Source organism: Panthera tigris, chromosome D4, assembly GCF_018350195.1.
Source record: "Panthera tigris isolate Pti1 chromosome D4, P.tigris_Pti1_mat1.1, whole genome shotgun sequence".
Classification (NCBI taxonomy): domain Eukaryota; kingdom Metazoa; phylum Chordata; class Mammalia; order Carnivora; family Felidae; genus Panthera; species Panthera tigris.
In genome coordinates this window covers 36,234,169-36,306,257 of record NC_056672.1, presented here as the reverse complement: position 1 = coordinate 36,306,257, position 72,089 = coordinate 36,234,169, and positions in this window count along the sequence as shown.

Here is a 72,089-nt window from a genome sequence, read left to right as displayed (position 1 = left end):
ATAGTACACTGTATTTTATGTCAAAGTCATATATAAACAGTATATTCCTTTTGTTCTCTTAGTTGTAGATAGCTTATATTTCTATGATTTCAAGTTCACTAATGTTTTGTTTTATAATATTTAACCTGCTATTAATCCCATCTTATGTATTTTTTATTGTCCTTTTCATCCCCAGATGTATGAATATATATATTTACAAGTTATAATAACTCTTTTAATATCTTTGATGCCAAACTCTATGTGTCAGTGGTGAGAGGATGTCTACTGATTGATTTTTCTTTGAATAATGGATCATTTGGTCTTGCTTCTTTGTATTCTACAGCCTCACACTTTTTGATTGGATGCCAAATATACATTTTACCATTTGGGGGGTTGAATAACTTTGTATACATATATTTATTCTTGAACTTTGTCCTAGACACACTTCTATTACTAGGAATCACTTTGACCCTTTGGGTTATTGCTTTAAAGATTGTTCAGGCAGGACAAGAGACATGTTTATTCTAGAGCTAATTATTCCCATCTGAGTACTCTTCCCAGTATTTGTGAATTATGAGGTTTTCCAACATAGTTGGTAAAATAAACACATAGGGGCATCTGGGTGGCTCAGTTGGTTAAGCATCCAACTCTTGGTTTTGGCTCCAGGTCATGATCTCACAGTTCATGGGATTGAGCCCTATATTGGGCTCTGTGCTGACAGTGCAGAGCCTGCTTGGGATTCTCTGTCTCTCCCTCCCTCTCTGCTCCCCCCCGCAAAAAAATATATAAATGAACATTATTTTTTAAATAAACACACAGAAAGAGAAATAAAGCAAATATAAGGTGAAGTTTTGTTTTTATTTTTTTTAAGTTCTGTGTGAGTATCAGGTATTGTTTCCTCTTATCTGTTATTTTCTGTACGACCTGAAATAGTTTCCTCATGAGTATGTGTTGATCAATATTCTTACCAATATTCTAGAGAAATCTTTTGTATATCTACAGAATTCTTGCTCTCTGTGTAGCTCTCCTTTTCAATACTCTGTCCTATAAACCCTAGCTGCTTTCTCTTTCATAGCTGCTCAGATGTCTCTTCCTAATTCAAACTGTCAGCCTGATCTTCCCACATCCCCTCTCACTGGATTGTGGCTTGAAAACTTCTAAGGCTGTAAACTGTGGCAGTCATGCAGTTCTTCTCATTTGTTTCCCATCTCTAGATCTCTACATTTTGTTTCATGATGCTGAGTGTCTTAAAAACAACTGTTTCTTTTTTTTTTTTCAGTTATTATTTTTTTAATTAGTCCAAGTAGATAGGTAAACCCTGTCTCTCTATTCCAACATGGTCAGAGGTAGGATTCCTTCAGCTCTTGTTGATTCATTACTGTATTTACTTCAGCAGGTATTTTAAAACCATGTTAACTCTCTTCTCTTCTCCAAAAGTTTAACCTATCCCTGTGCTTTCCTTCTGGGTTCCAAGCTCACTTTACCAGCTGTTTATCGATTCTGCCTTGTAGATATTCAAAACCAGGTTACTCGATTAGTCTTCTATATCTCCATGAAAAAAAATCTCTACAAAACAAACTTAAAAAAATTATAATCATATGAACTGTCTTGTCTGAGTATAATTGAATGAAACTAGAAATCAGTAAGATAATGACATCTATAAAATTAGAAAAAGCATTTGGAAAATACACAGTTGACTTCTAAGTAGTGCAGTGGTTGAATAGGAAGATACAACCGCAGTTAGAAAATTGACAAATTGACAAATATAAAAGCACATCTAGGAGAAACAGGAACCCTCTTGCACTGTTGGTGGGAATGCAAATTGGTGCAGCCGCTCTGGAAAGCAGTGTGGAGGTTCCTCAGAAAATTAAAAATAGACCTACCCTATGACCCAGCAATAGCACTGCTAGGAATTTATCCAAGGGATACAGGAGTACTGATGCATAGGGGCACTTGTACCCCAATGTTTATAGCAGCACTCTCAACAATAGCCAAATTATGGAAAGAGCCTAAATGTCCATCAACTGATGAATGGATAAAGAAATTGTGGTTTATATACACAATGGAATACTAGGTGGCAATGAGAAAAAATGAAATATGGCCTTTTGTAGCAACATGGATGGAACTGGAGAGTGTGATGCTAAGTGAAATAAGCCATACAGAGAAAGACAGATACCATATGGTTTCACTCTTATGTGGATCCTGGGAAACGTAACAGAAACCCATGGGGGAGGGGAAGGAAAAAAAAAAGAAAAGAGGTTAGAGTGGGAGAGAGCCAAAGCATAAGAGACTGTTAAAAACTGAGAACAAACTGAGGGTTGATGTGGGGTGGGAGGGAGGGCAGGGTGGGTGATGGGTATTGAGGAGGGCACCTTTTGGGATGAGCACTGGGTGTTGTATGGAAACCAATTTGACAGTAAATTTCATATATTAAAAAATAAAAAAATAAATAAAATCCTTTGATGACTTAAAAAAAATAAAAAAAATAAAAAAATAAAAGCACATCTATGGTATATAACTAAAGCAATGCAAATAAGAAAAATTATAGCATTGTAAGTATGATTATATCAGAAGAGAATAAAGGTCTTGAATCAAGAGTCTAATTTCCACCTTAAGACACTATACTTCAGGGGCAACTGGGTGGCTCAGCTGTTAAGCATGAATTCTCTTGTGAAGTAACTTACTGTTTTGCTTCCAGTGGCACAAGCTTTACTTGTTCTTTTAGGCCAAGTTCAAGCTTCAACTTCTTATGCTTCTCGAAAATGCACAGATTTCCATCTTTAATGCACTGCTTGTATTATAGTCTGAGTACTGTTTGGGAATGAACCTAGGTTAATTCCAATTTGAAGGTATTTTTCAGCTCTCCACCCTCTTATCATTGAGTCCATTGCTGAATCTTTGGAGATAGAACAGTGCCTGGAATAGAGTAGGTGTTCAGTAAGTATGTTGAGTAAGTGAATAAACATTAACCAGTGGTATTTATTTTAATTACTAAATTGCATGAGGCTAATTAAATTAAGCATTCTTAGCATCTAGTTTTAAACAAGAGATGCAATGATCTAAGTAGCAAACCCAGTAACCCATCATCGTTTCTTCTCTTTCCATCTTAGGAATAATGTTCTTGTCTAGACCATAATCATAATAGATTGCTATGGAAACAGTGGAACTGACTCTTCCCTTTGGACTGGTGTAAAGATTTCCCTGTGATGATGAGAAATTCCACATCACAAGGGTCCTGGATGTTGTCATAAGATGCTTGCTTTTGATTATCTGATATGGAAAACAATTTCACAATGCCTTTTTTTCGATTGTCTTAAAATGATTGCCTTTACCATTTTACTTTGAGAATGTTTTGCTATTTCAATTTTGTTTTAAGTTTATTTACTTATTTGGGGGTGCTTAGAAGGCTCAGCCAGGTGAGCCTCTGACTCCTGACTTTGGTTCAGGTCATGATCTCCTGGTTCATGAACTGAGCCCTCCTGGGGCTCTGTGCTGATAGTGTGGAGCTTGCTTGGGATTCTCTATCTCTGTCCTTTCCTCTCTTGCTTTCTTTCTTTTTCTCAAAAAAAAATAAGTGAACTTAATTCTTTTAAGTATATTTACTTATTTTGACAGAGAGAGAGAGATAGAGATCGTGACCATGAGCAGGGGAGGGGCAAGGAGAGGGAGAGAGAGGAGCCCAAGCAGCAGGCTCCACACTATCAGCAAGGAGCCCGACGCAGGGCTCTAACTCAAGAACGGTGACATCATGACCTGAGCTGAAATCAAGAGTCACACACTAACTGACTGAGCCACCCAGGAATCCTTACTGTTTCAATTCTTTTTAAATATTTTGTATTCTGTCAAATCTCACATCCCATTTATATGAGGAGATTACTTTGTTCTGATTACTGAACTGGTAGAATAGATTTATATATTTTTATAAGCATATTTCAATAATGGTCTACAAAAACCACTGAAGTCAGAGAATATTGAGAAGTTAGTTTCATGAAATAATTAAGCATAAATGACTTGAATTCACTATTTTTGTTATCGTATGTAGATTTTTCACCAACCTAGGTGAAGTTGGTAGTGATTTAAACTTACCAAGACTCTTTTTTTTCTTCCATTTAATAAGAATAATAGTAATCATTCCATAGGTATACTTTAGGAACCCTTGCTAAGTGTTAGTAGTAGGAATAATGACAATAGTTGTATTAGTATAATTTTAATCATTTTCAAGATGTTTAATGATATTAATATAATTTAATATTAAATAGTATAAAATTCTATCAAATAGTTATATCTCTTCCTACAGTAGGAAAATACCTGAGGGTTCTGTAGTCTAACAAAGATACTTATAATTAAGCCCAGTAATGACTAGTGAATGATTTTTCCTTCAATATTTTGTTCTTGATACCAGGCTCTATTTCATACCCAACTTACTCAAAAAGCTAATTGGATGATGACAAGAGGGACATATTATATTGGATAACATATGTCATTAAATGGATAGTGAATTTTCTTAGAAAACTCTTCAGCAAACCCCAGGTGTATTTCTCACTTTTCACTAGTGACTGAGCTCACCATATATCTGCTAAATTAACAGCACCCTAATAGAGTTTCTGACTTTTCCAAGGTGAATGGTGATAACTTACACTGCAATGTCTCTGTTTTTATCCTGAGCTGAAGGCAACACAGATCTTATTAAGATCAGAACTCCAAACACGGAAAAAATAATCAAGCTCTAGAACAAAAAAAATGTATATATCTGCCTTCCTAATCTCTTCTGTTTTGTTTTGGCTTCATGCATTCAACCTTATTCTGTCACTGGCATTGACTTGCATACTGAGTTTTGTCATAGTGGTGACCTCCAACTAAAATATGTTTGGTAAAGATCATTTTGTGTTTTTTTTCTTTAATACGTCTGTTTGCCTATATAGAGTATTTTTAAATTATCTTTGGAAAAAGTATTTATTCACATGGTGGCCATATTAAATACACATCTCATGCTTATCTTTTGAATTATTTATTTACTCGTTCAATTGATAATCGCCTTCAGAAATAATGCATCACTTTACCGAAAGGTTTTGACTTTCATGTATTGAAACAAAGAAAGAGGAAGGTATTTGGCATAATATTGTGGGAAAATTTAGTATGTTCTTTGTAAATAACAGATTCAAAATAATTTATTTCAAATATATCTTAATAGCATGGTGTAGTATTAAGACCCACTTCATTATATTATGCTATACAGTATGGAATTGTAAAAATAAATGCAATTGTTAAAATGCTGCTATTGGAAAGACATATGCTGGAGGCAAATCATGATGACAATTTTTTTTTTTTTTGGTAAATTTGTAAACTTCTGCTTAGTTTTCCCAATGCGTATGATTGATCTTCAGATTGGTAGGAAGAAACCACTTATGTGCATGCATAAGGGGATGCATGCACGTGCATTTTTGCATACACACACACACACACACACAACCCTCAACTTTCAGGCATTTCTTGCTGCATAGCAAACCATCTGAAAACACAGGGACTTTTGTTTAACGGTGATTATTTCTTTGCTCATGACACCATTGGTTGATGTTTTGGACTAAGATCAGCTGAACCATTCTTCTGCTGATATCAACTCTGGTCACTCACAAGTCCTTAGTAATATGACCTGATGATACAAGATTACCTCACTTACTTGTGAATCAATTGTGTTGGCTGTAGGCTGATACCCTGTCTGTGTAAGATCTCTCATTATATAGAAGTTAGCCTGAGTTTCTTATTTTTTCAATTTTAGAACATCAAGATGAGTAGAGCAAAAGTTGCAATACCTCATGGACGTTGCACAGTGTCATATTTGCCATATCCTTTTAATCAAAACAAAACAAGTACACAAACAGTTTAGATTTGCGGGGTAGAAAAATAGATTCTACCTCTTAATTGAAATAGTACAAGCACATTGCAAAGATGCATCTGTACAAAGATAGAAAATATTATGGCAGCTGGATTTGCAGAAAGTCTGCTGGAATTCTTCTATTTGTTCAGGCTTTAGGCAATGACATGGAAGTTCATAGAACCAAGGTGGAAAGTAGTGTCATAACTATGCAGTTTTTTTTTTTCAGATGACTACTTAAGGATTATGATTCTGTTTTTGTCACAGTCAAAACAGGTAAGATCATACATTTATACTGTGTGCCCTTACCTATTTTTTTCAGCTTACATGAACATTCTGTTGGAACCTATGTTAAGAAATTACACATGCAGAAAAAGCTTTTGACATAATACAACATCCTTTCTTAATAAAAACTCTCAAGAAGTTAGGGATTGAAGGAAAATACCTCAAGATCATAAAGATCTAATATCATTCTGAGCTAATATCATTCTCAATGGGGGAAAACTGAGAGCTTTCCCCTTAAGGTCAGGAACATGACAGGGATGCTCACTCTCACCATCATTATTCAACGTGATGTTGGAAGTCCTGGCCTTAGCAGTTGGAAAAAAAAAGAAAGAAAAAGCATCAAAATCGGCAAGTAGGATGTTAAACTTTCACTCTTTGCAGATGACATGATACTGTACATGGAAAACCCAAAAGACTTCACAAAAAAAAAAAAAAAACTGCAAGAACTGATACATGAATTCAGCAAAGTGGCAGGATATAAAATCAATGTACAGAAATCGGTTGCATCTCTATACACAATGAAGCAGCAGAGAAAGAGAAATTAAGGAATCGATTCCATTTACAACTGCACCAAACACCATTAAATACCTAGGAATAAACCTAACCAAAGACGTAAAATTTCTATACACAGAAAACTATGGAAAGTTTATGAAAGAAATTGAAGAAGACACAGGGAAATGGAAAAACATTCCATGCTCATGGATTGGAAGAACAAATATTGTTAAAATGTCTTTACTATCCAAAGCAATCTACATATTCAGTGCAATCCCTATCAAAACAACACCAGCATTCTTCATAGAGCTAGGGCAAACTATTCTCAAGTTTGCATGGAACCAGAAAAGACCCCAAATAGCCAAAGTAATGTTGAAAAAGGAAACCAAAGCTAAAGGCATCACAATTCTGGACTTCAAGCTGTATTACAAGCTATAATCATCAAAATGGTATGGTACTGGGAGTGCCTGGATGGCTCAGTGAGTTGAGCGTCTGACTTCAGCTCAGGTCATGATCTCACAGTTTGTGAGTTCAAGTCCTGCGTCTGGGTCTGTACTGACAGCTTGGAGCCTGGAACCTGCTCCTGTGACTCCCTCTCTCTCTGCCCCTCCCCCACTTGCTCTCTCTCTCTCTCTCTCTCTCTCTCTTTCCAAAAAAATTATATTATTTTTAAACAATAAACATTAAAATATTTTTTAACAAAAAAAGTTATGGTACTGGCACAAAAGCAAAACATAGATCAATGGACTAGAATAGAGAACCAAGAAATGAACCCACAAACATATGGCTAACTAATCTTTGACAGAGCAAAAAAGAATATCCAATGGAAAAAAGGTAGTCTCTTCAGCAAATGATGTTGGGAAAACTGGACAGTGAACATGCAGAAGAATGAACTAGGACCACATTCTTACATTGTACACAAAAATAAACCCAAAATGGGAGAAAGACCTAAATTGTAAGACAGGAAGCCATCAAAATCATAGAGGGGAAAACAGGCACCAACCTCTTTGAAATCGACCACAGCAACTTCTTACTTGACATGTCTCCTGAGACAAGGGAAACAAAAGCAAAAGTGAACTGTTGGGACCTCATCAACATAAAAAGCTACTGCACAGCCAAGCAAACAATCAGCAAAACTAAAAAGCAACCGACAGAATGGGAGAAAATATTTGCAAATGACATATCAGATAAAGGGTCAGTATCCAAAATCTGTAAAGAACTTCTCAAACTCAACACCCAAAAAACAAATAATCCAGTTAAGAAATGGGCAGAAGACATGAATAGACATTTTTCCATGTCAGAAAAGAAGCTCAACATTTCTCATCATCAGGAAAATACAAGTCCAAACCACATCACACCAGGCAGAATGCCTAAAATTAACAACTCAGAACACAACAGATGTTGGGAAGGATGCAGAGAAAGTGGAACCCTTTTGCACTGCTGGTGTGAATACAAACTGATGCAGCCATTCTAGAAAACAGTAAGGAGGTTCCTCAAAAAATTAAAAGTAGAACTACCCTATGACCCAGCAATTGCACTACTAGGTATTTATCCAAAGGATGTAAAAATGCTGATTCAAGAGGGCACATACACCCCAATGTTTATAGCAGTTCTGTCAACAATAGCCAAATTATGGAAAAGAGCCCAAATGTCCATCTACTGATGAATGGATAAAGAAGATGTGGTACATCTATGCCATAGAATATTACTCAGCAATCCAAAGAATGAAATCTTGCCATTTGCAACAACGTCGATGGAATGAGAGTATATTATGCTAAGAGAAATAAGTCAAAGAATGACAAATACCACATAATTTCACTCATATGTGGAATTTAAGAAACAAAACAGATGAACATGGGGGAAGGGAAGCAAAAATAAGATAAAAACAGAGTGAGATAAACAATAAGAGACTCTTTTTTTTTTAATTTTTTAACATCTATTTGTTTTTGAGAGACAGAGTAAGACAGAGCAAGACAGAACATAAGCAGGGGAGGGACAGACAGAGAGGGGGGACACAGATTCTGAAGTGGGCTCCAGGCTCCGAGCTGTCAGCACTGAGCCTGACGTGGGGCTCAGACTCACAGACCACGAGATCATGATCTGAGCTGAAGTCAGATGCTTAACCAACTGAGCCACCCAGGCGCCCCAACAATAGGAGACTCTTGAATGCAGAGAACAAACAGGGTTGCTTGAGGGGTGTTGGGTAGGGGGATGAGCTAAATGGGTGAGGGGCATTAAGGAGGACACTTGTTTGGATAAGCACTGGATGATATATATAAGTGATGAATCACTAAATTGTATTCCTGAAATCCTTATTACACCTAACTACTAACTACTAACTACACTACTAACTACACCTACAACTAACTTGGATTAAAAAAATAAAATGATAAAATATAATAAAATAAATAAATAAGAAATTACATGCCACTGCTTAAGGAAATATTTCCAGATGTCCCTCTGTTTTGTTTTATTTTTTGAATTTACTTGTTTGATTTTCCCAAACTAAGAAACCAAAGGGAGAAAGAATAGTCAGTGGCCAGGTGTAACTGAATCATGTGATACCACCTCCCCAGTGTCCAGAATTGCATAGTCTTGCAGGCTGAGACTTTTAACTTGGAATAAGAGAAGCATTACTTTTCTGCTTTTCTGATTTTCATAAAATCTTTAAGATATATACCAGTCAAGTATGAATCATTTGTTTTCATTATTACAACTATATAAAATACTCAGATTATTCTATTATAAATGTTTTTTATGGACTTAATTTTTACTGGATTCAATTAAGTTTTACATAGTTATGGCATGATATTTAAGAAATATTATTTGTCTTTTCTCAATGTTATTGTTAAGATTTGCATTTCAATGTGTGACTAGAATTCAACACAATTTTAACAAAGTTTGTTCTCCATTAAATAAATCATCATTTTAAAATGCGAATTTTTTTATTTGTCCATAGTGGCATATTCACAAAACTGTATAATTAAATATCATTCAAAATGAAAATGGCATTTTTTTCTACCACTTTTATTTGAGTACTCAATTAGGAGTAAACTTTATTCTTAGATGTTAAAATACCACTACTTACCGAAACAATGAGTTTTTATTCCCTTAATTAGTAATGCCCTGTGCTACATTTAGGAGTAAGTAATGTGTTTAACATGTTAGTTGTTTGAAAATGGAAATACATTTCATCAAAGGAGCAGTAGTATGAAATATGGTTTGGATTCCAACAGGTCCACAAAAGTCATGCTATCCACAATGTGGCTTAAATCTGGTCTAAGAATTAATGAATTTTTCAGTATCTTATTCTGCAGATCTAATTTAACAACTACAGTGTGCAAAGAATTTTTGTTTTTGACCTAAAACTATGGACAAGGTAGGCAAGATGGTAGCACGGTCTTCAGTCATGGATTGCAGTAGTGTTCAAATTTTGTGATTGTGACCTTGCATATTTCGCCATCTTATTTGTAGACAGTGATATGGGCCTATGTCAAATAACAGGGTTGTTTTTCAGGCTTGATTGTGATAAAGAAGCATCAATTTTTCATCTCTTTAGGTAAATTTAAATATTGCTATAATTTAGAAGCATCATGTACTTTTATAATTTTTCCTAAAGACATATAAAACATCCATCCAAGAAGATATTCAGAGATTCAGGGTCCATCTAGCTCACATTATTCAGATGAGGATAGTGAAACCCAAAGTGGCTATTACAGAGTGGCAGTTTTTGCAAAGTAGGTTCCAGAACCCTAAATTCTAATTTCCAGTTTCATATTATTTTCAAGATACTATGGCAATAGGTATCAACTCATGGGCATATATTATGTGCTGTACCCTCTGCTTGGTACTGTTAGAACACCCACATGGTTGAATAGCATTATCCTAAATTTGCAGATAAGAAAAATTAGATTCAATGAAGTTATTTAACAATAAGGAATCTTCAGAATAAAACTCTAAGTCTTTCTGATGCCAAGTTCAAACCCTTAACTACTTGTCTGCACTGCCTGATAGGTCATTCTGCCTGATATTCTGAAAGAGAGAGAAAGAGGAAGAAAAAAGGTAGTTTAAGTTAAGCACTCATCATGAAGTTGAAATTTTCTTCTCCCTCCCTGGACTCTGCTCTAGATAGGACCAACTTAAAAATACCTGTTCTAGCATTTAAGACCTTACTTCAAATTTTACTTATTCTGTTTTGTTTTCTGAAATCTTCAGTAAATATCTTTGCTCTAATAATGGTGGTCAATATTCTCCCCTAAACAAAAATAAATATAAATCTCTATTGATGATTTAGATTATACCTAGAATTTGCTTCTTACCTTTTCCTTTGAGAATGTAAACCCCACATTTCATTGAAAATATCAAATTTCTTTCTTATAAGCTTAGTATCCTTCTTGTTTTGCTGTAGCACTGAGGTATCTTTTAAAAGAAATTTTGCCTTGAAATTCTTATTCATTTCAGAGAATACAAATCTTATTTCCCTAGATGTTTTGCAGAATGATTCAGCTTTTGTATAATAGAGGTCCTAAATTTTAAATACATCTTAACTCTTTTAAATTGCAACTCATTACCGGTTAAATATGCTTTCTTACATGTGATACAAATGTCATTAACTGTGTGGAATGGTGAGAAATAATTGTATTTCACTTCAAAGGTCAGGACAGACAGAGTTGAGACTGCCCACAAGAGCAGCACACTGTATTAGTTGTCTTTGAGTTTGAAGCACTTTCAAAGTCATGTTACTGAAAGGAGTCTCCAGAAAAGATGAGTACCAAGGAAGCTGGATGCACATACATTAATTAGGAAGCACTACCCTACACTGCCTTCTGAAAAATGAAAACACTAGAACTCATTTGGTCATAGATGACTGGAACTGGATTGGGGTCTCTTTAGAGTGCCCAAGGGACTATCAGGTACCCTGGAATGAGAAAACTACCTATGAGTCTTTTGAAATGGATAATAAAAAACTAAATGAATGAATTATTCTTTCATAGTGGCTTAAATGGGAAATAAGAATGAGTCAGTAATTGGTAGTGGGAGCAATTGATAAATGTCAACCATAGAGAGAAAAATATCCAGAACGCTTATGTAAAGCAGAATTTGGAGTCCGTGGCAAGCATCATGAAAGATCTCAGAGTAGCTGAATTACCAAATTATACACTAGAATAGGGAAAAACATGTATCTACTGCTGGACCAAACTAGCAGACAAGGTGTGTTGCTAAAACTGCTTTGGATTTTGTATTCTTCCTTTCCCAAAAGCCTGACCCTCAGGCTGTTGCAACTGTTTCCCTTCATTTTTAGATTTTTCAATTCACAAAACCCGTACCATAAATCCAGGTAATTACCATCTGTGCAAACTAAAAGTGCTTGCCTAGCATCAGAGCCGATAAAGACTAGATTAGATGTCAAGGGAAAGGGGTGAATATTAACATTGCAAAGTCTGTGGTTAAATGGAGTTTGAGAGAGAGCATTTGAGCACAGGTTTTAAAACAAGTATACAAATGATCAATCCAGCAGCGCCAAATACACAATATTAATTTTATGCTGAACACCACAGCCTCATAGCGGGGTGGAAGGGATAGTTTTTAAAAAGCATTGCATAATTTGGCTATTGTTGAAAGTGTTGCTATAAACATTGGGGTACAAGTGCCCCTATGCATCAGCACTCCTATATCCCTTGGGTAAATTCCTGCAGTTCTATGGCTGGGTCAGAGGGTAGATCTATTTTTAATTTTTTGAGGAACCTCCACACTGTTTTCCAGAGGCTGAACCAGTTTGCATTCCCACCAACAGTGCGAGAGGGTTCCCGTTTCTCCACACCCTCTCCAGTATCTATAGCCTCCTGATTGGTTCATTTTAGCGACTCTAACTGCCGTGAGGTGGTATCTCAGTGTGGTTTTGATTTGTATTTCCCTGATGAAGAGTGACGTTGAGCATCTCTTCATGATACCATATGTTTTCACTCTTATGTGGATCCTGAGAAACTTAACAGAAGACCATTGGGGAGGGGCAGGAAAAACAAATAAAAAGTTAGAGAGGGAGAAAGCCAAACCATAAGAGACTCTTAAAAACTGAGAATAAACTGAGGGTTGATGGGGGGTGGGAGGGAGGGGAAAGTGGGTGATGGGGATTGAGGAGGGCACCTGTTGGGATGAGCACTGGGTGTTGTATGGAAACCAAATTGACAATAAATTTCATATTAAAATAAATCATAAAATAAAATAAAATAAAATAAAAAATAAAATAAGATACATTGCAAAATTCCAGACAACTACTAGATTGAATACTGATCAATGATATTTAAACTGTGACTTAAATTTTCTTATCAATTTAATTCTAATAAAATTTTGATTTACCAGTATTTATTTTAGCAATGGGAAATGTGATTTTCAGAAAGTAATTATTGTAATTTATCTGATGTTTTTTCAATTTTACTCAAAATTGTGTATTTAAATTAAGAAATATCCCATAATGTATCTTAAACTTGATATATAACATTTAATGTTGTTTAATAATAGAAATCTTCCTGCATCATATTTAATTTCCAATAGAATGTGTAAAAAAATTGCTAAGTTTGTTATGGAACCAGGCTGGATCGCTGGCGGAAAAACCAAGCGGCACTCAGAGATCTTAGTGGAGCAGTTTTATTTTGCACTGGCGGGCTCAGAGAAGACCCTTCTCCAGAGATCTGAGCCCCTAGCACAAGCATGGGGGACAATTTATCCTCTGTTACTTCCGCGTTCTGCATTAGTAGTAATTTGGCATCCACAGCAAGCAGGGCAGGAAGAAGAATCTGAAAGAGGAGTCTCTAAACTAGGAACTGGAGCTTATGTTAGTCCCCTTGGCCATTTTATGGTGCATAACTTTACTTATTTTCCCAACAAGTTAAGAAGCAAAACAATGATAAGGTGGTTTTAAATTACTGTTTGAACTGTCATGTGAAGTTTGTAAAACAATATTTTCTATTTCATTTATCATGTGGCAGAAAAAGTAATTACATTTTTGGAAAGGTTTTCAATTTGTATTACATATTCATAATGTGGAAAACTATGGAAACATTGACAGTTCAGTATGTAAATTTCAATGTCATCCACATGTGAATTTCTATAAAATGAGGAATAAATGTGATTGAAGCACTACTGTAACAGCTGCATAAATCACCTTTTTTCTTGATTCTTGTTGCTACGTAGGTTTGACAGAGAAACCAGTTTTCAGTGCAGTGTAGAACTCTGCAAACACTAACATGTTCTCTTTGATTTGTATGTTACATGTTTTCATTAGTGATTCAAAAAAAATGTATGGGTGATCAAATGAATATACTTACATTAAATTGATTTCAATAGAGTAAGAATAATACGGCAAAATGATCTAACTTTTTTTCTGGAACCCCATTAGCTTGAAATAACAATAACAGTAAGCCATATTAAATAAAGGGAACTTCAAAATCAAGGTTTGGGCTAGAAGTTACTAATTGTTAAAAACATTAAGACTAAAGTGGTCCTTGACACTGAAGGGGTACAGGATGAGTTGCCCCCAAAATAAAGATGCCTCCAGTAATAAAAGCAGTGGAGTTCCTGGGTGGCTCAGTCAGTTAAGCCTCCAACACTTAGTTTCAGTTTAGGTCATGATCTCAAGGTTCCTGGGTTCTAGCCTCCCATCTGGCTCCATGCTGAGGGTGGGGAGTCTGCTTAGGATTCACCCTCTCCACATCTCTCTCGGCCCCTCTCCCACTCATGCTTGCCAGTGCATGTGCACATGCTCACTCTCTCACTCTCTCTCTCTCTAAAAATAAACTTAAAAAAAGAACTTTAATTAAAAAAAAAACAACAAGGGTAATAAAAACAATGGATGCTGGAAAAGCTCTGTGCCTCCTCCACTGCCTAAATTTACATTGGAAAAGAGACTCTGCAAAGTGAAGAGTATTAACCCAGACCCCCATTACCAAAGGAACTGATCTGCTTGATAGAGCAACCTCCTTTTCCTCCAAAGATCCCTTTCAACCTTCTTGCTAATGAGTTTACTCCCCTTTGTGCCCTCAGGCTCACAGCTCTCTCCTTAGTTCAGATAAGCTTCAAGTAACCTTATTGTCTTTGGAATTTCATGTTTATGTGGATTTCCCATATTTTCTCCAGTTAATCTGCCTCTTATCCATTTGATTCTAAATTCAACTAGAAGGACCATAGGACAGAGGAAGGTCTTCCTCCCCAACAAAGCCGTACACATAGATGTCATTCTTTAGGAAGAATAAATGCATTGAAGAAGGCAAAGATCCTGGGTTGGAGCCCAAGGGACACTGACATTAAGGAAAATGAACGTATAAATATTGAGCACTTCAAGTGGGTGGAGGTATCCCCAAATAGAATACCCATTACAAATGTCAAAAAAGGAGAGTCCTTCCAGGAAGGAGTAGTCCACAGTGTCATATGCTGGAGATGTATTCAATAACATGACAATGAAGAATACTTAAAAATCTAATGTATACTATAATAATGTATGTCAACCATACGTCCATTAAAAATACTTAAAAATCACATTTGGAAGTCCATTGTGATCTCAGTTATAGATGAATTATTCTAGATTGACAGAAAAAAATAGAAATTGAGTATAATCTTTTCTTATACTTGTCAGTGAGGGAATGCAAAGAGAAGGCAGACATTTGGGGTTAAAACAAACAAACAAATACAAATACGAAAATGAAAACCCTGAGGAAAAAGAAAAAGCAAATTTGAAGATACACAGCCTATAAGCTCTTCATTTATGAAATGATGCTGGTTTAGAACTTTGAGCACTACCTTCTTAGGTGAAAGGGTATTAAAATATAGCTAGTGGCTAGTGATATGGAAATGTTGGGGTTTAGAATAAATGGTCAAGAAAGAATTCTTAAGACATCTTCGGTGAAGAAAGGTGGTTTTATTAAAGCGTAGGTGATGGGGTTTTGGAGTGGCAGTGGGGTTTGGAGCTAATAGCCAAGGAAGAATTCTTGAAGAGGACTTTGGTGCAAAAAAGTGATTATATTAAAGCACAGGGCTAGGACCCGTGGGCAGAAAGAACTGTATTGGGGTTGTTGAAGAGTGGCTGGTTATATACTCTGGAGTTGGGGAGGAAAAGACAAATGAGAGGCCTCCAGAAGGACTTTGATATGATAAAGAGGACTCCTTATATACTTGAGGCCTTGTTATTGTCAAGCTAGGGTTGTTTTTCCTCTAGTAAGGCATTAACATTAAGACAGTAGGGGGTTCCTTGAGATATGTTCTACTCTATTTACCTGAAGTATTTGTCAATGGACTGCAGGTTATAAGGAAATTTCATTTTTACCTGCCATTTCCTTCTTGCCTTTCTTCCCCACATCGCTGTGGGGGAGGTGATATTGGGGCTCCAGGAAACTGAGTCTATAGGTTTCTGGAAATTAAGCTGTTAATTAGATTGCCTTTTTCTTATAATTTACTAAGATATTTGTAAACTGATGGGAGACTCATGTCCTGCATGACTGGGATCTCTATCAGTTAACCATTTGTTTTCTTTCCTTTCCTTTGTTCCTGGGCAGCCAGAAGTGCCTGAGAAATGTTACACATATCCCACGTGAGGGGGGGGGGGCGGAAGGAGTAGAGGGGGGGGATACTGTTAGCTTGTACTTTGCCCTCAGCTGCCTTATGTTCCGTCATCACAAGAACAGGACACATGGGCAGAGAGAAGTGCACTGGGGTCGTGAGGGGTGACTGATGATAAACTTTCAAGTTGGGAGGCGGTTAGGGATAGCATAAGTCTCTAAGGAATTTTGGAAGCAAGGTTTCTAGGACCTTGAGGGGACTAGCTATTTTTAGGAAAAGGTCATTTATTACTATCTAATAAAACCTTAGTCATAAGACCCTTCAGGTGTATATCAATGGGCCATATGCTTGGAGGATGATTGGTAATATATATCTTGCAGGTCAGACATAAAGGAAGTTTCCAAAGGAATTTTTATATGTTAAAGGAGACTTACAGGATCCTGGAAGTTGGGTTAACATTAAGATAAGATTGCTTTTGCCCTTAGCAAAGTATTAACAGCAAGGCAGTTGACTTCCCAGAGGAAGGTCACTCTGCCTGTCTCAAGGACTTGTCAATGGGCTGTAAGTTGTAAGGAATTTTTTTCTTTTGCCTTTGTTCCTCACGTCAGTGAGGCCATAAACTCTACAGTGACACATACCACACATCTGTCTTTTCACTGCTATATAGTAAATAATTTACTTAAGCCTATATTAAGTTTTTAGTATGGTTGAATAAATTAATATCCTTAACCTTCCTAGTGGCTTCTCTTCAGTCTTCTCCAACTTAATAGAAACAACACTTAATTAACTGTACTAATAACTTTGTATCAGGTGCAACTTGTGCTCAACTACTGGTAACAGAGACCCCAAGTTAACACTTGTTACTATGTCAGGGATTTATATTTCTCTCATATGAAAAAAGAAAAGCACCAAAAGCCAAACCACGTTTGCAGATCAGAGATACAACAGAGACCCCAAGTTAACACTTGTTACTATGTCAGGGATTTATATTTCTCTCATATGAAAAAAGAAAAGCACCAAAAGCCAAACCACGTTTGCAGATCAGAGATACTATTATTTACATTTCTGATAAAAAGTAATACAGAATGTTTTTTTTCATAGAGGGTGTATCAGTAATTGCAGTCCCTCTGTAGTTAAGAATATAACAGCTCTGTCCATTCACTCACCCTCTTTTACATTCTTGATGTCAGTTTACCGAGTTTTATATTGTGTATTCATTAACAAATTATAGCAGCTGTAGTTTTGTAGTACTTTCTGGTTTACTTTTATGCAGCAGATAAGTGGTTGACAGAGCCATCAAATTACAAAATTAGTGTTTTCTAATTCTGAGTGTTTATTTAGCTTTACTAATGTTTTTGATTTTGACAGTGTCATTACGTTCCTTGCTGATGATTAGATACACATATTGACCAATAGAATAAAATGGAATACCCACAAATAAACTCTTAAATCTATGCTAAATTGAATTTTCACAATTGTGCCAAGTCAGTTAATGAGAAGAGTCTGTTCAAAAAGCAGTGCTGGGAAAACTGGATATATGTTTGCGAAAGCATGAAGTGTAGACCTTTATCAGACAGCATATGCAAAAAAAAAAATTCAAAATTGAGCAAATGCTAAATTTAAAACTTAAGCTATAAATCTCTTAGAAAAAAGCATGGGAACAAATATTCACAACTTTTGTATTTGGCAGTGGTTTCTTAAATACCTCAATATGACCCCAATAACACAAACTAATAAAACAACAGATAAATTAGAGTCCACCAAAATTGAATAGTGGATAATTATGTTCTTAAATTAGATTACATAATGTATATTGGTATAGATTTCACATGTATAGATTCCTTACATATCAATACTTAGCACAGCAGTCGTTGCTGTCTCTTAACCTTGTATAAAATATGGAATTTTATGTTTTTCATATTTAGATCTTTTAAATATAAAAAATATGTACTTTTTTTAAGAACATTCTAGATTTAGAAAATTAATCCACTGGTTCTTGCCCCCAAATCACACACCAAGATGTAACCAAAACTTTGTTCCTTTCCATGTTGATCTATGTTCTAGAGGAAACAAAGTGTTCCTGGCAATTTCTGTTGCCTTTCTGTGCCTCTTATTGTTTAAAGTATCTATGTGATTCCTTGGAAGATGCTGCCTATATACAGCAACAAAATACTTTATACTTAGAAATAATTGTGTGTATTCCATGATTAGCAAGCTGAGAAGAGACATAGATTATTCAAAAATGATCACCTTAATGCTTTCACCAGTGTTGGCTGTTTCTTTATTTCAACATTACCCAGTGACAGATTAGCAGGGATCAGAAAGTGAACACATTGGTTTTCAGGATATGGTGAATGACAAGGTCATGCTCTCAGAACTACACTAAATAATCTCTATATGAATTTCATGCTTGAAAAATGGAAAGTTTGAGAGACATTTATAGCTATTAAATAAATTTCTTAAAATTTGGAAGTATAGTCTGCAAAGGAATTAGAACAAGTCATTTAGAAAGGCTGCTGGGCAATTAGGAATATATGTGGAACTACAATGTTTTGGCATCTGTTTGGAAAACAGATTCTTACTTGGCATCAAGGCCTTCTGTTGTCAAGCATGCCTAATATTGTAAATCCCATTTGTGAGTATGGCTATTCAAAAAGGTTAAAATATGGAAATGACTTGTAAATCACCATTTAGGTCCTATATTACAGAATTAAAATTATAAACATGGCCAGATTAGTATTTTCTGTCTAATTGTTTTGGTTTTAAAACAAAATATGCTTAATAGGGACATGTGGGCAATATATAAAGATTAAGCTATAAACAAATACTGATTACAGATACTGTTTAGTAAAGGAGACTTAAATCTTACTCATGCTATTCTGAGAGCTGTTACAAATTAGCAAGGGATGTTTATTTGCAAATCAGTGGGTCACATTACAATTGCATAGTGAGATGATACTCCAATTGCTACTATGCTAATATTGTAAGGGATGGCCAGTTAGGAAAATAGAGAGAGATACTGGGAGAAAGAGAGAGAGAAAGGAAAAGGGAGTTATCCAAAGAAATAAACCCAGTGCAACTATTCCCCATCATTTTTGTAAATTAAATCTGTAACCTCTGGCCATTTAGTCCCAGTGGTTCATAAATAGTCTTGTTTTAGCTCATTTTCATTAACTGGTTCATCAATATTAGCTAATTCTATTTTACACCATACTGTTATGTAAAACAGTACACATGGGTGGGCCTACTTTTATTTTGTTTATTCAGATTGAATACTAGTAGACAGGTATGATTCCTTCAGTTAATTAAATGTTGTCTTTCCGAATCATGTAAGGTAACTTTGATTATAAATAAGAGTTTGACCAACTAACCACTGCTAACTAAACCACAAAACTAACAATTTAAAAATGTTTGATTATTTTGAATAAATATAGCTACATATATTTATGGATGATTTCTCCCACCCTGTTATCTTGGTGGCTTCATTTTCATAGTAAGGCTGGCAGTTCAAGACTTCATGTATACTGAGTACTATGTTAGGCACATTGCTGCATTGCTTCAAATGTCATGTCTTCACATACCTGTGTTCTATATTGGAAGGAAGAGCATAGAGCTAAAAGTCTTGTTTGTTTGTTTGTTTGTTTTCCCCTCCTTTATATTGCAAAGTTTTTTTACTGAAGGAAATGTTATTTGGGGGTGGGGGGGCGGGGAAAGTATATACCTCTACAGACCTTTTCTTTTGATTCAGTGGCCAAACTGAATTCCATCACTGGCAATGTATGTGTGTTGGGGAAGAGGCAGATGTGTAGATAACTCTAAGTAGTTCCTGAAGATTACTTAGCAGTACCACCAAATCCAACATGCTAGTTACCCATCATTCCTGTATCCCAGTTATAACATTCAATGGGGAAAACTTGCATTCTTGAAATTTAAAGCCATGCTTTATTTATTGTTTTATCTCAAACACTGGTATGTGCCACCTTACAAACTATAAACATAAATGTGTGCATGTGTATGTACATACACATAATATAAATGTAAATAGATATATATGCATGCATAGAAGAGATATATACTAATAAATATGTATATACACTCCATCCTGTGTTATTCTTTGGTATTATGTTGGCTAATTGAGGCCTTTTCTTTATAAACTTTAGAATCAACTTGTCAGTACCCACAAAACAGCTTGATGGAATTTGTTAGAATAAGTTACTTTCTAACTCTTATGTGAAACTTGATACTTGACTGACAAAAACTGTAATGTTATATAGGATTCAACCTAATGGAATTTAAAACTTCCTAAATCCTAAATTAGAACTTGTGCAATCAATATATTTAAAATGGAAATGGAAGAAAAGGAAGTAATGTCGACCTGTAGAAGACTTTGAAACAAGTTGTTGGTATAACCTAACCTAATCTGTTTGCTGCTAACTCAACATCTTTACAAAATTAATCTTCTCAACCCAGTCTATCCAGTCACCCAACAAAGAAGTTTGATTGCTTATGCTTTATTAAGTTTTGATACCTTAGAGTTTCAATGATAAATAATAATGTCTATGATTCTCATAGTATAATATTCTGCCATATGCCAATTACATTGCTCTTTGTAGACAAGACACTTAATAGATCCTTGCCTACTGAGATTTAATGTATTCTTTTCACTGTCCCCTTTGTACTCATTCTTTTTCTTTACAAAAAATTGATTTTTTTTTGAGAAAATGTATGTTTAAAGCCTAAGGTCCATATTCATATCATAAATAATAGTGCCCCTCTTATGAATATAGGTAATCTAATTTTTTTTAGATATCATATTAAATTATTTACCTGGTTTCATAAATGTCACATTTTCAGTAGTGTTATGTTAGCTCTTGCTTTCTTTTCCTTTTCTTTTTAAAGACTGAGATTCTCAGCCTGTGCTAGTTCATATGACTCTATAGAGTATTGTAAAGGATCTCCTAACATGCTTCGATTGAAATCCTAAATTTACATTGTATTAAAATCTCTCTAATACTAGAATTTCATGTAGACATGACTAGAAACTTTTCTAATTCTTAGAAAAAGAAGCTAGTGATAATAATATCACATGTAACTTTATTGTTTCAATTTATTTTCCTCTGTTCTTCTTCTTTTGTGAAGAAATATATGCTTGGGATGCCTGGGTGGCTCAGTTGGTTGGGTGTCCGACTTTGGCTCAGGTCATGATCTCATGGTTTGTGAGTTTGAGTCCCGCATCGGGCTCCGTCATGACACCTCAGAGACTGGAGCCTGCTTCAGATTCTGTGTCTCCTTCTCTCTCTGCTCCTCCCCTGCTTGCTGTCTCTCTCTGTCTCAAAAATAAATAAACAACAACAATAACAAAATTAAAAAAAAAGAAATATATGCTTAAGCATATTAGCTGACATTTTTTGTTCCTATTAAATACAGTGTTTTCCAACATTTATATGAATTTACTACATATAAATTGCTTATAATAAGAAAAATAGCATTTTCACTGTTCTTTATTTGGACCACAGGTTTATTTACTTTTTGTCTTATAATTTATCTTGGTTGGGATTAGATTATTACCTTCTTAAAAACATCAGTACTGTATTATCATTGCTTAATTTGACAATCAACTTTTGTCTTAGTTATATACATGTATAGCATATTACAATAGAAATCATGTTACCTACAGTCATATTAATCTCAGAAAATCCTCTCATTCCAAATAACAGAATTATTTTTGTTTAATATGTATCATGTTAAAGTTCCTAAAATTTGATGCATTGGAAAAGTGATACAAATAATATTATTATTATGACATTTAACATGGCAAAATATGAAATGATACATTGCCCAAACAGGTGTAATAAAAAAAAAAAGTGTTAAGTCTAAACCCAAGAAATTCAAAATATGGATGCTATTGAGAAAGAAAAAGAAAAAAAGAAAAGAAAGGGTGGGAGGGAAGGGAGGGAAAAATGAACAGTATTTCACTTCCATATAATTAGTGGTTTCTTGTCAATATGGTTGAGGAATCAGAGCTTCCAATTCCCACAGGTATTTATATGCCTCTTTTGAATATCTGTATGGTAAAATAAAGTAAGAGTTGCTGCACGTTAGGCTTTAACACACATATGTACATACAGACACACATACCCATATACATACATATACTATGATTCAAAATAGATTTAGTGAAATCTGTTGCATCATAAATATATAAATATACCATTTAAAAATAAACACAGCAGTCTTGAGTATTCCAAATAAAGCTTCAGATTAGGTTAGTTTATTCTGTGTTTAGTGTATTTCCCAGAATATTTTTTTTTCTTTTTCCCCCCCTTTAAAAAAAAAAAAAACAGTTTTAGATTCTTCAAGATGGTGACACAGTAGGAGGATCCTAGGCTCCTCTCGTCCAGTGAACACAACTAAGTAACTCTCAAATCATCCTAAATACCGATAAAGACCTGAAGACTGACAGAACAAACTCCACAATTAAAGGGAGAGAAGAAGCCACATTGAAGGATGTAGGAAGTGCTGAGACATGGTCTAGGGGAGAAACAGACCCTGGGTGCTATGGAGGTGGGGGGGAAGCCATAGTCATGGAGAAAGGAGAGAGAGAGATGAGCACACAGGGAAACACATAAGGAAAACATTTCCCCAAAGCCATTGACTTGGAAAATGAGAAGGACTGAATTTTGTAAGTTCTTGCAACCAGTGGAGCTGAAAATCTGGAGTTTTTAAAGGTCAGCAGTGTTGGCTGGGATAGAACCTGTAGGGCATTGACCTTCTCCTGGAAAGAAGGGAGAATCTGGGTGGGGACAGACAGCATAGAAACAGCATCTGAAGAATACCTGGGGCACACAGTGGAGAGATTATTCATTCTTTTCCAAGCACTTTCCTGATGGGCAGCTTCACAAAGACCCCCTCTGCAGGAAGAAAGGAGCTGGCTGGTGCCATTTCCCTCCCCCACCTCTCAGCATAAACAGAGCCACCTGAGGGAAGCAGCTCAGTGCAGACACTGGCTGTCTAACTTGCTTACACCAAGCCCCACCTCCATGTACTTTGGTGGGACTGCCCTTCACAGTCAAGTTTGTGTAAGTCCCAGCACAGCACACCTGGCCCCCTACCCCAGGAGACCAGCACAAGCCCCTGCTCACACCACATCTCTAGAGCCTGGGGTTTTATGGGTCAGCAGGCATGGGTGGGATGGAGTCAGGAAGGCACTGTGCTGCTCCTGGAGAGAAAGAAAGCAAACAACCAGGGATAGACAGTGTGGAAACAGGTATCTGATAAATGTCTGGGGCACACAGGGAGAGATTATTCACTATTCTAGGAGCTCTTTCCTGAGAGGCAGCATTCATGGAGATGCATCTCTGGGAACATAGGAGCTGGCTGGCACCATTTCCCTTCTCCACTCTTAGGGTAAACACAGAGTCATCTAAGGGAAGCAGCTCAGCACAGACACTGTCTTCCTAACTTGCTTATATCAAACTCCACCCCTGAGCTCCCAGAGAACTTCATTTCTGAGTCAAGTTTGCCTCAGTCCCAGTGCAGCAGGCACCTCCTGAAGAAGACTAGTACAAACCCTTCCCCATACCTCATCTCCTGACCAGAGTTCTGCAGGGAGTTCTGGTGGAGTTAGTGTCAGATCACATATCACAAGCAGACCAGAGCACACCTAGTTAAAATTTGCCATTCAAGCCAGTGACCCAACAGTGATAAAAGCAGGCAAGGAGACCTTCTGCAGACAACTGGTCTGAAAGAGCAGCCAAAACACAATAACTGAGCACATGCAGCACACATCTGAGACACTCTGTGATGGACGAGGCCTTGGGCATTATGTGGCCTTTTCTTCATAAGACCATCACTTTCAGGATCAGGAGACATAACTGGCTTTTCTGACACAGAGAAGAAGACAGAGACTGAGAAACAATGCCAAGATGGAGGAATTTATCCCAAATGAAAGAACAAGATAAAGCCAGGGCTAGACATCAAGGCAAAGCTGTAAGTAACAAGCCTGATGGAGAATTTAAAGCAATAATTATAAGGATATTCATTGGGCTTGAGAAGAGAATAGAAGATATTAATGAGACCCTTACCACAGAGATAAAAGACTTGAAAAACAATCAGAGATGAAGAATGCAGTAATTGAGATTAGAAACGAGTTTGATGCAATGAACAGCAGGCTGGAAGAAGCAGAGGAATGAATTAGTGACATAGAATACAAAATAATGGACAATAATGAGCCTGAACAAAAGAAAGAAAGAAGAATTATGCAACACGAGAATAGACTTAGGGAACTCAGTGACTCCAGAAAACATAATAACATTCATATTATAGGAGCCCCAAAAAAAGAAGAACAGAGAAAAGGTGGACAGAAAATTATTTCAAGAAATAATAACAGAAAACGTTCCTAATCTGGGAAAGAAAAAAAAAAAAAAAAAAAAGATTTTCAGATCTAGAAGGTACAGAGAACTCCCATCAAAATCAACAAAAGCAGGCCAGCACCAAGACATATTGTAATTAAATTTGCAAAAGAGAGTGATAAACAAAAAAATCTTAAAAAGCAGCAAGGCAAAAGAAGTTCTTAACTTATAAGGGAAGACCCATAAGGCTAGCTGAGATTTCTCAACAGAAACTTGGCAAGCCAGAAGGGAATGACATAATATATTCAAAGTACTGAATGAAAAAAATCTGAAGCCAAATATACTCTATCTAGCAAGACTGTCATTCAGAATAGAAGGAGCTATAAAGTGTATCCCAGACAAACAAAAAACTAAAGGAGTTCATGACCACTAAACCAACTCTAGAAGAAATATTTAAAGGGGATTCTTTGAATAGAAAGGAGGGACCAAAAGTAACAGAGACAAAAAAAGGAACAGAGAAAATGTCCAGAAACAATGACAGACCAAGTAACAAAATGGCAATAAATACATTTCTATCAATAATGACTTTGAATGTAAATTGACTAGATGCTCCAATTAAAAGACATTTGTTTTCAGATGGATGAAAACACAGGACCCATGTATATGCTGCCTATAAGAGACTCATTATAGACCTAAAGACATGCAGATTGAAAGTGTGGGGATGGAAAAACATTTATCAGGCAAGTGGATATCAAAAGAAAGCTGGGGCAGCAATACTTATATCAGACAAACTAGAGTTTAAAACAAAAGCTATAACAAGAGACAAAGAAGACCATTGTATAATCATATAAGGGATAATCCAACAAGAAGATATAACAATTGTAATTATTTATGCACCCAACATGAAACATCCAAATATATAAAACAATTAATAACAAACATAAAGGATTAACTGATGAAAACACAGCAATAGAGGACTTTACCACCCCACTTACAACAATGGAAATCTAAACAGAAAATAAGCAAACAATGGCTTTGAATGACACACTGGACCAGATAGACTTAACAAATATATTCAGAACATTCCATCCCAAAACAGTAGAATACAGATTCTTTTCAAGTAATCATGGGACATTCTCCACAACAGATCACATACTGGGTCACAAATCAGGCCCCAACAAATACACAAAGATTGAGATCATACCATGCATCTTTTCTGACCACAATGCTATGAAACTTGAAGTCAACCACAAGAAAAAAATTGGAAAGACCACAAATATATAGAGGTTAAACAACATGCTACTAACCAATGAATGGGTCAACCAGGAAATCAAACAAAACTGAAACAAATACATGGGAAAAAAATGAAAGTGAAAACACAATGACCCCAAACCTCTGGAATGCAGCAAAAAAGGTTGTAAGATGGAAGTATATAGCAATATAGGCCTACTGAAGAAGCAAGAAAAATCTCAAATAAACAACCAAACCTTACACCTAAAGCAGAAAGAAAAGGAACAAAAACTGAAGCCTAGAACCAGTAGAAGTAAGGAAAAAATAAAGATTAGAGCAGAAATAAATGATATAGAATCTAAAATAACAAAAAGAAAAACAAATTAACAAAAAACCCACACAGATACAATGAAACCAGGAGCTGTTTAAAGAAAAAATTTAATAAAACTGATAAACCTCTATCCAGACTTATCAAAAAGAAAAGTGAAAGGACCCAAATAAATAAAAACACAAATGAGGGAGGAGAAAAAACAACAAACACCACAGAAATGTAAACAATTATAGGAAGATATTATGAAAAACTATATGCTAACAAATTGGACAACCTGGAAGAAATGAATAAATTCCTAGAAACATATAAACTACCAAAACTAAAATATGAAGAAATGGAAAACTTGAATGGACAGATAACAAGCAAATAAATTGCATCAGTAATCAGAAAATTTACAGCAAACAAAAGTCCAGGGACAGATGTCTTCATAGGTGAATTCTACCAAACATATAAAGAAGAATTACAACCTATTTTCTCAAACTATTCCAAAAAATTATAAGTGGAAAGAGAACTTCCAAACTCATTTTTGAGGCCAGGATTTCCCTGATCAAAATCAGATAAAGACTCCACTACAGAAAACTACAGATCAATATCCTTGATGAACATGGATGCAAAAATTCTCAATAAAATAGTAGCAAACTGAACCTAACGTACATTAAAAAAATCATTCACCATGATCAGAAGGATTCATTCCTGGTTTGCATGAGTGGTAGAATATGTGATGCATCACATTTTAGAAGAAAAAATAAGAACCAAGTGATCATTTCAACAGATGCAGAAAAAGCATTTGACAAAGTAAAACATACATTCATGATTAAAAACCTCAACAAAGTAGGGTTAGAGGGAACATATCTCATATAAAAAGGGCCATATATGAAGAACCCACAGCTTATATCATCCTCAATTGGGAAAATATATGGTCAGAAACAAGACAGGAATGTTCACTCTCACCACTGTTATATAACACAGTACTGGAAGTCCTAGCCACAGCAATAAAACAAAAAATAAATAAATAAATAAATAAATAAATAAATAAATAAATAATAAATAAAATAAAAGGCATCCACATTAGCAAAGAAGTAAAACTTTCACTATTTGCAGATGACATATACTCTATACATAAAACTTGAAAAACTCCACCAAGAAACTGCTGGAACTGATAAATGAATTCAGTAAGGTTGTAGGATACAAAACCAGTGTACAGAAATCCGTTGCATTTCTACATACCAGTAATAAACCAAGAGAAAGAGAAATTAAAGAATTGATCCCATTTACAGTGGCACCAAAAACAATAAGATACCTAGGAATAAACCTAACCAAAGAGGTCAAAAACCTCCTGTACTCTGTAAACTATAAAACACTCATGAAAGAAATTAAAGATGTCACAAAGAAATGGAAAAACGTCCCATGCACATGGACTGGAAGAACAAATTTTGTTAAAATACCTATACTACCCAAAGCACTCCACACACTTAATGCAATCTCTACCAAAATGTCAACAGCAGTTTTCAGAACTAGAACAAACAATCCTCAAATTTTTGTGGAAACACAGAAGACCCAAAATAGCCAAATCAATAAAGAAAAGCAAAGTTGGAGACATCACAATTTCGGGCTTCAAGCTATATTACAAAGCTGTAGTGATCAAGACATTATGGTCCTGGCACAAAAATAGACACACAGATCAAAGGAATAGAATAGAAAATCTAGAAATGGACCTACACCCACATAGTCAATTAATCATTGAAAAAGCAGGAAAAAATGTCCAATGGAAAAAGGCAAACCATGTTGGGAAAACTGGACAGCAACATGCAAAAGAGTGAAACTGGACTACTTTCTTACCTTATTACTCAGCAATTCCACTGCTAGTTATTTATCCAAAGGTTACGAAAATGCTGATTTGAAGGGGGCATATGCACCCCAATGTTTATAGCAGTGCTATCAACAATAGTCAAATTATGGAAATGTCCATCAACTGTTTAAGGGGTAAAGAAGTTGGAATATTACTTGGTGATCCAAAAGAATGAAATCTTGCCATTTCAACAGTGTGGATGGAACTAGAATGTATTATGCTAAGTGAAATAAGTCAGTCAGAGAAAGATAAATACCATATGATTTCACTCATGTGGAACTGAAGAAACAAAATATATGAACATAGGAGAAGGGAAAGAACAAAAAAGATAAAAATGGAGTGAGACAAATCATAAGAGACTCTTAAATACAGAGAATAAACTTGGGGTTGCCGGAGGGGTGTAGGTGGGGGGATGGGCTACATGGGTGATGGGCATTAGGGAGGGCACTTGTTGAGATGAGCACTGACTATTATATGTAAGTGATGAATCACTAAATTCTACTGAAACCAATAATAATAATAGTAATAATAATAATAAATAATTTAGTAAAATGGCATATAGCAAATATTGTGGCTAAAGAGAAAGACAGAAGATCAAAGCATACACTAATGCAGCTCCTGATCTCAATCCTATCTCTCAGAAACCATGTTGCAATGTGAGAAAATTTCTGATAGTTGTCATTATACCTTCAAATCTATAGAAAAGTGAATTCAGTGGGAATCATATTTTCTCTCAAGTTCCTGGAATCAATAGAATATCTGACTCGGAGAGGCACTTGAAATTGGATACATTGCTCTCAGATACAAATGATGATTGAAGGTTTTATATTAAATTGGGGGGAATATGAATAACTGTAGATGCATGACATGAATAGAAGCCCCATAATACAGCAATTCGAGTAACTAAATTGAAGAAGCTATTATGGAAATTATAAAACCCAACTACAAAAGATAGAACTAACCAGGGCTATATTTACCATCCAATGATCCTTCTAGAAACCTCACCCATTTGCCCTCAGGTTACATAAAAGTGGACAGACCACAATATATGTGGACACCAAACTTTATATAGTCCAGAGGTAAAAAGAAAACAATCTGATATAGAGTTGGAAACAAGTCAAGAGATTGTGCATTTTTAATTAAAGTGTGATCTGTGGGCTAATGGCATTCCATTATGTGTGTCACTGTCTCATACTGTGAAAGGTATGGAATTAAGAGGAAACATTTAAGATCTTTGATAGAAATTTGGCATTATTGATATTTTAAAAAATCTTTACCAGTGGACTCATTCCATTTAACAGTAGGTATTTCAGTTCAAATGCTGTCAAACTTGGGTGGTTTGTCACGTGTGGTATGATCTGTGGACAAGTCATGCACAGAAATACTAGGCATTAGTCCTGGATGGATTAGAAAAAAAAATAAGCTTGAAAGAAAACTCATCTTAAAATAGCTACTTTGAGTAACATTTACCTCCTAGCTCAAATCAGTGCACAGTTGCTGACTTATAAGTAAATATACTTAAAATGGCTTTGTAAGTATGCAACTTTACTTTAAAAAGAGTAGTAGTATATTCAAAGAAGATATAAAACACCAAGTGTATGAGTCAAGATTTGCAGTGGGAGAAAATAACTAGTAGAAATAATGTTTAGTCTATATTAAAAATCCATAGGTTGATTTGATATCATTAAAACCAGATCATAAGCATACCAAATAACATGAAAACATATATTCAGGAGCTAAGGAAATAAATTGAAAATCAAAACAACACTATTAAAAATAATTTGTAAATGAAAAGGAAAAAACTTGAAAAGATGGAAAATTAATAGCTTAATAAAGAAGAAAGACTAAGAATAGTCATAATGAATACAGAGGAAAATTACAAATAGGGCAAAGCAATTACAAAGCAGTTAAAAGTGTGGAAGCCAGAGGTAAGGTAATATTTTAGAACAAAACTGATTGATCAGTATCCCCCAATAAAATATACTTGAGGTCCTCATGGGAGTTGGGAAAAAAAACCTTGATTATGAAATTTAGTCAAAATTTTAAAAATTAAACATACTCTTACCATATGATGCATCAGTCACACTTCTTGGTGTGTGGTCAAAGGAGTTGAAAACTTGTCTACACAAAAACCTGCACACAGGAGTTTATAGGAGCTTCATTTATAATTGCCAAAACTCACAAGCAACCAAGATGTCCTTTGGTAGGTGAATGGATAAACAACTGACAATGGATTGTTATTTAGTGCTAAAAAGAAATGAGCTACCAAGCCATAAAAGACATGGAAGAACCTAAACACATTTTACTAAGTGAAGGAAGCCAATCTGAAAAGGCTAACTAGGGTATGATCTCAATTATATGACATTCTTGAGAAGGGAAAACTCTGGAGACAATAAAAAGGTAAGTGGTTGACAAGGGTAGGGGTAAGGATAAAAGAATAGGATAAGCACAGAGGATATTTAGGGGAGTGAAGCCATTCTATATGATACCACAGTGATGGATACATATCATTATACATTTCTTCAAAGCCATAGAATGTACACCAAGAGTGAATCATAATATAAACAATGCACTTTAAGTGATAATGATGTGTCAATGTAGGTTCATCAATTGTAAGCAAAGTACAAAGTACATTCTGGTGCGGATGTTGAGATTCTGTTTGTATGAGGAAAGGGAATATATGGAAAATATTATCTTTGCACTTAATTTTGTTGTGAAGTTAAAACTGTTTGAAAGACCAAACTCTATTTTTAAAAATCTAGCTAATTAAAAGGATTCAAATTAAATAACTCAGTAATGACTACAAAATTTTATGAAGTTTGAGGGTGATTTTTTTCAAGAAATTTAAATGTAAAGCCAAGATTAAATAATGTGGGGGAACATTATGATATGACTATTATAATTTAAAATAAATTATATATTATAATTATAAGATATAAAAATAATATCACTATACATTGAGTGCAAGAAAGTAAAAGAATGTTAAACTTGTCATCTGTGTCAGTAAGTTGGATTACCATTTAAAAATTTAATATGCAATTATAATTATTTATCCAATTTAAAACTTCATGACCTCAATACAAATTTTCTTAATCTCAACACTATTGACGTTTTTTTTTTCAATTTGTTTTTAATCTTTGTTTTTGAAAAAGAGAGAAAGACACAGTGCAAGTAGGGGAGAGGCAGAGAGAGAAGGAGACACAGAATCCAAAGCAGGTTCCGGGCTCCGAACTGTCATCACAGAGCCCGACGCGGGGCTCCAACCCACAAACCGTTAAGTCCATGACTGGAGCTAAAGTCCGACACTCAACCGACAAGCCCTACAGGCGCCCCTCAGCACTATTGACATTTTGAGCCAGATATAATTTTTTGTTCAGAAAACTATCCTGTGTTTTTTAGGGTGTAGCTGAACCCCTGTCCTCTTCCCACTGGACACTAGCAGTGTCCCCTCTTATACTCCTATTGTAACATCCAAAATGCCTCCAGATGATGCCAAATGTCCCTGGAGACACAACTCCTCTTAAGAACTACTGCTTTAGAGGTATCATTTAAGAACTTTTTCTTGTAATTGGAAAAATAAATTTTCTAAAATAAAGCAGTTCTCAGGTTCATTTTTTCACTATCTACTACATTTATATATAATTATACTTAGTAATTTCTATTGACCTATAATTATGTTTTCTTTTGTTCCCCTTATCCAATTTGATATCAGTAATTGCCAAAATCAGCAGTAGTAAGAGAATTGTTCTCAGAATTTTGACTATTATGTGCTCTGCACATCTAGGATATCATCTAGGATGACAATGAAAGCAGAAAATATGAATGTGATTAGTTACATAAACCTCATCTTAATAAGGGAGCAAAGGATATTTATAATTTTCCAAAGAATCTTTAAGCATCTGTTAGTTAATACTAAAATTTGTATAAAACAAGTCATTAATATTTCATATTAACCTACCAGTCACTTTTGGTAACATGGACAAATGGAGATTTAAAAATTTTGTCGGGGCGCCTGGGTGACTCAGTCGGTTAGGCATCCAACTTCAGCTCAGGTCATGATCTCATGGTTTGTGGGTTGGAGCCCTCAGTCGAGCTCTGTGCTGACAGCTCAGAGCCTGGAGCCTGCTTCCGATTCTGTCTCCCTCTCTCTCTGCCCCTTTCCTGTTTGCACTCTGTGTCTCTTTCTCTATCATAAATAAATAAACATTAATTTTTTTTTTAATATTGCCTTAAAATGGGCAACCTGTCTTGGTCCTGACTTTATCGATTCAGCCTCAAAATACTTGACACTGATTATTGTTCTTATATACATCAGCAGCTGTTCTTGAGACACTGTAGACTACAGTATCTGAGGTTTTTATTAGGTCAAAGATTGTTCTAATTTTGCTCACTGCCCTAACCAAAGTGCCATAACTACTATAGGCACATAGTAAATGCTTAATAAATGTAAATGTGCAAGTAGTCATTCAGTTGGGCTGCAGTGTGTTATTTTTAAGTTTAAATTATCCATTCAATTCTAAGTTTCCTATTATACAGCAATGCATTACTAATGACTTTCTAACAATTTTGAGAAGTGTTAAGCATTGATTCATTGAAAACAGCCTTGATTAGGTGATTTCCTTTACTTTTCTGTTCTAAAGAAGCACATATGCTTAAACTTCACTATGTTATTCTCAAGTCCTGGGAATTCATCCAAATGTAAAATAGCATATTAAGCTGTACCTACAGAAGGATAAAGTAATCTTTTAAAATTTTATGAGAAATTTTTGACACATCTTTCCGCCTCACACCCTTATTTCTCCCTCATTCATGCAACACATGGAATTGTGTCTAATGTGGGAAACCCACTATCTCTGCAAACTGAAATCTATATTCAATATGCTTAGTTTCAAATAAACAATATTTTTAATTTGGATTTTGAGATTACCAACTCCTCAAAGAATGAAGCTCTACAATATTATAGGGTAGAGCTCCTTTTCTGGGTTTTGGGCCAGGTTTATAATGTTTTTTTAATATGGTAGGGCTTTTAGAATCATTTCAGGCATTACAATTGATCATGTTTATGAGTTCTCAGGGACTTTTAAGTATGCAAATTATTTAGCTGACACGTATACAGACTAATGAAATTTTGCTAAATATAGAGCTATCATTATAAGGAACTAGTTTGTAATATTTTAGTATGCATATCTAAAATGTATATTTTATGCACTTTATTAAGTATATTTTATTAATTACAATAAGGTTAACTTGGTTTATAAGGTAATTTTTTAAAAGCAAGTCTCTCCTACTGTGTTTTACATGATAAACAAACACTGTTTCTTTTAATCTTCATTATTTCTCCATTTGTAATTACAGTTTCCTTCATTTCTTAAAAAAATTTTTAATGTTTATTTATTATTGAGAGACAGAGAGAGACAGAATGTGAGCAGGGGAGGGGCAGAGAGAGGTGGAGACACAGAATCCAAAGCAGGCTCCAGACTCTGAGCTGTCAGCACAGAGCTGGATGTGGGGCTTGAATCCACGAACCACGAGATTATGACCTGAGCTGAAGTCGGACGCTTGACTGACTGAGCCACCCAGGCGCCCCTTCTTCTTCATTTTATTAACATTTTTCTTGTTTGCAACTCCAGGTAGTCCCTTGCCCTAAACAATTCCATTTACGTTTACAACATTTATATAAATTCATATACTACAGCTATTAGTTCATGAAAAAGAGTAACATGCAATTTTAGTCTATTTTGCATTAAACTAATGCTTCTCCACTGTGGGTGAAAACACAGAAAGAATGATTGGAAAGTATTAGAAAATACTCAATAGAAGGTGAAGGGAATGTTTGGCCCAGTTTTGAATTCTGTATGTCACTCTATGTTCATCATCTTGCCTCCAGGTAGAATCCAAGAAACATATAGAGAATAGTGCTGGTAAAGATTCTGTGATGTTGAAGTGACACATAACACTGAAAATCTTTTATTACTTTGTTTTAGGTCTTTAAAAACATTGATATTTAAACCCAGCTATTAATCCTTGAAAAAAAAATCTCCATGGCTCAATCCCGGTGTCACATCGCTTTGTCTTGTGATTCTCTTTTCATAGTTAAGGATATAACTTCTTTCTCATTTCTTACCTTAATTTCCTCATGCTCTTAACTTGTAATGTTATTTACATTACAGTTTTGATTAACTTGCTAGTCAATATTCCTATTATGATTATGTAAAATAACTTCATTGCTGAGATTGATAGTATAGTATGATTACATTTCCTTTCTTGTATAAAATTTTAATTTCCTACATTTAAAAATTATTTCACTGTTTTTTTCGTTTAGTTTTTTTATGTACCTGTTTCTGCATTGTTCAAAAGTGCAGACAGAATTGTTGCATACTTATAAATAATATTTCAAAATGAAAATTGTTTTAAATTTGCTCTGTTATATTTTAATCGCTTGGGGGGAAAATTTTACTTTCACATTTGTTACATGACTTCAGTCTAGATGTATTGCTCTTTAGGCAAAGCACACAGAAGTAGCCAAGAATTCTTGTCATTGTTCTCCTAGATTGAATCCCCTGGTTTCTAGATTTCATGTTGTTCTCTTTCTTGCATGTTCATGCATATATTACATTAACTCTTCAAGTAATTTAGGAAGTAAATGTAAACTTACCTTTATTTTCCTAAAGAAAATAAAAGATAAATTGGTCACGGTGCTAAAGTTCTGAAAATATTTTTACTCCCTCTTCATAATTGATGTGTAACTTCGTATATAATGCAAGGGAAATATAATTTTAGAAAAAATAATTTTCCTCTGTGCTTTGGATCCTTTGCTCTAATTTATTATTACTCTCAAGTGTTTTTGAGAAGTCTGATGACATTCAGATTGCAATACACTTCTAAGTGAACCCTAAATATAAGTATCTAGGTGATTTCTCTGGAGCTTCTCTTTTTTCTCCCAAGAATTATGTTCAAATTTGCTAATTCTATGTTATAATTGTGAATCATGGACTTTTGGAGCAAATACTGGAAGGGTCTTACGATTCAGTAGGTGACTTTCAGTTGGTCTTTCTTTTTACCTTATTTCTTTTCTGCTCAGTGACTCCAGTTTTCTTCCTTTCACTTTCAGTGACTATAGACACTAATTATTATTTTGTTTTTCCCAGGGCCGATGAATGAAAATTGTAGGTCTATACAACATGAGGATATTGGGTTTCTGTCTCTTTCAATTACCTGACCAGTTTAAGTTAATGCAAAACAATTGCCCAGTTGTAATATTTTGTCCTATATTTTTCCCTAAAAATGAATTCAGTCTAATGATTTGTTTAAATTTACTAACTTATTTATTTTTTTAACTTAGTAATTTATAAAAAAAAATTTATGGATTAGTATTACGATTTTCTGGTGTTCTTACTTATTTTTGAAAAATTCTATCTCAATCTGTATAGAAATCAATTTAATTTAAACACAAAGATACATTTTTTTAAATAAATCTGTATATCCCCAAACATAAAAATGGATAATTATAATTTGGCATTTGTACCAGATGGAAATGAATGTTCTTGATTTAGCAAGAAACCATATACTTTCTTTCAGGTGTTTGTTTGCATGTGTATTGGATGATTATATAGTGATTTATAGAGAATAATAATAGAAAGAAGTATGCCTGGCTCTTTAATTATGTTGCATTATGGGTCACTTCTTAATTATTTCTATTTTTTTCCTTTTTTCTCCTAAAATGACTATGCATTCGTTTTATAACCAGGAAAATAAACTGATTTAAAAGATCTGTGTAGGCAATACAGCTTTGTGTATTTCAAAAAAGCTATGAAACAAATTATGACAAGTAATTCCACATATTGGCTTATAAAGTCATTTTAAACTTACTAATGTATCTTGGGTGAGAAAAAAAAAAGATTCATCATGATCTAGATCCTTTTAAGTCCAAGTTACTTACTAACAGAGACACTGAGTAGGAAATACCCAAAGGAAAAGAAGGAAAAGATGTTAACATGTTGTGTTTCTGCAACACATTTAAATGACTTCCCTTTTTTTGCATGTTTCCATCCTCTTTTAGTTGCCTTGATTAAAAGTTAATCATGCTTTTGATCCAAAATTTCTATTTACAGAAAAAAAAAAAAAGAAGAAGAGCAGTAAACTCATAAGTGAAGAAAAGGGGGCTAAACAGGCACAAAATGGACTTTTTGAGAATCAATTCATTCTTGTTCTTGAAACCAATTCCCAGATTTTATTTAATATATGACATTACTAATCATAGAGCACTTTGGGGTAAGTCTAATCTCTGTCTCTTTCTAGCTCTGTAAAATGAATCTTAATTTCTTTATTTTTAAAATAAAAATTATAATACTAATCCTTGCTTATCTTACAAAATCTAGTGGTTTTTTTTTTAGATAAGTGAACTTGAAAATGCAAGAAATTGCATAAATTAAAGATATTAGAATAAATTACATTCTTCACTTTTGGATTTCATTCAAGAATAAATTATCAACTCCACTTTGGTGGAGTGTGTGGCTCTTGGTCTTGGGGTTGTGGGTTTGAGCCCTACAATGGGTGCAGAGATTACTTTAAAAAGTAAAATTAAAAAAAATATATAAAAGAAATTATCAACAAATAAATCCAAAAGCCTGTACTAAGAATTGAAATTTTAACTATAAATAATAGGCTCTTTTTGACAATATCATATTTATTGTGGTATAATTACATACTTTTCCTAAATAATTCCTCCATTATTCCTAATTATTATTATTCTTAATTATTGTTCCTAATTATTCCTAATAATTCCTCAATTATTCCTAAATAATTCCTCAAAGCTTTTAAGGGTTTAATTTTACTTCTTGTGACAGAATGTATACAAAAGGGGTAAGAAACAAACCATCACACAAATTATTAGACATTTATTCTGAAAACATTATATCTAGCTGTAAAGTGTATCATAAATCCTGAATAAATATTTTAATCTAAATATTTTAATGTAGAAGACATAATGAACACAGGCATTCGTTTACAGAAGCAGTGTAAAAACCAGGTAGGTGCCTTTTACTTTCCCTAGAGAGCTAAAACATACCTCAGCAATTGGTATTCATCCATAAATGACAGGATTTAAAAAGATCTTAAAGATCATCTAATTCAATTCCTTCATTTTTAATTTTTAATTTTGATTCTTTATATTTTATTTTAGAGAGAGAGCATGCACACAAGCAAGGGAGAGGGAGAGACAAATAGAACCTCAAAAAGGCTCCATGTTGAAGTGGGGCTCGATCCCACAACCCTGGGATCACCCCTGGATAATGACCTGAGCAGAAATCAAGAGTTGATGCTCAACTAGTGTCCTTAACTCTTTTATTTTACAAGTGAAAAAGCTGGGGCACCTGGGTGTCTCAGTCCCTTGAGTGTCCCACTCTGGCTCAGGTCATGACTCAACAGTTTGTTGGCTCCCACCATTTGTGGGTCATTAAAATTTTTAGAAATGAAAAAGCTAAGGAATACAAGGAGATAAATTATTTTTCCATCATCACCCCATAAGTTTCTGGAGTAATTTGGGTGAGTGAGCAAGGTGCCTGACAGACCAAACACTTCCACTGCACCCCAAACTGCTAAGCCTTCTCCAAATGGTCATGGCATAACAGCTATGCCTGGGGGCATTTAGGAATGGGCTTTTGGCCCAAAATGATTACAGATGATATGAGTATATACTTTAATACATTTCAGCCTTCCAGATGAAGTCAGAAAATTAGCTAACCACTTTAAAAAAAATACAATTTGCAAAACCCTTACCTCATATTTAAGATTCCCTTTTGCATGTCTCTGACATTACCAATAAATATTTATACAATTTGCTATTCCAGAATAAAATGATGGTATTTTTGCTACCAGTTTATCGTGCCTAAGAAAACACAAATCCCAGCAAGAGTTAGCCATTCTGGTAAGGCACATTCTTCCCTGAGTCTATGGCTAAAAATGTAGCATCTCTCTTACAAATCAAAATTATATCCATTAGTTCATGTTCCTCTATTAAATGCCTTTCCATTTACTCCAAATATCCAGGTGTTTGTCATACCATAGAAGGTATGAAGGAGTAAATGGACTTCACAGAGGATTGCCCAATTTTAAGTGGCTTTACATCCTTTAAAATATCACTTTTGTTTACATAGCATTTAGTGATATAAGAAAGTGAAAAGAAATTAGTGTTGTATTTTTTTTTCTATGTTCTCCATTTTTCATTTAATCAAATTCCTATGCTCCTCTCTGGTAAAGTGTAGGAAATTCTTGGTTGTTATCAGACAGTAATTTGCATAACCAATTTACACTAGTTATTAAGCCTGCATTTGGGAATAATGTCAAGAAAATCACTGCCAGGTCATCATACTGGGTGGATTTATACAATTGACATTTGATGTTAATTCTGAGTTTGTTTCCTGAGTATGCTTAGGAATGGAAAATAATGATAACCACAAAAATTATCTATTGGATTTATTAAGCTTCCTTATAACATAGTATACAATCAGTTATTGTATATGCTCACCTGTAATTCTTATAGAATTGTGAGGAATAAAATGTGTAATTGTTACCATCATTAGCATCTTTGTTTAGATAAGGAAGCTGAAACACAAGATCACATGTGATGTAAAGAGCAGAGCTAGGATTCATTTCCATGTCTTATAGACTCCAAAGCCCTTACTTTTATACTGTAACCCTCACAGAAATAAAAGTTGTTGAGTCAGCCTTTATTAAATCTCTGTTAAACATCTAAGTGTTTCTTCTATTTTTAAACCTGGGGAGAAAATTTGAGTTACCAAGTTTGTATCTAGAATTCATAATGTCACCAGTCTTATGCACATAAGGCAATATAATTTACCAGTGAATGTTTTCAGGAAGATTTTTATTTTTGCCTTTACTCTGAGACAAATCTTTTGTAACCTAACCTAAATCCACAATTTTTTTGTGTGTGAAAACACACACACACACACACACACAAATTGCATTTGTATTTTGGTTTTTAATTCTAAATAGAATATATGTTTGTGTTGAAAATATGCTATTATAGGTTGCTGTGCCATATGTGTGGGATCTGGTATAATCTTTCATATAAATTGACTTCCCAGATGTTTTATCTACAATATAAATAGTTCAAATTAATTTCTTCTTCCTATAAAGATTTAACCTGTCACATCTTATTTATGCTCTAATGAGAATTCTTTTGTCTACATGTTCCAATTTGCTACAGAAATTATATTAGTCAATCATAACTCATGTAAGTAGTGCTAACTATTCTCAACTGACAACTAAACTGATTATTCACAATTGATTCATGTTTTTTAAATCAATATATTGTTTAGATAAGTAAACTAAGTTGGCTGACAATGTTTATTTTCCTGTATTCCAGATTCATGGAAATTAAGAGAAAATGGACAGTGTATCCTTTCTCCTATTCTATTCTCAGTCATTTCATTAGTTTTTTATGAGGTTCTATAGAACTGGCTAGACAGTCCAGAAGGCAGTCAGGCCCAGAGGTTTATGCAGTAATTGTGGTTTAGAAATATGAAAAGGGAAGATTTTTCTGGAAAATATATAAATAAAAAATATACATGGAGAAAATCTGGGATCAATACATTTGTGGAATGAATGAATGAAGGAGAAATACTCTTGAGTGTTTATTGACCTGTCATTTTAACTAAACTCTATTATGGAAATCTGTGAAAAGGTAAACTGAAAATAAAATAATTTCTGTAAAAGGTGAAGTAAAATAGTTCTTTTAGGTTGCTACCTATTTAATAAAGTACTATATAGTCACTTTTCTCAACAGGATCAATCAGTACCCCGTTCTTTCCCCACCTACATTGAGAATCAAGTGAAGAGTACAAAGAGTAACAAGACAGATGGATATCAAAATGTAACTTTTATTTATTTTTTAAGGTTTGCTTATTTATTTATTTTGATAGAGACTGAGCACAAGTGGGGGAGGGGCAGAGAGAGAAAGGTGACAAAGGTTCTGAAGCAGGCTCTGTGCTGTCAGCAGAGAACCTGATACAGCCTTGAACTCTCAAACTGTGAGATCATGACCTGCGCCCAAGTCAGACTCTTAACTGACTGACCCACCCAGGCGCCCCCGAATGTTACTTTTATAACAGATGTGCCTACATGCCCCCAAAGGGTCTTACTTATATGTCCCCCAAGCCTTGAATTAGAATTAATTTCCAAGACAGGAGATTGAACTCAAGGGGCATGGCCAACCAAGTTATGCTTACTATTTACTGACCAAAAAGTTATTTTTAAATTTTTTTAATGTTTATTTATTTTTGAGAGGGGGGGTGGGGGCAGAGAGAGAAGGAGACATAGAATCTGAAGGAGGCTCCAGGCTCTGAGCTGTCAGCACTGAGCCCGATGAAGGGCTTGAACTCACAGACCACAAGATCATGACCTGAGCCCAAGTCAGGTCCTCAACCGACTGAGCCACCCAGGAGCCCCACTGACCAAAAAATTCTATCCCAGAGATGGGAGTAAGTTGTGAGGGATTGGGGGTGGGAGGTATGAGCTATGTATCCCAGTCCCTTCCACCAAATTGACCAATAGGGTAATGCCAAGAGTAATGTTGGCTGGAATATTACTCATATGGAGACTTCTCCCTATACTACACCGTAAGATATAAGAAGTCTGTTTTGTTCATTGCTGTTTCTGAAGACCTATAACAGTCTGAAGTAGAACAAATTCAGTATATTTGTTTAATTACAGTAAATGAATGAAGGTATTCATAAGGGGCTTGGGAAGAAACCATTTCTCTCTTATGAAATCATTGCACATTAAACCAGAAATGATATATATCAGAATCTTCATTACAAATCAAAATCTGATTTAGGGGCACCTGGGTGGCTCAGTCGGGCAAGTGTCTGATTTCAGCTCAAGTCATGATCTTGCAGTTCGTGGGTTCAAGCCCTGCATTGGGGTCTGTGCTGACAATGCAGAGCCTGGAGCCTATTTCAGATTCTGTGTCTCTGTCTCTCTCTGCCTCTCACACTCTGTCTCTATTATCAAAAAAATAAACATTTAAAAAATTAAAAATAAACAGTGCACAGAAATTGGTTGCATTCCTATTCACCAACAATGAAACAACGGAAAGAGAAATCAAGGAATCGATCCCATTTACAGTTGCACCAAAAACCATAAAATACCTAGGAATAAATCTAAGCAAAGAGGTGAAAAATCTATACACTTAAAATGATAGAAAACTTACAAAAGAAATTGAAGAAGACACACACACAAAAAAAAAAATGGAAAAAGATTCCATACTCCTGGATAGGAAGAACAATTATTGTTAAAATGTCAATACTACCTAAAGCAATCTACATATTCAATGCAATCCCTATAAAATAACACCACCATTCTTCACAGAGCTAGAACAAATAATCCTAAAATTTGCATGGAACCAGAAAAGACCCCGAATAGCCAAAGCAATCTTGAAAAAGAAAACCAAAGCAGGAGGAATCACAGTCTCAGACTTCAAGCTATACTACAAAGCTGTAACCATCAAGACAGTATGGTACTGGCACAAGAACAGACACTCAGACAATAGAACAGAATAGAGAACCCAGAAATGGACCCACAAACATATGGCCAACTAATCTTTGACAAAACAGGAAAGAGTATCCAATGGAATAAAGACAGTCTCTTCAGCAAGTGGTGCTGGGAAAACTGGACAGCGACATGTAGAAGAATGAACCTGGACCACTTTCTTACACCATACACAAAAATAAACTCAAAATGGATGAATTTTTACATTTAGGTCTAAATGTAAGGCAGAAAGCCATCAAAATCCTCAAGCAGAAAGCAAGCAAAAATCTCTTTGATCTTTGCTGCAGCAACTTCTTACTCAATATGTCTCTGGATGGAACTGGAGGGTATTATGCTAAGCGAAATTAGTCAGTCAGAGAAAGACAAATATCATATGAATTCACTCATATGAGGACTTTAAGAGACAAAACAGATAAACGTAAGGGAAGGGAAACAAAATTATAAAAACAGGGAGGTGGACAAAACATGAGACTCTTAAATATGGAGAACAAACAGAGGGATACTGGAGGGGTTGTGGTAGGGCAGATGGGCTAAATGGATAAGGGGCATTAAGGAATCTATTCCTGAAATCATTGTTGCACTATATGCTAACTAATTTGGATGTATATTTTAAAAAGTAAAATTTTAAAAAATAAATAAATAAAAATAAAAATGTAAAAGAAGTAGACAAATCAAAATCTAATTTTAGATTTTTAGATAATTAAGTATTTAGATAATTAAGTATTGCCTCCTTTCCAAAGTCCTGAAAGAATGTAACCTTTTTTTACTTTATTTTAAATCTTTTTTTTTTTTTTTCAGAGAGAGAGAAACAGAGACAGTGCAACTGGGGGAGGGGCAGACAGACAGAGAGAGAGAGAATCCCATGTGGGGCTTGAACCATGAGGTCATGACCTGAGCCAAAACCAAGAGTCGGAGGCTCAATGGACTGAGCCACTTAGGTGCCCCATTTTCTATGAAATCTTAATGGAATTAATTTACTAATGCATTCGTATCATAAGCTATGCAGGATACAGTGATATATAATTAACAAATGTAAAACTCTTTAATAGAGTTTAATAAAGTTTAATAAAGAGTCCCATACATATGTATGATACTTTTTTATTTACCTAATGATATTTGGAATATTTTCTATGTACATCCACATCTGCTTCAGTATTGTTAATAGATTCATGTAAATGTAACACATGATTTAACCATTATTTGATCTATTTTAAGTGTACTTTCTAATTATTTTGCAATAATGCAATTAACAATCATGTACATGCCATTTAAGGAATATAGGAAACAATTTCTTATTTCTTAGAATAGATACCCAGAAACTAAACTGCTATGTCAGTTTTGGGAATTTCTCTTAGAATCATATGAAGCTAATCTTAACTACTTCAGCCAATATAACGGATTAAAAAATATCTTACTGATGATTTATTTGTCACCTTCCATACTATTAGGAAATTTTTATCATGTGTATATGTGTTTTTTTTTTTTCTGTAATTTGTAACTCTTAGTCTATAAATTGACTAAACAGTCTGGACTATGTGGCAGAAGAGGGTGCTTCGGTGTGTTTCCTTCCTACCAATAACATTTCCATCCGCGTTCGTTTCTATGAAAATCCCCTGAAGTTCCGCAATGAAGTGATGATTGTAATCTCAAGTTTTACTTTGCTCCCAGGGCCTTATATCTGCCCTCAGTAGAAACCTCCCCCCACCATACTGGTAGTTCATTTACTCTTAGAGCACAGTTCATAATTTTGATTATTGATGTTTTTGATCCAGCAAAAGAATTAGATGAAGAACAAATTGGCCAAATGCCTGAAAATGTAGCTTTGTAATAAATTACCTGATAATTATTCCCACACCTTCCCTTTGTCATTTGACAAAGTTTCTGTAGACCACTTAGAGAATTTTTGTCTTATATGTGTGTTCTTGGCTATGATTTACTTTGATCTTATCAGTGCAATTTTATGAAATTGTACTTTCTAGAAATTTGTCACATCTTTTAGTTTGCTTGTGGTGCCTCATCTTGTTTTTCATACTAATAAACTCATTTACATTTTCTATGATCTTAAGAGATTTGTAGTTAGACGTAGAGATTTTACTCAACCTACTATCTCTACACAATTTCCAAAATAAAATTTCTAAGAGAGAGGAGAGAGAGAGAGAGAACATATAGAAGTTATTAAGATTGATTGATTCATTTTTATCTTGAGGTTATGGGAAAAGGGAATAGACAATTGAGTGTCCTCACAATTGCTATGGGGCAGTCATATTAAAGTCATAGACACTCAGCTTCTTAGAAAGCTGAAACTGATGTGATCTAAAAAGCTCTTTTGACCACACATCAGGAGAAACAGGCAAGGGTTATTAAGATGCTATGGCCAGAGTAAAACATCAGTGCTTGCAAAAATGAATTATTAATCAAATGTCAAGAGTATAGATGTTTTGAATTACACACATTGGTTTTTCAATCCACCTGAATGTGGGCAAATGTTTATAGTGCACTTTGGGATAAGAAAGAATTACAATTTATTTATTTAATGATAATTGATGATTTTCCGAATAATTCTTTCCAAAAAATTCTTGGGAGGACAACCTAATGCAAAACAATAATAAGCAATAACAGCAATAGTAATAAAAACACTACTAATAATAGTATTCATTAAGCGGTTGCTAATAGCAGAATGCCTTAGTCCATTAGGGCTGCTTTAACAAATACCATAGATTTGGTGACTTATAAACAATAAAAATTTATTTTTCACAGTTGTGGAGGCAGGGAAATCCAAGATCAAAGTGCAGAGTTGGTATCTGGTAATGGCCTACTTCTTGGTTCATAGATTGTTGTCTTTTGCTGTTTTCTAGGGCCCTTTTTATAAAGACACTTAAACACATTCATGAAGGCTCTGTTCTTATGAACTAATCAGTTCCCATAGGCCCCACTTCCTGATACCATCACATTGGGCATTAGGTATTAACATGAGAATTTTTCAGGGGAAACAAATATTCAGACTATAGCATCAGAGATTTCGTGGTTACTGTTATCTAATTCTTTTTTTAATATATTTTATTTTTAAGTACTTTCTACACCCAACATGGGGCTTGAACTCACAGCTCTGAGATCAAGAGTCTCATGCTTTACCAGCTGAACCAGCCAGGCACCCCCCACTTTATCTGATTTAATTCTTTAAGAGACAAGTAATCCTATCATTTCATCCTACAAAGGGAAAAAATTGACTTAAAGAGACCATAAACACATATCACAACCAGAGCAAGTTCTCAAGATCCTTAATGTCAACCGAAACTTCACTGTAGGCATTCAGTATGTACAGTAGCTTTCTGTGATAAAAGGTCAGTGATGTTCCTATATTCCTTTAAACTTTACTAAAACATACATTTAATATGTGTTCATTGCCAAATTGGTTTATCAGAGTAATCATTGACAACCATTGACATATTGATATGATTTTATTACTTTCTTGTAGATACTATATAATAGTAATTTTGGAGAAGTGATGAGAATAAAAGAAAATAAAAGAAGAAAATTAAGTTGTAATCTTTTTTATAGGAAATGGTCTCAATTAGAAATGTAACTCTTTTGATTGGTGATATAGGAGATAAAGTATGGATTTTTAAAATTTTACAGTTTGCGGGGCACCTGAGTGGCTCAGTTGGTTGAGCATCCAACTTCAGCTCAGGTCAAGATCTCAGGGTTTGTGAGTTTGAGCCCCAGGCTTACAGCTGTCATTGCAGAGCCTATTTCAGATCCTCTGTCCCCTTCTCTCTCTGCCTCGCCCTCCACAGTCTCATTCTCCCTCTCAAAAATAAATATTAAAAAATAAAACAAAATTTTATAGTTTGCTGAATAAAAAATATTTACTCAACAGAATAAGAGAATATCAAAGTTGATAGTTGTTTGGTTCTCTTATAAGAATGGATCTTCTATACACAATAAAAAGAAATGGAGATGAGTGCAGTAAAATCAAATATTTCTAGATATTTGTGAGAAATGGAAATGCAGTTTTTGATGTTTCAGTTTTTATATTTACTTTTGAAATTTGAATATTAAAACCTGTATAATATTTCTCACCCAAACTTCAATATTTCAAATCTGTGAACTTTAGAGTCCAGGTGTAATTATATTATATTTTCAGAAAACTTGGCTGCCTACCATTGAAATCTATTAGTGAAAATAATAGTTAGGATTCAATTTAGCTATAAAATTTTAATTTTAATTATGATCAAGATTTGCAAATTTTCAGCCCAGTTTATAATACTGACCTTCAACACTGTTACTCATGAAAACTGCCATGTATTGCTGTCCTTGGTAAAATTATAATTCTTTTGTTGATGTGAACATAAGGTTATTTCGTTCTTTCCAGAAATTTTTTTAGCAATTAGCTAATAGGTGTTTTTCAGTTAAATATTAATATTAATAACGTGTGTATCTGCTATTTTACCTGAGTAGAGAATAGGAAAATTAGAAATAGAAATTTAAAAGCATATTTTTGTGCATTTCTAACAAATACCAGGAATAGGACTGATGTTATCTAACTAGGTACCAAAGTAATCAATACAGCTGGAGAAAAGCAGTTTAAATAGTTGATGGAATTATTTCTCAGTAAGAATTAAAATAACTAAGTTCCTAATTCAAACCACCTATAAATTCTAAGGCTTTCTAGAATTGAATTTATTGTTCACATGACAATAAAATATCTTATTAAAGCATTAAGCTTATATGGAGAAAAAAATAAGACTGTCCAACAGAGAAATTAAACAGATTTATATTTAGAGTCATGTATCACAGACTATTTGTGAAAAGTTATTTTATCAAACTCCAACTGATGAGAATACTGATTAAACCCTGAAATTTTAATGTTTGTAGATTAGACAACCGAAGATATTTTTCCTCAGAAACCCACTACTAATTCATGTACTTTAGATAAGAATGACCATGATTTCATTTATCTCTTGGCCAGAATATGTGAGATATATATATATATATATTGCAATAATATGGATGGAGCTAGAGAATATGATACTAAGTGAAATAAGTCAGTCAGGAAAAGGCCAATGCCATATGATTTCCCTGATATGTGGAATTTAAGTTTTGATATTCTTATGATTTTATAATATATTTTGATGAGTCATTTAATCTTTAATTTTAATCTTACTCCACTATGAACTGTGCAAGCAATTAGAAAAAAGCATTTTGAAAAAGTACATGGAGTTGATAAAACCAAGGAGAATATTATTATTAAATATTAAATATTATTAAAAATACGCTGGTCATTTTATATGTCTTTGACAAATCTTAGATTTCCAATGCATTTTTTTAAGAATTCCAGCTTTTTCTAGTCATAATGTTGTAGTTGAGGTGTTTTATAGTGTATCATATTTATCCTAATCCAAAAAAACCTTTATTAACCTTAAATTTCATTAGTGAATACCTTAACAACTGTTGGATTATTATGGAAGTTATACTTTATCTTTTAAATTAGTAATTTTAGAAGTTTAGAGGTATTTCAAAATAGGTGTAAATAGTAAGAATAAATCTCAATAGAAGCTAAGTGAGATACTTGGAAGAATTATTTATTTGGTGGACAACTTAAAATAATCTTTAAAATTTCATAATCATCTAGATTAGTGAACTTTGTTGTAAATGCAAAATCACATAAAACAAAATTAGCATTTAAAAACAGAAATTTTGAGTTTTGTCAATGGATACATGCCTAGTACTAACCACAGTGTCAGGTACCTGGCAAGTGTTCTATAAATAATGGCTAAATTAAATAATTAAAAATTGTTTCAGTTTTATGACTTGATACATTTAAGATGCATCACCTTTGAGGGGCACCTGGGTGGCTCAGTTGGTTAAGCGTCATACTCTCAATTTCAGCTCACATCAGGTGTTGTGCTGACAGTATGGAGCCTGCTCGTGATTCTCTTCCTCTCTCTCTGGCCCTCTCCTGCTCATGCTCTTTCTTTTCCTCGCTCTCTCAAAATAAATAAACAATCTTAAAAAAAAAGATGTATCAACTTTGGGAAGAATAATGTTAACATATCAATGTATTGTTTAAGGTAAATCATAGGAAATAAAATTTGCTCTAGCTAGTTTTACATAAAAGGATATCATATTGGATACTAAATGGCTATGAAGTTATTGGGAAGATGGGGAAAATGACTCTAGGTTAATCTTTCAGGGGAGGACTCTAAAAGTTGTATTTCGGGACCAGGACACCAAGAAAACTCCTTCTATGAAAAACAGCATGCTCACAAAATCACCACTATCAGATAATGGTCGCTATGAGGACACCACCACAGAAACCAGACACAATGACCTTTGCCATCAGAAAAGGGCAGAAGCATGCCCTCTTTCTCACTTCTCTCATGCAGATCTGTTAACAGGAAAGCAAAAATAACTCAATTGAAAAATTCAGTATCTGGAAGTTTGAGAAATGTCATTTTCTACTTGTGGAAGTTGATCATTTGGGTTTGGGAATAAAATATCAAAATTTCCATATCTGTTTATTTTTCATTATTTTTGTGATATCTCTTTGCATAATTTATAAGTTTCATCTTATAGTAACAAGCTACTGTGCTTACATAATATAGATAAAAACTAAATGACATTATTGGGGATGTATGCTAAAAGTGTTTTAACCCTAGACATGCAAGATGAAGAGTTTGTATGCAACCTGCCTAGAGAAGAAAGAAAAATACTAAAATCATGAGAGAGCACTGTGTTCTCATAGGGCAGTTTATATAAATTGAATGCTTAAAATATTATCTTACATATTTGTTGCTTGTAGAATATAAGCTGCTGAATGTAGAGAACTCAACTAATTTTGCCTATGGGACATAATATGTACTCATTGTATGTTTATTAATGAATGCATATGTTTAAAAATCTGTCATGCAGTAGGAGGAATAAAACTGTTTTGCTTTGCTCCGATGTATAGTACCACAAAGAGTACTTGGCAATTAGAGGATGAACATATTACCTATAATTTTTTAAATATTAGCACTGTTCAAAAGTGATATAGATTGCCAGCCACGATAAGCAGCAGTTTCAGCAGAAAATGAGTAACCATCTATCAGTGATATTGCAAAAAAGAATTTGTCTAGGTGACTAAACTAGATGAGCTACTTTAAATTCAAATGTCCCCTTAAACATAATCCTATGATTATAAAATTATTTTTGGAAAAAGCCCAAATGTGAAAGGGATAGCTTTTTAAAATTTGAATGTCAATTTAACAATTTTCTATAAAATTAATTTAGATTCAGGACTAGAATACAATAGATATGAAATGAAATAAAATAAATCTGAAATCCATGCTGGCTCTAGATGATAAGATGCTCATAGGAATATATAGCTAGATTCTATTCTGGGGATTGTCACATTGCAGTCTTTAAAAATTCAAGATATGTATCACTACTCTACTTAAGCCTCAAAATATCACATTCATGATATAAGTCTCTCTGCATCAAATAAACTTTGGAGTTTATTTCACTTAAGAAAATATCAGACACATGAAGGATATGATTCATGTCTCCTTTCAAAATTACATGTGGAAAGTTTATAGAAAGAAAGATTATATCTGTCTCAAGCTCTGAGACATCTTAAATTAGTAATTGCCATACTTTATATCTATGCAAATGACAAGACCCTGACATGGTACATAATCCATTTGTCTTTTCTCAAAGAGACAGATAATAACTCAAAGTAACTTATCAAACAATCTTGCCATGACAGTAGCAGACAGAGCAAATACACCTGTCTTCCTTATCTATCATTAGGTGAGTTTGAGTTCATAGTAGACCTATCAACCCTTGACAGATCTAGCTTGATTTCCAGTAGGCATATAGGACAGTTTCTTTACCTTTCATGTGATGTACACTTTAATTGAGGAAATACAACCATTGTTTTTAGAGACTATTGAAACAATCTGATTTTTTTTTACATTTTTATAGATGAAATAATAAAACTCAGTTGTATGTTAATACCAATATTCACAAGCTTAGAAGGGTGAAAATTGTAGAAATTATGACTTCTACTACTTGTTCCATGCTGGTCATATCATAAGATTGATGATTTGATAAATTGCTTCAATTTCTACTACCTGTCATGTTAATCCTGAAGACAAAGATAGCATGCTCTCTTGTTTTCTGCTCTCTGTCTAATTTTGTATGTTTTCTTTCCACAAAATCTGACAAGCTTATTTTTTTGAAGAATTCTTTCACTCCTGGAAAATGTTCCTTTTATTAATGTTTGAAAATCTCTCCCCTCTTTATAAACACCTATTCTCACAGAAATTAATAGTTTTACTGAAATCATGTGGGAAATAAAGCATGAGAATGTACTTCCCTACCCCCTTTTGCAGGATTGACATACAGACAATAGAAATACAACTTATGAAATACAGGGTGAGTAGAAGTGATTGCCCACTAAGGTACCAGGAGGTCCTAGGAAGAATATTTACCAGAGATTGTGAAGGCAAACATAGTAGTATATATAATCAGAATTATAAAGTGGAACTGAAAACATATCCAGTTATAAGTGGATGGAATGATAGAATTGGCTCAAAATTAAGTGTGAGAATATGTTAAAGAAGCAATTCTGAACTCAGGTTATAAACAAAATATGTGTGTCAAATCTCTCTTACATTGCTCTGTGCTTAGTACTTATTGGAATGAGTGACTATAAGAATGAATTGGACAGATACGGTGTTTAGATTTGAACAATACAAAGTAGTTAAATTACAGTATTAAGGATCTTAATTCACTTATATAAAGTCTATTAAGCAACTTGGCTATTAAGGAAGAGTATTCTTATTTTAACGAGACATTTTACATTTAGTGAATGGATATGCCTACATCACCTTTCCTTTACTGAGGTTCTGTTCAACACATTTGTCTTGATCACTTAGTATATTCCTGTGTTTCCAATTATTTATTTATTATTATTGAAGAGTTTGAGAAGAATAAGTATTAAATCTTTTTTTTTTTTTATGCTTGGTAGAACTTACCTGTGAATTTGGTCCTAGACTTTTGTTTGTTTGGAGTTTTTAATTACTGATTCAATTTCCTTTCTGGTATTAAGTCTATTTGAATTTTCTATTTCTTTCTGATTCACTTTTGAGAGGTTATATGTTTCTAGGAATTTATCCATTTCTTCTAGGTTATCCAATTTGTTGCCATATAATTTTTTCATAATATTCTCTTATAATCATTTGTACTTCTGTGGTGTCAGTTGCATTTCTCCTTTTTAATTTCTGGTTTCGTTATTTGAATCCTTTCTCTGGTATTTTTTTTTTTTTTAAGAGTGGCTAAAGTTTATCAATTTTGTTGATCTTTTCAAAGAACAAGATTCAGGTTTGATTTATGTGTTTTTTGTTTGTTTGTTTGTTTTTTAGTCTCTATGTCTTTTATATATGCTCTTATGTTTATTATTTCCTTTCTTCTACTGGCTTTGGGTTTTGTTTGGTTTTTTTCCAGTTCATTTAGGTTGTTTATTTGTGATTTTTCCTGCTTATTGAAGTAAGGCTATCATAATCTTCCCAAGATCTTAGAAGAGGTTTTGCTACATTCCAAAGGTTTTGGACCATTGTGTTTTCATTTTTATTAGTCTCCATGTATTTTTGTTTTTAATTTTTCTCTTTGATCTTGGCTACCCCACTTGTTTAGTAGTATGTTATTTAACTTCCACATATTTGTGTTTTTAAGTATTTTGTGTGTGTTACGTGTGTGTGGTTGATTTCTATTTTCATAGTGTTGTGGTCAGACAGGATACATGATATGATTTCAATCTTTTTGAATTTGTTGAGCCTTTTTTTTTGTGGCCTGGTATGTGATCTTCTCTGGAGAATGTTCAATGTGCACGTGAAAAGAATATGTATTCTTCTGGTTTTGGATGGAATGTTCTGAATATATCTATTACATCCATCGGTCCAATGTGTCATTCAAAGCTGCTATTTCTGTGTTAATTTTCTTACTGGATGATCTATCCATTGATGTAAGTGGAGCATTTCTGCCTCCTACTATTATAGTATTGTTATCAATTTCTTCCTTTATGTGTGCTAATTGTTGCTCTATGTATTTGGGTGCTCTGATGTTGGGTGCATAAATTTGTGCAATTATTATATTTTCTTGTTGAAGTGAGTCTCTTATAGGTACTATATATACATAGGTCTTGGATTTTATCTTTCAGTCACCCTATGTCTTGATTGGATCATTTAGTTCATTTATAATAATTACATTCAAAGTAATTATTGATAGGTATGTAGTTATTGCCATTTTGTTATTTATTTTAGGGTTGTTTTTATAGTTCTCTGTTTCTTCTCTTGCTCTATTCTTGTGGTTTGATACATTTCTTTAGTGATATGCTTGGATTCTTTTCTCTATTTTTGCCTATATTACAGGCTTTTGATTTGTGGTTACCATTAGGTTTATATATAACATCCTGTGCATATAGCTGTCTATGTTAGGTTGATGGTCACTTAAGTTTGAACCCATTCTAAAAGCACTAAACTTTTACTTCCCCATGTTTCATTTTTATGTTATACTTTACATCCTTTTTTATTTTGTGAATCTCATGACTGATTTTTATACATGTAATTGATTTTACTCCATTTGGGCTTTAACCTCTGTACTGGCTTTATAAGTGATTAATATACTACTTTTATTATGTTTGTATGTACTGTGAAATTTCTTTCCGAATTTTCTTACTCCTGACTGTGACTTTTTTTTTTTTCCACTTAAAGAATTCTCTTTAACATTTATTGTAAGACTGGTTTACTGGTGGTAAATTCCTTTATTGTTTGTTTATCTGGGAAACGATTTCTCCTTCTAGTCTGAATGATAGGTTTGCTGGAAAGAATATTCTTGGTTGCAGACGGTTTTTTTTCCTTTTACTACTTTGAATATATCATTCCACTTTCTTCTAGCCTGAAAAATTTCTGCTGAAAAATCAGCTGATAGCCTAATGAGGTTTCCCTTTTATGTAAATATTTTCTTTTCTCTTGATGCTTTTAAAATTCTCTCTCTCTCTCTCTTTTTTTTTTTTTTTAGTACTTTTTGCCATATTAATTATTATGCATCTTGTCATGGACCTTTTGGTTTGATTCTGTTAGGAACACAATGCCTCCTGGGATAGATATCTGTCCTTCCCTATACTAAGGAATTTTTCAGCTAGTATTTCTTCAAAAAAAACAATGTGACTCCATTTCTTTCTCTTCTTCTTCTGAGATCACTATGATGCAAATATTATTACCCTTGACAGTGTCACTGAGTTCCCTTTACCTAATCTCAATTTTTGTTATTATTTTTTTTTCCTTGCTCAACTTGGCCGCTCTCCATCTTCCAGCTTGCTGATACATCATTAGGTTTTCTTTTAGCATTATTTTGTTTATCTTTTGATTCCTTTGGTAAAAATTATATCTATTGAATTAGTTTTATAGTATAGATCATATTTTACTTACATCCAGCAAAAATATTAATAAAAAATGACTTCTAAAATTTAGTCATGTGGTACTGCTTTATTCAAAGATAGATAGTCCAAACAGGAACTCCAGTCTTTTAATCATCTCAAAAATTTTAAAATAAGTGTAAAACTATAACCACTTTTTAAAATGCCCCATATTTTCTAATTCTCTACTCTGTCAAAATGTACAGGGCTTTTGAATCTCATTCCTCAGAAGGAAACTTTTCCATATTGTTAGCTTATGACATGACCAGCTCTCTCTTATTCACTGGTCCTTCTCTGGTCCACATGTTCATGCCCTGTATGATCTTAGTTCTTTTTTCTTTTTTTAATGTTCATTTATTTTTGAGAGAGAAAGTGAGTGGGGGAGGGGAGAGAGGGAGGGAGACAGAATCTCAAGCAGGCTCTATACTGTCTGCATAGAGCCACATATGGGGCTCAAACTCATGAACCATGAGATCATGATTTGAGTTGAAATCATGATTTCATGACTTGAGTTCTGCTTCACCGACTGAGCTAGCTACCCATCCATCCCATCTTAATTCTAAAAACACTGAGCACTAGGAGTTCATTAAGAGTAATATAGACAGCTCCATACTACTGATCTACTGTATCATTTCCAAGGAAATCCTACCGCTGATGAGGTTTTGAGAGTGATACTTGACTTTCTTCTAAATAGAAAAAGTGTCTCAGAGAAACTGGTAATGTTTGTACTAGAAATTATTAGTTTTCTTTAAATGTTTATTTATTTGCCAGAGAGAGAGAAAGAGAGTGCAAGCAGGAGAAGGACAGAGAGATACAGGGGACAGAGTATCTGCAGCAGGCTTCATGCTGAAAGCAGAGAGCCTAATGTGGGACTCAATCACAACCTGAGCCAATATCAAGAGTCAGACACTTAACCAACTGAGCCACCCAGGCACCCCTAATATCCATATTTCAGAAACAACATTGGTCCTAATAAATGGTCAAAAGAAGTTTCCTAGTGCTTATATGTCTAAAGCATCTTGATATGATTTTGTGAATACTATTTAAATTCTTTCCAGAATTGTTCTAATATGTTTTTAGAATGTGTTGTAGGTAGCTTTAAATAAGTAATTATGATTTATTAAAGAACCAACTATTAGCAGATTTCAGCTAGAAACATACTAGTGACTACTTTAACCTTTGGTTTTTCTGTTTCTAGGTCTAAACTAAGCTTTGGCTGCTTTCCAAAAATATAATTATAGCACTTTACTATTATGTTCAGTATACAGCTATGAGTCCTATAAAATTATTAACTAAATTATTTGTGTAAAATATTTGCTTTTGGTTTTCTGTGTACTATTCTTATACTTGGTAAAAATGCCTATTTCAGCTTCTTCTCATTGAATCCTTTGTTTTCTTGGTTGCATTATAAGTAAAAATAAAATTAATTTATTCATAATAGAAAATTAGTTCATGATACATTTCCTATTCTAGGGAGCTGAGAAAGATAACAATAGGAAGGGATAGTGTAGGAGAAAACAGTATGAAAAGGAAAAATTTACATAGCAATATATTCAAGTTGTATTCTTTCATCTTTTCTCTGTACCTTTTGTCTTTTCATCATCAAAATTTCTTCTCAATTTAAAATTCAAGTAATGTTATATTTTTACTTTTGTTTGTGTGATTGTAAGATCTAACACATTTAGTCAATGCCTGGTAAATTTTGACATGTAATAACATTGCTTTTACATGATTATTTTATATTTATCTTATACATCATTACTGAAAGTTAAACTATGTTAGGTGATTATATTAGTCAGCTAAGGCTGCTATATCAAAATAATGTACTGGGTGGTTCAAACAACAAATTTATTTTTTCACAGTTCTGGAGGCCAGAAGTCTAAGATCACAGTGTTGACAGAGTTGGTGTCTGGTGAGATCTTTCTGGCTTTCAGACTAACCTTCTCACTGTTTTCACACATGGCCTTTATTCTGTCAGGAGCACTCCTGCTGTCTCTCCATTTGAAGACACAAGTCCTATTGGATTAAGGCCTGCAATAGATTTAATGTTTGTTTCTTTTTTAAATTTATGTGTTAAAATATAATCCCCAATATGATGGTATTTGGAGGTGGTGATTAGGTCTCAAGCATTCTGCACGAATGAGGTTAGCATCCTTATAAAAGAGACGGAAAGAACTTCTTTTTTTCCTTTGGCCATCCAAGGACACAATGAGAAGAGAGCCATCTGAAAAATAGGAAGCAGGTCCTGACCAGACACTGAATATGCAAGCACCTTGATCTTTGACTTCCCAGCCTCCAAAACTGTGAGAAATAAATTTCAGGTGTTTATCAACCACCTGCTCAATGGTATTTTTGTTGCAATAGCCCCAAATGGATTGAGATGGTCCTATGCTTATGACCTCATTTAAGCTTAATAGCCTCCTTAAGGGTCCTGTCTCCAAATACAGTTACATTGAGGATTAAGCTTCAACCTGTGGAATTTGAGGAGATACAATGCTGTTCAAAATAGTGATATATTTTTGAAATATTGCCATTTTAATATGTCTCCATTATATTATACAATTATTGTCATGTTTTTCTTTCATCCACCAGTTTTATTTGTACTTATACTTCACATTAATATGAAAAGAGTTTGAGGAGTAAAATGCAAAAAGTATTGTAATGCATAAAATAGCATAAAAAACGTTTTTTAAATTTCTAAGTGAGGATTTATTTATTTATTTATTTATTTATTTATTTATTTATTTATTTTTAATGTTTCTTTATTTTTGAGAGAGAGAGAGAGAGAGAGAGACAGAATGCAGGTGGAGAGGGGCAAAGAGAGAGGGAGACATAGAAACCAAAGGAGGATCCAGGCTCTGAGCCATTAGCACAGAGCCTGACACAAGGCTCAAATGCACAAACCGTGAGATCAAGACCTGAGTTGAAGTCAGATGCTTAACTGACTGCGCCACCCAGGTGTCTTCTAAGTGAGGTTTTGAAAAGGAACCCATATTCAGTTGTATGATTGTCATTTATCACTAGAAGTTACAGTTGGCTCTTCAACATCATGGATTTGAACCATGTGGGTCCACTTATATTTAGATTTTTTATAGTAATGTACATAACATGTGTTTTCTGTTTCTTATTGTTTTTCAAAACCATTTTTCTGTATCTTACTTTGTTATAAGAATACAGTATATAATAGATATAAAAAATATGTACTAATCAACTGCCTATGTTATCTGTAAGGCTTCCAGTCAACAATGGGCTATTAATAGTTTAGTTTTGGGGAATTCAAAAGGTATATATGGTTTTTTGACTGTGCAGAGGGCCAGTGCTTCTAACTCTTATGTTTAAAGGTCAACTGTATAAAGAAATAATGCTTTTTTAACCATTGTCACAGAATGATAGAGTGGGCAATGTCCTCAGCAATAGCTTGATGATTAAGTGATGTCCCTCAGTATAATCCTGACATAGATGAATGCACAATTCAGTGAAAGCTATTAATTGATATTTTATATGAAATATGCTTGGATTAAGTCATTCAGAGCCAAGACAATAAATTCAAGTACCAAGAAGACTATATAAATTTGTAAAATTGCAGCGCATAAAGCTATAGTATTGGGTGGCATCCGTATACAACTGAAATATATATTTCCCACGTACAGGCATTCAGATATGTTAAGTGTTTAAACATACCGTGTCAAGAAAGCTAAATTATTTGGGGGATAAAATTTAGGCTGCAGACCCCCTACTTCCCATTATCTTCTATAGTCTATAAAGAATGGGAAAGGGAGCTGGGTGGTTCAGTCGGTTAAGCATCCAATTTTGGCTCAGGTCATCATCTCACAGTTCGTGAGTTCGAGTCCCGCATCGGTCTCTGTGCTGACAGCTTAGAGCCTGGAGCCTGCTTCAAATTCTATGTCTCCCTCTCTCTCTGCTCCTCCCCTGCTCATGCTCTGCCTCTCTCTCCTTCAAAAATAAATTTAAAAAATTTTTAAAAATTAAAAAAAAGAAGAATGGGGACATGTTTCTCCAGATATCTTTTTAAAATCTATGATTTGAGGCTTTGGATAAAATACAAACGGTTTGCAGTCTGTAATTTAGGCTAATTTTCCTGTGTACTACATGAAATAAAGGTTTGTTTTTTCATTATTTCAAGATCCCTAAACTTAAAATCAAGGCATATTATTTTACTCTATTCTCATAAGAAAGTAGCACAAACTGGGAGTGTTGAACATCAGAAACATTAGTCTCACAGTTCTGGAGGTTAGAAGTGCAAGATCAAGGTGCTGGCAGGAGTGGTTCCTTCTGAGGGAGAATCTGTTAAACCTCCCTCCTGGCTCTGTGGTTTATTGGAATCTTCAGTGTTCTTTGGCTCCTGCTGCACTACTCTGATCTCTGCTTTCATGTTCACATGGCAGTTTCTCTGTGTATCTGTGTCCAAACTTCTACTTTTATAGGAATACCAGTCATATTGAATTAGGGGCTCATTCTACTCCAGTATGACCTCATCTTAACTAATTACATGTGCAGTGACCCTTTTTCCAAATAAGGTCACATTTCTTACGTATAAGGGGTTACATACTTCAAAATACGCATTTTAAAGGAACACAATACAACTCATAACCCAAGGCCCATATTAACTAAAATTCTTGACTTGAAAGAATGATGCTCTCAATTGCCACAGTGAGCTCTACCTTTCAGGCATACATTTTCCTTCATCCATTATATAAATTAATGAGTAAATAAAATAAAAATTCTAAGTTCCCTCCTTCAGAGTTTCTGAATTTCTGTAACACAGATCATTCAGAAGCTGATTAACATGCTATTGAAAATCCCTCCATAGCTGTTTCAATTGTGGATGGGTGTCAAGGAACAGATGTTTGTATTGGAAGAGGTTATGTCAGAGACAAATGTGGATATTCTTGCAGGATGTTGGGAGATAATCCCCGAAATGGAAATAAAGTAGAAAAGGCATTTCACTCCAGAGAGAATTGGGGTAGCCTGCAAACAGAAACTCTTCTCCTATATAGATACAAGTCATAGGAGCATAGGTTTATGTCTCAAAGACTTGAAGAGGTTTGAAGTAGATCTCCTTGAATTCCCAAGAAAACAGATGCTAGAACTGGTCAAGAAAAGGGATGATTGACCCCAGTAAATTGGTGAGGCCAAGAGTATTCCAGAGGTTTTTAACTCACTGGATAGAGAAGAGGTGGCTTAACGGGAAAATTTTTTCTGGCTAATTCTCATGTAGATAGCTCCTCACTCAGTATACTGACCAAAACAAACAAAAATAAACTTTCATAACCTTTACCTTCATGGGAAAGCTTGAGGCCTCTTAGTTCTAGGCAAGTGTGTCCCAGATCCAAGTTTCTATATTTAGCTCTCAAATCTAGCCTAACCAGAATCTCACTTTTATTTTTCCTTCAAATTTTGCCTATTATACATAGTGGATATAATCTTCCACCCTGGCCAGCTACCGATGTAAGGACTAGTTAAGGATTTTCTTGATGAGCCATGTAACTCAGGAAGAGCTGATTCTGGGAATTGGCTGGCTGGGGAGAGGGGCACAGGGAAAGGCACCACCTAGGTCCATGAGGGAATTTATGGGACAGGTAGTAGCTTACATGCATGCGGATTTGATAATGATCTTCAGCTTCTCAGACCCAGCTACCCTGTTCCTGACTTGGGTAGATCTTAGATTCTCACTGTTAACATGCCTCAAAATCACGTGGTGAAGTAAAGTACCAGCTTCATAGATTTCAGTGTAGATGTCCAGTTTCAGGCCAGATATGGAACATTTATTTTGATTTTGCTACACATAATAGATTCACTTTCTGATTTAGTTATTGGTCATTTTGATTAGACTATTTAATACAATGTTTCAGTACTCCACACCTTAATTATGTTTATAGGTACATAAGAAATACATGTAGAGAATATTTTTAAATTAATAAAATGTAAAAATTCTCCTTGACTTTGCTCAAACTTAGACCCCTTCCCTGAATTAGTATGTTATGTAACTTTTTAAGATTCTTTTAAATGCATTTATATATTTATGAATGTTTAAAACATTATTCTTTTGTATTATGGTGAGTCTTTTCATATGCCTGGATACTATATGATTTTTTGCAAATTATTGGATGTGCTTTTATTGTCAGTCTCAGATTGATTGTATTTGATTCATGCAAAAAACTGCAATATTCTAAAGAATAATGCTTAGAGTACTTACATATTTTTATTTATTTTTTTTAATTTAGTATTTTATATGTGGAAGTGATTCCCAAAATCGCTTAAAAATGTTAGTGACAATTTGTACTAATTTTATGGCGAACATTTGGATAAATATAAGCACTGATGTCCAGATGCTGTAATTCTCAAAATCCTAGTTGTTTTGGGAATTTTTAAACTTTATTATGTGGATGACAAGATAAATTATATCCACTGTATACTATTATACAGGCATTTCATTGGTTTTAATAATACTCTGCTATTAATAGTACAATTGCCATTTCTATATTACAAATGATAGATATTTATTTTCAATTATAGGATTTTTTTTTCTGGAAGCAACATATTTGAAGCAAATTATGCTGTTATAGAGAGAAATTATGTAAATCATACATCATCTTAGAGAACATTGTGGGGCTGAAAGGTGATTTTATTCACAACAGTGTTCTCTGTTGTTTTTCAAATTTTGGCATATTTTTTCTATATTATTATGTTGTGATTTTATTCTTCTCATATGGATGACATCTTAACAACCTGTAAACTTCTTGAGAGAGGAATCTTGTTTATTATTTCTCCAATATACCCAAGTGAATTCCAAGCACTACATTTGGTTTACAGTAGATGCAGAAAATGTAGAGTGATTTTTCTACAAAGTACCTTTTATCTGTAGAGTACTTAACATTCAGTCCTCGGTGGGTCTGGCTGAATATTACTGGAGGTGCCATTTAGGAATCTCTTACACTAGATAGTATTACCAAGTCATTCACAGACATACCTTTTTGTACTTAACACTTTCCAATGTGCAAAAGACTTTCAAACACTGTAGCACTGTTTAATATTCCTTACTTTCTGTGTAATTAACACCTTGCTTATTTTTATTGGCAATAGTCAACCGTAACCTCACTCTAGTTGATGCCAGCCCTCGTCTTCGCACTACACTGCCACATGTAATTCTCTTTTGGACAGGTACTCTGCCTCTGTTCAGAGTACTTAAGGTAGCTAATCCTGTGAATGAAGGTAAAGTTAGAGTGGAGTATATTTTTTGTTTTTAGTTTCCACCCAGTTTCTCTTATTATAAATGTCTAACTTAAGTTACCTAATTTCCAAATTGGAAATTATGATAATAACAAATAACAAATCTCAGTTGGACTGAAATAGTGGAATGAGTCTTTCCCTGATGAGTTTGGCAATAAAGTGATTTTTTGCTTTAGGTAAAAATAATAAGATAACTCCAGAAAAGAGTGTTTTTCCATGTATGTGTTTTTGTATCTCTGGGCATAAACCTAGCATCAGATAATGTTTGAACAAGAAAGAACCTTACTGTAAATCATTTTTTTAGGTAAGGAACCTGAGACTTATTGGTGTTCAAAAGATTTGCTAAAGTTAGCATACAAATAATATTTTAGCTTTATCCTCTTTCCCATAAATGTCAAGGATAGATTTTACCCATCCCTACACTGTGATATATAAGTCACCCTTTCTAAGATTAATAACCTTTGCCAAGATTGGAGTTGATTTATGCTCTGCCTCTGTTGGCAACAGAGGCCTCCCTACCCCAGCCCTCATCAGCTACATTGATTGGGCACCAGAGCTTCCCCCAGCCTGCTGCTTAAGCAGATGCTAATGGGCAAATGAGCAACAGCAGGGGGGCAGGCTGGGGTGATCTTCATTCATTAGCAACTGTTCAAGCAGCAGGCTGAGGGAATCTGCAGATGCGAGAAAGACTCTAGGATGAACATTGACCTCAAAGGTACTTGTGAACAAAACTTGAATTTTCAGTTACCAGTATGTCAGGTTGCTATGTTTACCAAAACTCATATCTTGTGATATATGGTATTTAATGGGGTTGCAATTTTTAAGTCTCTACTTTTTTATATTAATGTCAATGCATGGATTAAAGTTAAGCAAGGTCAGATTTTTGGTTCTAAGCCAGGGTCTTGTGAAATTGTCTAGTCATAATAATCACATCAGGTCTCACATATAGCAGATTCTAAATCAGTAGGACTTGAAGAATTTGTATTTTCAAAAAGATTTGTTGAGGGATATTTTATGATAGAGTAAGGATGGAATGCATTTTTATTTTTCTTCTCACAAGTTTGATCTTAAGTTTAATTTTGATGGAATACGTTTTCTAAGCAGATACCTCACGATGTTGTCCAGTACTTGTTGTCCATTGTTACTATTATCCAAATGACTAAAAAATGCAGCAAACTCACATCTCCCCAGTTCTACTGAATGAGAATCTCTAGGGAAGAACACAGTTATCTATGTTTTAAGCAAGGGTTTTTAAGGCTCAAATTCGAGAAAGTAGGTGAATGAAAAGTAACAAATTTGGTCAAAAAGGCAGATTCCAAAATTATTTGAAAGCACTGAGAATTTCTTCTTTGAAATGAGTTCTTTCTTCCTAAAGGATCAAAGGCAGATTTATAACTCCTCCTGTTGAATTATCAACTCACTTTCTGAACATTAAATGCCTATAGAATTGGTTTATCTTTCCCCTGCTTACCTGATGTGTGCTTTTTCTGAAATACATGTAATGCTATCTTTGAATTTTCTCAGGAAACATTCTCTGTCCTCACCTCTGCAGTCAAAGTATGCATAATTTAGGATATATATATATATATATATATATATATATATATATATAAAATTATCTTGATGTTTGACATTACAGAGAGCTAATTAAAATCTTGATCAGAGGTCTTTAGTACTAGATCACTCTGCTAGTAGTTTCCTAGTGCTGTAGCAGTAAGTTACCACAAACTTGGTGCTTTGGACATCAGAAATTTATTCTCTCATAGTCTGGAGGCCAGAAATCTGAAATTAAGTTGTCAGAGAGTTACTTCCTTCTGGAGGATTTGAGGAAAAATCTGTTCAGCGCCTCACTCCTAGCTTCTAGGGGTCTTGGCAGTCTTTGATGTTCCTTGGCTTTTGGATGTATGACTTCAAGCTCAACCTGTGTCTTCACATGGCTGTTCTCATATCTCTGTGTTGCCAAGCTCTTTCTCTTTTCTCTGATAAGGGCATTCACCATTGGATTTAGGGCCCACCGTAAATCCAGAGTGACTTTATCCCAGCATCCAAGTAAGTTCACATTCACAGGTATGTGGAGTTAGAACGTGGACATATCTTTTGAAGGGACATTATTCAATGCACTAAAATCTCTAAATGCTAAAGATATATTTCTAAGGAAAGACATGTAGAAACTATTTAACATAGACATGTAACTATGTTAATTACATGTCTTATGCATATTTTTTCAAGAGTTTCTTTTTAGACAAAGCTAAAACAAGATAGTATCTCTAAGCTTTTTTGAAAGAGTTTAAATGTTTCTCTAACTTGAAAGATATTAACTACCTTCACACTTATATATATAATATATGCATGAATTACAAAGTAAGCTGGAATTTTAGAATTGAAATAAATTTAGCATGTGCATTTATGTTAGATGCATCTAATTATCAAAACCCAGTTACCCACTATATTGAATTTGGTTCTATCCAGATATATTTATGTCTTGTCAGCTTTTTAGAAGCGAATATTTATTCAAATTCATTTTTATGTGAACTTAGGGAGAAATGTTTTGAGCATTATATCCAATGTTTGTTCAAATACATGTCAGTTTTTGCTATTCAGAATAGTCTTAACACCAAAGAACAATCCTGATTTTTATTTCAGGTGTGACAATGACCATAAGCTGTGTATTCAACCAATGATTTCATTTTTTGTTTTTAAATTATTTTAGTTAACATAATTCCACAGTGAGCAGAAAATTTCAAGGAAACCATTAATGGATGCTTGTATTCTCATTCTCCCTCACTCCCTCAGTATTAGAACACTTGTGTGGCATCTTTTTAAAAATTCTCAGTTGGTTCAATTGCTGAAGGGAGAAAATAGGTCTGCCAGCACAGTCTTTACCAAGCACTGGGAGTATAACTTTCCCATTTTAAATTCACAAAGTGTAGTCCTTTTGGCCCCAGGAGACTTGGGCTGCTTTACCTTGCTGCTGTAATGAGAATATACTGACACATTTTCATTATTAGATCAAAGGAGAAGGACGTTACATGAAGTCACTTGCAAATGAAATATCAAAATTGGCCCCGGAGTATACACTTCCATTCTAATCAAATACCTTTCTCTTTTTCCCGAATCAATAGAGGAAAGCAAAGAAAGGAGACACATGGTCTGAAATTAATACAGCTGGTAAAATCAGACTTAAAGTGGGTCCATTTATTCACAGTTGACTTGAATAACTGAAACCTGGATTTTATAATTAGAATGTCTTGGAAAAACCAATGTAATTTATAGAGGGACACAAAAAAGTAACAAGTGGGCTTTATTAGTTTTAGTAGTGAGTTCTACTATATTCTTGGTAATTCAAGGTGAAATGGGTGAAACAGATTATTTCAAATTACCATTTTCTTCTAAAATAAAGCAGCAGCATCTTCTTCAATTACATATACATTTAATGTAAGTAATATCTTTTAAAATATTCTTTATCTTTAGTGAGCTTAATTCAGTCAACTAAATTCTTGTTCATTACTACTGTCATGGGTTCATGACTAGTATCACCAACTATGACAGATCAATGAAATGTTTTATTAGAGAAAGGTGAGACTTCTGTTTGTCATACTGTCCAGGGTTGATAAGGCATATCAGTTGTCTCAAATTTATATGTGAAATCCTTGATGTGTTTAAGACATATTGTTTGAAAAACTGCTTACAATGTAACAAGCTGAGAAGTCTATAATTTGCTCAAAGTTTTTTATCCCCCCTGCAAATTGCAAAATCTAAATGATCTTAGATGTGAATACTTAGATTTATATAAAAAACAATGTGTGACATATGTGTGGGAATATACTTACCCATTTTCTTTCCTAGAAACACGTTAAAAAACACATATGCCTAAATATGTATTGTATGTAACACTTAATATCTCAGCATAAATATTATGCACTTATGGTTGTAAATAATCAAGTTGTGAGAATAGATATAGTTATGGTTGTGATTGTCCTGTTGCTTAGTTGCAATGGGTACTATAAATTTCTACCTAGGACCTTTTTCTCTTAAACTTGACTTAGAGTCACCAGCCTTCCCAGTTGAAAGTCAATGGACAGATTATTGTATTCAGTAGTCACAGGCACTCTGCCATATCGATGGCCTTGCCAAGATATTGCTACATTCACCAGATTTGTACAAAATTGTAAAAAATATTAAAGGCTGGCAGTCACCACTTCTTTCTGTGTATTAGCCTATTTTATTTCAGAGTTATAGGAGTCCTCATGTAAAGCTCACAAGAAGTTCATATCATTTCAAAGAATATTAAGGTCAGTATTAGTATAATATTATAAAATCCTTTTTCCTGACCAATAAATTCCTTTTTCCATGGGAAGAGGAGAAAGAGGTCAAATGCAATGCTCACTAGTTGGCCTGCATTTTTTTTCAGGCATTTTAGCAAAGTTTGATTTATATCCAAAGCAGTTAATCTGAATATTTAAGACTAAATCAAGACCCTATGATGTTTCATGGTTCTTGTTCAGCATTTAAAGGATAACAGTATAATTGATATGTAGATTATATGTAATAAATGGAAAATATACATACAGGCTTCTTAATTTACATTTTTTAAAAAGTGTAGATTTTCATTTCTTTCATTTCTTTCATTTTAAAGAAAATATTGATAGATATTTTTAAAAGAAAAACAGTTCTGAATGTATTGTTAGAGGTAAAAATAAATCTAAATTAATGAACAGTGAGGACAATAAATTAATGAACAATGAGATTCAATAAATTTTACTTCAATTATCTCCTCTGGAATTCTGCTTCTCTTCAAAAATTTTTTCAGGTTACTATGGCCCCAAAATAAGATGACACATACTTTTGTATGTGGAATATTCTGTTAGAGAGCATTTACCCTATGCTATGGCTAATTATGAAAAGCAGGTAATGATAATAGCTACTCAGCTACACTGGAATAACTTACTCAAAATATAATCTTCATTAAAATAATAAGGGCACTATGTTACACATGAAATGAGGAGTTTTAACATATGATTCATATTATTAAGTATAATCATATGGCTCTAGTCATAGACAACACAAAGAAAATGAGTACCCAAGAGTTTGACTATACTCCTTTTTTTTTTTAGGCTTATTTATTTATATATTTTGAGAGACACAGAGACAGCATGAGTCAGGGAAGGACCAACAGAAAGGGAGAGAGAGAGAATCCCAAGCACGTCCCATACTGCCAGCACAGAGCCTGACATAGGGCTCAAACTCATGAAACTGTGAGATCATGGCCTGAGCCAAAACCAAGAGTTTCATGGATGCTTAATCGACTGAGCTACCCAGACACCCCTGGTTTGACTACATTCTTAAAACCAAAGTATTGAACTGGGTCATTACTCTATTGTTTTTAATCATGTGGAGCAGACATTATGACTACTTAATAATTATGCATCTGGTACTTCTCCACAATACCTAAGAATTAAATTCCTCTGTACTTCATTTGGGACCCTTTGAAATTCATATTAGCTCCTTTAAACACACTTCACCAAGATGCACTTAATTTTATGTGGCAGACCAATGAACAGTCTGTGTCAGGACACTGGAAACCAGAGTCAGTGTAAAGTGCATAAATACCTCTTGGCTCAAAGGTAACCTGTCTGCCATTATATGCTTCAGCTTTTGACACTTTTGTTTGTTTAAAATGTCAACATTGCATAGGTGGCTGGCATGGTATGGCTGTGAGATCACTGAATCTGAATAGAAACCTGAATCATTTGGTTTTCTTGAGCTGACTGAGAATTGAAATGAGATCTGGCTAATGGATCTCACTATTGGAGAAGCCAAGGGAAATTTTAGATCTGGGTGCTTTCGTCTGAATGAATGAACTTTATGGAATTTTACCTCTCCAAGGTTTGAAATTACAGGATAACTCAATTTGATTTGAACTTTTAAACAATTTTGATAAGTGGATTAAAAAAGGTCTAACTCTTACAACATTCCTCAAAGTGAGTCATTCCCTGTGCTAGATCTTCAGGCTCACCCTAATCATTTCTTCACATTTCAAAACAAATCCAGAAAAGAAAAACAAAGGAAAGACTATCACTATCTAGTTTTATTCCTAGCTTAATTATAAAGCTGTAATAATGAAGACAATTTGATATTGGTATAAAGATAGACTGATAGATTAAACAACAAACTGAACTTTATCCAAATTAAAAACTTCCACTTTTCAAGACACTGGTAAGAAAATGAAAAGCAAGCCACCAATTAAGAGAAAATACTTCTATGCAAAACTTATAGACAATCTTTAAACTCAATAATAAGAAAACATACAAGCTAGTAAATAAATGAGCAAACGTTTTGAAAGATACTTTACCAAAGAAGATACAGGAATTGAGATAACCACATGAAAAGATTTTCAACATCATCAGTCATTAGGGAAATACAAACTAATAGCACAAGTTATCACTTACACACATATTGAACTGGCTAAATTAAAAAGACTAACCATACTGAGTGTTGGCAAAGATTTGAAATGACTGGACCTCTCATATACTACTACTGGAAATGTCAAATATATAATCACTTTGAATAAATAGTTTGCAGTTTCCTAAAATAATTAACAGTTATCTGTCATATGATTTAGTAATTTTATTTCTAGATATCACTGCCCATCAATGAAAACAGATACTTATACAGAGTTGTACATGGATGTTCAAAGTAGTTCTGTAAGTAACAGTCACAATAATAACAGTAACAGAAACAACTCATGTGTCCAAATAACATGTGAATTAATAAACATCTGTGAATGAATAGACAGGCTAATTAATAAATCCTTGTAGTGTATCCTTGTAATAGAAAACTACTCTAAAATAAAAAGAAATGAGCTATTGGTACCTACATCAGTATGGATGAATCTCAAAAGAATAATGTTGTGTAAAGAAAGTCAGATGTTTTAAACAGAGTATACATCATCTGATTTCATTTAAATGAAGTTGTTATAAATGCAAAATGATATATGGTGATAGAAAACAAGTTATCTGGAGTTTGAGGGGTTGGGATGGAGGGAAGGACTACAAAGGGGTATGGAGGAAACATTGCGAGTACTTCATTTTCTTGACTTCTTGCTGATTCCAAAGGTTTCTTCACATTATAAATCTTATCAAGCTTTGCACTTTAAATATATTCAGTTTATGGTATGTCAATTATAATTAAAAGTATTAGATAATTGTAAGATTTTCTGTGGATCAAGATAAGCATAGAGGTTACAAGGGAGTCAGATAACCCTGGGATTAATACAAGCTCCAGCAATTTTTAGCCATATTACCACGAGAAAGTTAAAAGTCTTTGTTTCCTTACCTATAAAATTAGAGAATAATATTAATCTAAGAGTCCTGGCTTAGGATTTAAATGTGATAATGTACGCCAATGCTTTATTTAACACCTAATACATTATTCACAATATATATTAATTACCTTCCCCCATAGTATTTTCCATCTATAACAGTCATGTTGTGCCACAACTAAAAAGACACTGGGAGAAACTTCAAGTTAAGAATTGTAAAAATCACAATTTTTATTTTCCCCAGAAATGTCAGGAACCACAAAGTGGATGGCCCTAAGCATGTACATGACAGGCACCACTTACAGGCAAGTTTGAAAAATCATCACTTTCATTTAAAATCATACCCTGAAGGAAAAAGAAGTGTCAGAAATAGCACCCAAATAAGAAATACCTACAAGCCTAGATGAAAAGACATGGTCTAAAATAGGTAACAGACCCTGTCATGAACAGGAGGAATTAGGTTATGACTAGAGACAGTAATAGTCCTTCCCTACAACTTAAGAGTTGGAAAAGTTTAAGCACTTTAAAACTGAATATGTGACCAAAAGCACTGGAATGAAGAATGGCTGAGTCAGTGATTTTGGCAGAGTTAATGACAGAACTAGATCACTTTAAAATTCAGTCTGGCCCAACATATAAGGGTAGATCATTAAAATATTAGGAATAAAATTGACCAAACTTTTTGACCCTAGAACTGTGACTTAATTAAATAGATGACGTTAACATAAAGCCACCATATACAATCTGTACACTAGGATCTTTAGAAATAATCAATTGCCTAAGTTATTCAGAAAATCCAAGTTCATTGATAATAAAAGTGTTTTCATATACAAAGCTTTAAAATATATGGCAAAAACCTCTAGGGATCTATTCAGATGGTATGAGGAAAAATCATCATGTGAGAATAAAGGTGAGTTCCTCCATCACTTCATGAAAAAGATAAGTTTCTGCATCAGTCTATATAAGGGGAATTCTCTTTAAAATGGAGCAAATTAGATTCTGTAAATAAAATAATTCTCCCAAACCAATCTAGGTGATCATCATTCACTAGAATCTTATAACAAATCATGCTTTACAATAATCAATAACTTTTTTTTTATAAAGAATATCACCTCTGAATTGTATTTTGTGTTTAGATTTCTGTACATTTTTCAAAAAAAAAATTAATGTTTTTATTTATTTTTGAGACAGAGAGAGACAGAGCATAAGCAGGGGAGGGGCAGAGAGAGAGGAAGACACAGAATCCGAAACCGGCTCCAGGTTCTGAGCCGTCAGCACAGAGCCCGACGCGGGGCTCCAACTCACAGACTGTGAGATCATGACCTGAGCTGAAGTCCGACGCTTAACTGACTGAGCCACCCGACACCCCTGTACATTTTCTTACATTCAAAGAACATTTTGCAAATTATAAACTCATTTCACCTACATTATCTCATTTAATTTATTTTACTATAGGGATGTTGTGTCTAAAATATACAAAGAACTTTTTAAATTCATCAATAAGAGGGGCACCTAGGTGGCTCAGTCAGTTAAGCATCTGACTTCATCTCAGGTCATGATCTCACAGTTTGTGAGTTTGAGCCCCACCTGGATTTGGATTCTCTCTCCCTCCTTCTCTCTCTGTCCATCATCTGCTCGCACCCTCTCTCTCTCAAATATAATAAATAAACATTAAATAAATAAATAAATAAATACATAAATAATAAATTCATCAATAAGAAAATGAACAACCAGGTCAAACAATGACCAAAGATCTTATCACACACCTCAGCAAAGAAGATATAGAGATGGAAAATTAGCATATGAAAAGATGTTCCACATCTTATGTAATCAGAATCATGAAAATTAAATCAACTTTGACCTTTCTTTCTGTACCTATCAGAAAGGCCAAAACCTGAAAAAGGGCAACACCAAATGCTAGCAAGTATGTAGAGTAACAGGAATTCTCATTTATAACTGGTAGGAATGCAAAATAATACACACAATTTGGTCAGTTTAGCAATTTTTTTTTTATTTTTTTTTTATTTTTTTTTTTAAATTTTTTTTTTTCAACGTTTTTTTTAATTTATTTTTTGGGACAGAGAGAGACAGAGCATGAACGGGGGAGGGGCAGAGAGAGAGGGAGACACAGAATCGGAAACAGGCTCCAGGCTCCGAGCCATCAGCCCAGAGCCTGACGCGGGGCTCGAACTCACGGACCGCGAGATCATGACCTGGCTGAAGTCGGACGCTTAACCGACTGCGCCACCCAGGCGCCCCTTAGCAATTTTTTTTTTAATAAAACTAAACATATTCTTACTATGTGTACCAGCCATTGTGCTCCTTAGTAGTTACTCAAATGAATTGAAGATTTCTGTTCACAAAAAACTTGCACACAAAAGGTTGTATAGCAGCTTTATTCATAATTGCCCAAACTTGGAAGCAAACAGTATGTCCTTCAGTAGGTGAATGCATACATAACTTATGGTACATCCAATGATGGACTATCATTCAATACTAAAAATAAATGAATTATCAAGCCATGAAAATAAATGGAGGAAAATTTAATGCATAATGCTAAGTGAAAGAAGTCAATCTGAAAAGGCTATATTCTTTATAATTTCAACTATATGATGTCGAGGCAAAACTTTGGAGATAATAAAAATAAATGGTTTCCAGGGGTTAGTGAGAAGGGAGGAATGAATAGGTGGAACACAGGGGCTTTTTAGGGTAGTGACATTATTCTGTATGATCCTATAATGATGGACACATGTAAACTATACATTAGCTTAATCCCATAGAATATACAACACCAAGAGTAAACCCTAATGTAAATCATAGACTGGATGACAATGATGTGTCAGTGTAGGTTCATTAATTATAATGAACGTACCAACCTGTAGGGATGCTGATCATGGGGAGGTGCTATATGTGCAGGAGCAAGGATTATATGGGAAATCTCTGTACCTTCCACTCAACTTTGCTGTGAACCTAAAACTGTTTTAAAACATGAAGTGGATTTTTATTAATTAAAAAGTAACATAGACTTCAAAGACAATGGTATGAAAATATCTCTGTAAATTAATTTGACTAGTAATAAAACCTGGATGAATAAGGAAAAAATAAATTATATAGCACAAAAAACACAAGGGGGTAGTCTATAACTCAGATCACAAAACAAATGTTTATGTAAAGATAAAATCTATAGATTTTTGTGTATTTGCAAGCATGTTTAAGTATGGGCTTGATGGGATAGGAGAAAAATACTAAAATGTAAAGGAGTAAGGATTGAAAACTAATTATATGTAGGCATATTTCAAAAGATGGTATGAATATTAACTCTTTCTGAACTTGGAAAACTAAATATCAGTGGTTTGCTACTGATGTAATGAGAGAATGACCTAGTGTCACATTTTCCTAGGTAGCAGGAATTTTGTCTACCTAAAGAGAAGTTAACTCCAGCATGCTTAGAACATTCTCTGGATAAGGATATACTCTGTGGCCAGTTTTTTGTTTTGTTTTGTTTTGCTTAAGCAAACCTAACTGAATAAAACAGTATTGATCCTGTGACTACTTCACCTCGTTAATACCACGTTCTAAACAAATAAATTAAGTGATTCAGTAAAGTAATTCAGAATATAGACTGGGATGGGGGTGGGGGCAAGGCCTTCACATGGTTAGTAAAGCCAGTCCATATTCCTAGCTCTCTAACCAAACATGTGAATTATTTTACAAAATGGAGCACTTAAGGCTCACTCACATATTGAACACAAAACAATTGATTCAGTGACTTCCCCATAAACTCACTCATATCAATGTTAATATCGTGCAAGAATCGCAAGTCATTTCATGAAGGAGACCCCTTTCCATTGGAAAGATGTTACATTTTAGCTAACTATCCTTTCAGGAGCTTTAGAAAAAATGATGAAAAATATTGAAATATTCTGAAATATTTTTTTTCTTTTGTATTCAACTATATTGTGAGGAAAAGGGACATATATATACATTTATTTTGAATTTAATTTGATTGAAGTAGTAGCATTTTAATAGCTTATACTGAAATTTCTTGAATTAACAAGAATTTTTCAAGAGGTACTGAATCAGATTACAACCAGAGAATCACAACAAGTGTATAAATATTTACATAATTTACATTTTCCGTAAATAATTCTAGTTTAGAGTTATTAATTGTTCATATCCAGTTTTAGCATTTATTATATCTGAAAGTGTTTGTAATTTATTTGTTTATTCACTGTTTTCCTTCCTACACTGCATCATCTAAGAAAGCAAAAAATTATTTAATAACTGGGGTATTCCAAGTGCTTAGGATGTGCTAGCATATTCTGAATGACCAAAAGAATAAATATTACATATGTTTATCTCAATATTACTTGAAGAATAGATATCGATATTTTGGTCATTTGATGTGAAATTATTATTTAGGTTTTAGTTCTTTCCTCATATGCTTTTCTCTATTTTGAAAGATTATTATAGATCAAGGGAAATGAAATTAATATACACCTTAGAGAGAAGTGATTGAGTGAGTTGTAAATTGATAAACATTCCCCAAGAC